The sequence below is a fragment of the Podarcis pityusensis genome (assembly GCF_964106645.2).
Source record: "Podarcis pityusensis genome assembly, chromosome: 11".
NCBI classification, from domain to species: domain Eukaryota; kingdom Metazoa; phylum Chordata; class Lepidosauria; order Squamata; family Lacertidae; genus Podarcis; species Podarcis pityusensis.
The window spans coordinates 5,220,844-5,292,932 of NC_138036.1; positions in this window are offsets into that span (position 1 = coordinate 5,220,844).

Sequence of the window (72,089 nt, forward strand, 5' to 3'; positions counted from 1 at the left end):
AAAGTCCAATTTGCAAGCACCACAGCTGATCAGCATGCCTTTGCAAGTGCTGCAGTGACCATTGGCACTTGCAAAAGAAGAGCAGGGCTTTGCAGCTGCTGACAACTAGCTGGTGGGCAGTGCCTGCTGTGGTCACCAGCACTTGCAAAGGGACAACAAGATGTTGCAAGTGCCAAGGATCAGCTGAATGTCTGAGCCTTTGCAAGTGCTGCTGTGGTAATCTAGCTCAGGGTTACATTAACTGGCCCTTACTAACCTGGCGGCCTCTAGGTGTTTTGCACTACATCTCCCATCATCCCTGACCATGAGGTTGAGGGATGCTCTGAAGCAATTTGGGATTGTGGGGTCTGCAGGCAGAAGAAAAGGAGAGGGAGAAAAGTCCCACTCACACGACATTGAATGCCACCCTCTCTTCTGCTCACCGGTTCTGGATTCATCCCAGATGATATCCAGCACCTCTCTTTCACATGCTGCGTCTAGCTCTGTACATATGTTTTGTTTATTTGCATACAACTTATTGCAATGTTGTGTTTTTATGTTGTATACCACCTTGACATGTTTTTTTAAAAAAAATGAAAATCTGGTCTATAACCAGTGTTATTATTCTAGAAAAAGAGGTGCCAGAACTCACCATAAACGCCTCATTTTTTCTCTTATAATGGCAATGCCACCCACCTGAGAAATGCCGGAACTGAGTTCTGTCAAGTTCTGACTGAAGAAAAAAAGGGGGGTGTCAGGGAACTGCCATCGGAAGGAAGGGAGGTGAAAGGGCTCACACAGGTTGGGAGAGACTCAGCAGCTGAAGAGGGAACCAGTAGGGGGAGAAGAGCTGAGCTGAGGGAAAGTGAGCAGGAGGGACGGCTCCGAGACACTTCCAGCGAAAACAGTGGGGAGGTTTCAGGACCTCCTGTAGGGACACCCATTCCTCGCCGGAAACTGTCACGCAGAGAGTCCAGAAGACGTGTTTCCGTTAAGGAGCTTTTATGTTGGAAGCGATTCCGAAAGCAACCACTGTCGGAATCTGCAAGCGACTGACAGAGCCATGTTTAAGGGGCTCCGTTACAGACAGAGGTTTGCAAACTTGACCAAACTCTGAGGGACTTGGATTTTACACACAAGCAGCTCATCGTCCCATCACAGGGGGGAAGCCCTGTCCATATCTATTTTTAAAAAGAAAAGAAAAATTATGCTGCCATCTCACTGGGCCCACACACAGAGCAGAACAAACCTTTGATGTAGTCTTTGCTTAAAGGGGTGGGAGCAATGACCTGGATGTGCCCCTTCATTCGCAGCTAACCCTTATGTGGTGTAGTGGTTAAGAGCGGTAGTCTCGTAATCTGGGGAACCGGGTTTGCGTCTCCGCTCCTCCACATGCAGCTGCTGGGTGACCTTGGGCCAGTCACACTTCTTTGAAGTCTCTCAGCCCCACTCACCTCACAGAGTGTTTGTTGTGGGGGAGGAAGGGAAAGGAGAATGTTAGCCGCTTTGAGACTCCTTAAAGGGAGTGAAAGGCGGGATATCAAATCCAAACTCCTCTTCTTCTTCTCTTCTTGTGTCACAATCTGAAAGACCATATTACCTCATACAAACCTGCCCAAGTGCTGAGATCTTCAGAGGAGGCCCTTTTCTTGGCCCCACCATTTGTGATGGGGTTATGTGACAGGGCCTTCTTGGGGGCTGCACCCAGACTTTGGAATGCCTTCCCTAGAGAAACCAGACTGGCTCCCTCCTTGCTGCCCTCCACTGGCAGGTGAAGACCTTTCTATTCAAACAGACCTTTGGTAAATGACTATTGTCTGTGTTTCAGATTGATCTTTTCAGATTATTTTAATTCTATTACTGCTTAACTGCATTTTAATGATTTCCCTTCCATTTTTAGCTTGTTCTGTTTTAACTGTGTAAGCAACCTTGAGTCCTAGACTGGAGAAAAGGTGGACTTTAACCACAGCAGCAGCAATTTTGTTTTCAGTGCAGCTGGTGATAGACACCCCACACATTTGCTACTCTCTTGTAGGCAGACGTAGTACAGTGGTACCTTGGGTTAAGAACTTAATTCGTTCTGGAGGTCTGTTCTTAACCTGAAACTGTTCTTAACCTGAGGTACCACTTTAGCTAATGGGGCCTCCCGCTGCCGCTGCGCTGCCAGTGCACGATTTCTGTTCTCGTCCCGAAGCAAAGTTCTTAACCCAAGGTACTATTTCTGGGTTAGCGGAGTCTGTAACCTGAAGCGTCTGTAAACCAAGGTACCACTGTAATTACCTTTTTTAATCTACTTGTATTTTTGGAGACTCCTCCCAATAGCATTGGAGCAATAATTGGTCCTCACCCTTAATTCTAGATGAGCCTTTTCCAAGTTGTTTCAGACTACAGATCCCATCGCCTTTGATCATTGCCACACAGAGCGAGGCTGATGGGACTTGCAGTCCAAAACACGCAGCTGAGGAAGCCTGCTTTAATCCATTAGATATCAACTGTCCTATATGAAGGATGGACTTGAATAGTTGGAAACCAAGGAGATGGTCGATGAAGTATTGTTTAAGGCTCAGTCTCCCTTTTATCCCTCACATCGCTCCTGCTTCCCAGCCGATTTGCCTTCCCCTGACAACAAAGAATGGGAAGAGCAGATACACTTGGCTTTAAATATAATGCGCACTTCTCAGAGCAAAGGAGAACTGAAGAGAAGGGGGCCAATGATACCCTTAGGGGAAATTTCATCTCAGGAGTACTGACCTTTCCGAGAAAGCAAATTAAATTATCTTTCTCATCTTTTACTAGGGCTGTGACATCATTAAAATTCACGTTACATACCAGCGTACTTTGTTTTGTATTCATAACCTTAAACCAAAATTAATCAGCTGTCACATGGAGTTAACGTAGTTGTTAATGGTTCCCGACCAAAATACACATTGTTTCTGGAGATGAGAGGAGAGGGGAAGGCAGATCTCATGGACATCCTTTTTTTCACAGAGCTAAATTTCAGGGTCAGGGTTTTGTCTGAGGGGTAGCCTGTGAGTGTTGAGCCATGGAGCCTAATTCCAATGGCAGAAGCGAGCCCTTGAACACTGGAAGTCAGAGGACATCTTGTCATGCTCCTAGCCCTGAGTAACAACACACGCAATGACCTGGAGGAAGGCGCATCAGAAACACTATGTTCTGAGGAATACTATTGAGACACAAATTTGCTTAATATTCTCATACACTGTGTTTTATGTGCAGATTTGTATCCTCTTCTGTAAGTAGGGTGGAATGTTCCAATATAAATCGGGGCCACACATGGGTAATAAGATATCCGACAGACAGAATGTCAGCATGTGCAGCTTGTTCCATTAATTTCCATACTAGGGAACATTTAACCTGTTGAATTTTTGCCTGCCACAGTTATAGGCAATATGCCTCTGAATACTAATTTCTGAGAATTACAGGTGGACAGAGTGATGTTGCACTAATGTTCTGTTCACAGGCTTTCCACAGGAAACTTGTTGGCCACTGTGAGAACAGGATGTTGGACTAAATGAGCCATTGGCCTGATCTAGCAGGGTTAAGTTGTTAAGTTTGGATAACTTCAAGATGAAATTGTTAAAAAGCAAGCAGTCCATGGTGTTTGTTGTGGTTATTAATATCTCATGACAATTACAGCAATTTTATCAGTTCAACCAGTCACCATTTTCTTATTTTCTTCCTTTTTTGAGCAAAAATGATTAGAATGTTTGACATGACTATATTAAGCATGTGCATGGATCATAGGCTTCAACTTACATCTGTTTCTATAGTTTTGGAGACACTCCAACCCTGCCTCCCCCAATTTGACTTATTATTTGGATCCAAATTAGATCTACTAAAAATGAATGCAGGGCCGTCTTAAGCATATGAGGCGCCAGGGTGCAAAGATCCACCCCCCCCCCCAGGTTGCCCAGAGTTATTGACCTGGGGGGGGGGGCAAAGTTGTTGCCCTTTTTTTAGGGCAGGCCAGCAAGGCGCACACAGCAGAGCTGGCCTGGCCAGCCACCTTAACAACAACAGAGGAGCCCGAGGCGGCGGTGGCGACAGCAAAGCAAGGCCGGGGCTGGGCACCTGGGGGAGGGGCAAACAGAGCCCAGCGCAACAACAGTTGACCCCGAGGCGACGGTGGCAGTGACTGAGCGAAGCCAGGTGCCTTGTGTGAGCAGTGTGCACTGGCCGGGCCTCTACTGCCTGCCAATCCCAGATGTGCAGGAGGGCAGAGCCGGCGGCTGCCTCAGCGCCTTGCTCGCCCGCAGCAGAAGAGCTGCAGTGCTCCGACGGGCTCTGCTCCACTCGGCAGCGGCTGTCGGCTCTTCCCAATCCCCGGACTCCAAATCTTGGCCCCGGACTCTCAGCCTGGCGCCCCTGAGAGCCTGGCACCTGAGTGCCCCACACCCCTAGCACCTATGGGTAAGACTTCCTTTTCACAGAAGTGGACAAAATTTTCAGGCATGGGAGCCCCTCCAGAATGAATCAAGCCTTACAAATTGTAGGTAGTTATATTCAGAGAACTTCATGCAAGATGCCTTTAATTATTATTATTTTTTTTTAGAGTTTAGTTTATTTCCTGCTAGAATTGGATGCGAAATGCAGGCATGGACACTCCTGAACTCATGAAACCTGCCTGACAAGTTTCAGAAATATAGCTGTAGAGGTTTTCTCACAAGAGTTTACTTTTTTGGCGAGGGGGGGATAAAATAGGACTCATAGCAGGTAGGGGTAGATAAAAAGATCACAAATCCATCGGGAAGAATAGGGTGTGCAAAATGTCAAACAGAGCAAGCATACATAGAAACGAACAGACAGATTCTGTCTATTAACTGATGTTTTTAAATCAGTTTTGACCATGACTTAACTTTAAATTTAACACTTATTTCTTTCAGCTCACTCTTTTAAAAACAAGCAAACCATGCTGCGGAATACTATTTGCTGTAGAAAAGTATGAATTGAAATTAAAGCTTGGAAATCTTGTTTTCAGAATCGATAATAAGTGTAATTTCAGTAGGAAAAGTTGATGAATGAACAGAGATCTTTGACTATTCTTTCCCCTTACTCATACAAAATCATGTATATCTAATTCCCTCCCGTAAAATCCTATAGATCTTTCCTTCACATTTAGTGCAATTTTTGCAGCGGATATCTGAAACTCTCCCTAATACATTTTGCTACTAATCTTATTGGCTGTCTTGCCTTTACTTAAAATGCATAACATGTTGCCTTTGAACTGGAACCTCCAAATTCACTTTCAGTTTTGCTGGATCTGAAATATCATTGATATGCTTTGCTTGACATGCCTGCCTCCATGGCCAACATACCCAAAATGGTTTCAGTCCCATTCTCAGGTTCAGTAACCCACACCAGCACCTTGAGGTCTCTTTAAAGTGTCATCAAAGCCATTTTTACAAGTCCTTGAATTCATCACGGGGTGATCCCAACTAACCAGGGATCTTGCAATGAATGGGATGGAGGACTAAGGAGAGGCATATTTCAGTGCTAAGGGGAGGTGCATTTCAGGTAAGAGGTGACATGATAGAAGTTTATGAAATTATGCATGGATGGAGAAAGTTGATAGGGGAAACTTTCCCTCCTTCTCCCTTTCATATCACTACAACTCATGGCTATGCAATGAAGCTGAATGTGGGAAGATTCAGGATTCATCACACAGCACGTAATTAAACAGGTGGAACTTGCTCCCAGAAGAGACATTGATGGCCACCAACTTGGATGGCTCTAAAAGAGGATTGGACAAATTTGTGGAGGAGAGGACTATTGATGGCTAGTAGACACAATGTCTATGTTTTGCCTCCATGGTCAGAGGCAGTGATGCTTCTGAATACCATTAGTGGGCAACCACAGGAGGGGGACAGTGCTTGATGACTTCCCATTGGCATCTGGTTGGCTACTGTGAGATCTATGAATGCTGGACCAAATGGGCCATTAACCTGATCCAGAAGGGCTCTTCTTATATTGAGAATAATAATGAAGAACCGTGTGTAGTCCTGTTATCTAAATACTCTCTTCCTTGTGTCCCCATCATTGTCTCCATTGCTATGCCTATGCTCTATCCCAGCTGCTTGAACTAAATGAGATTCACTTGGCATTGCAGCCATATGTTCCCTTGCCTGAGTTCTGAAGATCTTGCATCCTGCTTCTCCAGGGCTGGGGGGTAGCTGTTGGACCAGATTACCTGTGATGTCCCTTCCAACCTTTTTTTTTTATGAGCGTGTATTCAATAATTCCAACTCGCACTATTTAAATTCAGCACAGGCAATCTGCAAGCTCATATTATGGAGGGAAGGAAGGAAGTCGGGAAGGGGAAGAAGAACGATCATTGGATAAATTTCTCCACATCACCCCCCTGTAAACATTTGCTTATTTGAATCAATCCCACGTTGTTGGAATCAAATTATTTAAATTATTCAAGATCTAAATGTGCTAAAATCCATGTGGGCTCCATTTGTAGTACATTTATGCCTATTAGGCATTCTAGCCAGCAGTCAGGAGAGAGAAGCAACTGGGCAGTTGCCAAGCAATGGAGCGGGTTTTAATGCGCAGTTGTGCCTACCAGCTGAAGGAAGACAATCTGGGCTTATGGATCTGAGCTCTCTTTTCTTTCTCTTGCTTGACATTTAATCCTAGAGCAGACCCTTGGAGCATGTCACCCAACCTGCAAACATGGTCCAGCAATCATGTCTCATGGCCTGTTCCATGACCTGCTAGTCATTTTGTATGTAAATAAAAAGGTTACAGAAATTCCACATGCAATCTGTAACAGTGCTCATGAAGAAGCTTCCAAGAGGAAGCAATGATGGTCACCAACTTGAATGGTTTTAAAATAAGATTCGATAAATTCATGGAGGTTCCGATTATCAATGGCTCTACAGTGGCAGATATAATAATAATAATAATAATAATAACAACAACAACAACAACAACAACAACAATAACAACAACAACAACAACAATAGTTGTTGTTGTTATTATTTTTATTATTAATAATAATAATAATAATAATATTTATACCCCGCCCTCCCCAGCCAAGACCGGGCTCAGGGCGGCTAACACCAGGTATAAAAACAATTGATTAAAATACAACGTAAAAACAAGATTAAAATGCAGCCTCATTTCAGTAGAAACTCAAAAACTTTTTGGGGATTAAAACGTCAAATCTTCACCAAGGCCAACTATCCAGACTAGTCCTACGTAGGCCAGAAAATAGCCAGGGAAGTCCCCAAATAATAGTTCCATCACAAAAGGAAAAAGGAAAGAGGGGAAGGGGATCAAGTTGATTCCAAGCCAAAGGCCAGGCAGAACAACTCTGTCTTACAGGCCCTGCGGAAAGAAATCAGATCCTGCAGGGCCCTGGTCTCATGAAACAGAATGTTCCACCAGGCCAGAGCCAGTGTTGAAAAGGCCCTGGCTCTGGTTGAGGCTAATCTGACTTCCTTAGGGCCCGTGACCTCTAGGGTGTTGCTATTTATGGACCTTAAGGTCCTCTGTGGGGCATATCCAGAGGCTTTCCAGTAGGCATTGAGGTCTCAAACTTCAGCAGTGTCCTGTGCATGGCCAAAATTCACTGCTGCTTCACCTTTCTTGCTCCACTTCATCCTTGTGGTGCTCCTGACATTGCTCATCAAACCGTTCAAACTCCTTTAAATCCGCCTCTGTGCTCTACCTCCACAGTTAGATACAGCTATGCTGCTACATACCAATTAGGGACAAAAAGATCATAAGAACAGCCTGTTGGGTCAGACCAATGACCTGTTAGAATTCCTGCTCCGTGATTTATGGGATTGTTGTCTTTCACATGACGGTATATGTTTTGACTCCACAGAGTGGGAAGTGACGGAGACAGGATGTTTGTGTTACTGTGTTCCGTGAAGTGGGACTATTGTCCTTTGTTCTTTTTCTCTTTGCTGTCTGATGCTAGAAAGAGAGGCAGCCATGTTGCAGTGTCCGTGTGTGTTTATATGTAAATAAAGTAGATTAGCCAAAATGCTGAGTTGCTGAGGTCTGTCACGCGCATGCTGCGCAAACTCTGTGGATCCCTAAGTGTTCTGATGTCTGTTGGCATTGGTCACTGTGATGTTCGGGCTGAAGAAAGCTTATGAAGCTCCTGAACGATCGACCAGGAGGGAGGGAACATGCCAGTCGGGCATGTGTCTCTACCAGGGTCCTACTCGAGTGTAGGCTGAACTCCTGACATGACCCACCTAGTCCAGCATCCTGCTCTTGCAGTGGCTGGAGAGTTCCTTGTGGGAAACCAGCAAACAGGATTTGATCACGTGAGCACTCCAGTGGTTTCCAGCAAGTAGCATTCAGAAGCATTGCTGCCTTCAAGCTGTGGAGAGCAGAGCATGGCCATCCTGGCTAGTAGCCATTGATAGCCCTCTCTTCCATGAATTTTAAATCCATCCGAGTTGGTGGCTATCACTGCATCCTGTGGACGTGAGTTCCATAGTTGAACTATTTCTTTTATCCATCCTGTATCTTCCAACATTCAGTTGATGTAAAACTCAGGATGGGAGAGTGCTCTTCTGCTTCGATTCTACTTGAACATTTTTTCACAGAGCAGGATGCTTGAATGGATGGGTTGTTGGCCTGATCCTGCAGGCTTGACTTATACAGTGGTACCTCAGGTTAAGTACTTAATTCGTTCTGGAGGTCCGTTCTTAACCTGACACTGTTCTTAACCTGAAGCACCACTTTAGCTAATGGGGCCTCCTGCTGCCCCCACACTGCTGGAGCACGATTTCTGTTCTTATCCTGAAGCAAAGTTCTTAACCCGAGGTACTATTTCTGGGTTAGCGGAGTCTGTAACCTGAAGCGTATGTAACCTGAAGCATATGTAACCTGAGGTACCACTGTACTATATAGTTTCTTATGATAATGTCTGAGACTCAAGGCAGCAAATCAAAAGATTAATCAAATACTTGGAGCAAAGGTGTTTAGGTTACAAACCATTTCAGTTGAAAGCAACCTTGGTGCACGTGGACATCTCTGTATCAATTATGTTAACTCTGCAACCCTAAAACCTTTTAGAAGAGGGTGACATGTTTTTGGGGGCTGGATCCAGCAAGGCTCTGTGTATGTCTTTGTTGCATCCTGAGTCAACTCTAGTGGAAACATTGTTGGCTTTTGCCAGAGAAAAACAGCTATGTTTACCAATGTCATTTTGATCCAGCTTCATTGCAGTAGCGTCCCAGCTCTAATTAAGAAATAAATACGCATAAAAGAAGATGGTTAGTTAGTTAGATATAGATATAGATCAACCACCTTTATACACATTCACTGAAATCAATGAGAATTAAATAAACTTAACATGCATTTGATTGTGACAATTCATTTGGATTGTGCTAGTGCTGTGTGCAGGAAGCCTCTCAAATCTCTCTACCTTATTTGTGGGCAATGAAATTTGGGGGAACCATTTGGCAAAATTTCTCAAGGAGGATGAGAAATTCTGCCACAGTATCTCCAAGATGGGGCTCACTATTAACATTGACAGTAGCCTAGCTCCTTTCTGTCTCCTTTCCACAAGCGGTAACAGCCATGTTTGTCTTGGCAGCCTGGCTACCATTTTTCATCACCCACCTGATTTTGGACCTTGCATCCTTTAAGGGTATTTTTTATTTTGTGTGTGTGTGTGTTTTGCAGGGGAAAATGGTGACTGCCATGAAAAACACAGGAGAATATTTAGGCGAAATTGTGCAAAGTTGCCTTCTTTTTGTAGTGAAAGACCTCAGAAAATTCCTCGAGGCGGAGGGGAAATGATTTTATGAGAAAATCTAGCTCATCTCTTCCTTGAACAGGGAGTGGAAAAGAGTCTGTTTAAACTGTGGATCACCTTGAATTCAGCTGAGTCCTCTGTGCCTCTCTTATAAAAATAAAATGTTGGGTCAAAGTGAACTGGACCACAGAGGGGGTTGAGGATTTGTATAACTGGTAATGATGTGTGTGCGTGTGTTGTTTTGTTTATTGTTTGAATATTGTTAATGCTGCTTGCTACCTTTTATGAGGCTGGTGTGCTTTATCCCTCCCTAAGTTTATGTTATATGAAATGTTAATGCATTATATGATTCCTCCGCTCTGCTCCCCCTCCCACATTATTATGAATGTAATGTAAGTTGCTTGAATACCTTTGAGTGATAAGTGACTAATAAGTTTAATTAATATACAAATACAAATAATAATAATATTTTTTAATTTATTTATTCCCCGCCCTTCCTAGTTCAGAAAACCAGGCTCAGGGCAGCTAACAACAAATTTAAAACACTTAACTGATGCAACAAAAAACAGCATAAAATACAGTATAACACGTGAATAACAATAAATTCAGAATACAAAAATCAATGGGGGGGGGAATCCATCCAATAAACATTAGATGATCACTAGGGCTAGCTGGCTAAATTAGTCCTATTTGGGCCAGCGAGGAGACCAGGGGAGAATTAGTTGTGGGATCCCAGAGTGTGTAATCTTCATAAAAAGGGGTGGAGGAGGGAAGGAAGGGGAATAAAAGATCAGACTAAGTTCAAATTGAAAGCCAGGAGGAGTAGCTCTGTCTTACAGGCCCTGCTGAAGGAAGTTAAATCCTGTAGGGTTCTGGTCTCATGGGACACAGCATTCCACCAGGTCGGAGCCATCACTGAGAAGGCCCTGGCCCTGGTGGAGGATAATCTGACTTCCTTAGGGCCCGGAACCTCTAAACTATGATTATTCATGGACCTTAAGGTCCTCTGCTGGGCATACCAGGAGAGGCGGTCCCATAAATACGAAGGCCCTAAGCCACAAAGGGCTTTAAAGGTTAAAAATAATATATATGTATGAAAACATCAGCAGCTGGGGAAGGAGCAGAATTATTGACATCATAGAATGGTAGAGTTGGAAGGGACCCTGAGTGTTCATTCAGTCCAACCCCCAGAATTTCAGGAATCTCATCTAAAGCGCCCATGGCAGATGGCCATCCAACCTCTGCCTTAAAACCTCCAAAGGAAGGAGAGTCCACAACATCCTGAGGCAGACCGTTCCATTGTTGAACTGCTCTTATCTTCAGAAAGATCTTGCTGGTGTTTATTATGGACCTTAAGGTGAAGTGGAGCAAGAGAGGCGAAGCAGCAGGGAATATTGGCCATGCACAGGACACTGCTGAAGTTTGAGACCTCAATACCTACCGGGCAGCCTCTCCCGATATGCCCCACAGAGGATCTTAAGGTCCATAAATAGCAACACCCTAGAGGTCACGGGCCCTAAGGAAGTCAGATTAGCCTCAACCAGAGCCAGGGCCTTTTCAACACTGGCTCCAGCCTGGTGGAAAGCTCTGTCTCATGAGACCAAGGCCCTGCAGGATCTGATTTCTTCCCGCAGGGCCTGTAAGACAGAGTTGTTCCACTTGGCTTTTGGCTTGGAATCAACTTGATCCCCTTCCCCTCTTTCCTTTTTCCTTTCTCCTTCTGTGCTGGAACTCCTATTTGGGGACTTCCCTGGCTTTTTTCTGGCCCACGTAGGACCAGTCTGGATAGTTGGCCTTGGTGAGGACTTGATGTTTTCATCCCCAAAAAAGTTTTTGCGTTTCTGCTGAAATGAGGCTGCATTTTAATTTAATGTTGTATTTTAATGTTGTTTTTAAGTTGTATTTCTTTTTTTCTTCTTCTTTTTTAAATTTCTTATTGGGTAATTCAACAAAACATATTATCTTAAAACATATCATCCTTAATTTTTTTCCTCATTTTTCCTTTCCCCCCCTCCTCCCATAATCAACCCGCCCTCCTCACCGGCCCCTGACTTCCCTCAGTTCCAATCTCTGGTTTCTCTATAAATGCTATTCTCTGCATGTTACAGAATTGTTTAAGTCCTTAATTTATCTAACTAATTATTATCAATAAAAAGTTTGTGCCAATGAGTCCAATTCACTTTGTTGTGTCTTTAGGTACTTTGTAAAAGGTTCCAATTCCTCTTTAAAGTCAGTTATCCTTGTCCCATAGTTTGTCAATTTGCCAGTTCTGCATAGTCCATAATTCTTTAGTCGGGATTTCCTCAGTCTTCCATCCTTGTGCTAATAAGACTCTCGCCGCTGTTGTCGCATACATGAAGATATTTTTCAACTTCCTTGGCAGGTCTTTTCCTACAACCCCTAACAGAAATGCTTCAGGTTTTTTAGCAAATATTAGATGGAACATTTTCCTCAATTATTTATATATCATTTCCCAAAATTTCTTAATTTCATTACAATCCCACCACATATGATAAAATGTCCCCTCCTTTTTCTTACACTTCCAACATAAATTTGAACTGGTTTTGTACATTTTTCCTAACTGCACTGGTGTCATATACCATCTATACATCATCTTCATATACAGTGGTACCTCGGGTTACATACGCTTCAGGTTACATACACTTCAGGTTACAGACTCCGCTAACCCAGAAATAGTACCTCGGGTTAAGAACTTTGCTTCAGGATGAGAACAGAAATCGTACTCTGGCGGAACGGCGGCAGTGGGAGGCCCCATTGGCTAAAGATGTGCTTCAGGTTAAGAACAGTTTCAGGTTAAGAACGGACCTCTGGAACAAATTAAGTACTTAACCTGAGGTACCACTGTAATTTTCTTTCAGCATAGAACAATCTGTAAAGTTTTTAAGTTGTATTTCAATCAATTTGTTTTATATTTGGTGTTAGCCGCCCTGAGCCCAGTCTTGGCTGGGGAGGGCAGGGTATAAATAAAATTATTATTATTATTATTATTATTATTATTATTATTATTATTATTAGAATGAATGCTCCCACACCCTTGCAATGCGTATTAGCGGCTAGATACTGTCATTTAGTGATCAGATTGTTAGACCTGGGAGACCAAGCTTCAGAACTCCACTTAGGCATGGTTCTTACCGTCAGAAAGTTATTCCTAATGTTTAGTCGGGGTCTGTTAATATATATTCCCCTAAAGTCTGGGAGTGCTGCCTTTGAAACCAAACAGAAAGGGGAGGGAGAGAAAGGGAGGAGAATGACAAGAGAAAGATCAATATTGTAGGGCTGCAACTAGTCCTTAGGAGGTGTGTGTGTTGGGTGGAGGGGGGGGGGGAGAAGAGGCTGAGAAACAGTGCCTTCTCTTTATCACGCAAGCAATTACTGGCAATTTGTTCTGGCCAGTAAAACTTCTGATATTATCATGGTTGCTGAGTAATTTATCATCAAAGTTTAATGTGGAAACAGGTGACTGTGTAATCACCAATCTAGGTACAGAAATAGAATCGTTATTATTTCTGCCTGAAGAGAGATTTCTTTCTCATTCAACCCCCTCCCCTCTCCCTTTCTGTCAATTGACTTAACGGCCAAAAGGCTGTTCATCACATCACCATGAATTATAAAACCTCTATTAAATATTCATAAAAGTTTTGAAATGAATGTGCGATAGAGATGAAAGCCGGGCTAATTTAAATACCTACCAGACCTGTCTTAATTACAGAGGTAAAATGAGATATAAAAATTATAGCAGCAAGGAAAGGGAGGAAAAAAACTCAAACGGATCAATCCATACATTATATGAATCTTCTTTGGATGCAGTCACATGTAATGTCATTTATTATCAATGATGTTGGTGTCTAATGAAAAATTACCCTCGTGTATGTGTCTAGCATGGGCTTTTTGGGGGTCGGGTGAATTTGAACATTGTTACATTGCTCTGGAGAACTAGATTTTGGCTATAAAACAGGAAGAGGGCTTGGATGTTTACCTCCCAAAGGCCAATTCGCACAACCAAATTTGCACACCAAAGCAGCGTTCACACACCGGTTTATTTCATTTATCCAGCATTTTCCTAACTCGCAATTTCTGCATTATATTTGAGATTTCAGTATGATGTAGAAAGCACTTTTGGAAAATGAAAGGAATATTGCATATGTTTTAGTGCTCATTTCCATGTTTTGGGATTCCAGAAACATCCATTTGCAAGCCCTCTTAACCCGGAAAATCACAGGAGTAAAGTGATGAAATTTGTGGCATTCAGTTTCTTCCTACTGTTTTCATATGCCAGAAGGGATGGGAAGAGAAACATTGCCCAGTAACGTTCACTGTTGTGTCACATCACACACAATGGCACACACATTTTAAGTGACTTCTGGACAGTAGGGTGGTCTGGGTGCATGTGTTATGTTCATAGACAAGGTTTACCGAGGACGGAGGAGACATTTCCTCCCCTCCCTTTTCGGGGGAGTCACAAATTGTGACTGCATCACAAGCCCACAGCATCTGGAGGGATGCTTAAAGGGAAAGGTAAAGGGACCCCTGACCATTAGGTCCAGTCGTGACCGACTCTGGGGTTGCGGCGCTCATCTCGTTTTATTGGCCAAGGGAGCCGGCGTACAGCTTCTGGGTCATGTGGCCAGCATGGCTAAGCCACTTCTGGCGAACCAGAGCAGCACACAGAAACGCCGTTTACCTTCCCGCCAAAGTGGTACCTATTTATCTACTTGCACTTTGACGTGCTTTCAAACTGCTAGGTTGGCAGGAGCAGGGACTGAGCAACGGGAGCTCACTCCGTCGCAGGGATTCGAACCGCCAACCTTCTGATCGGCAAGTCCTAGGCTCTGTGGTTTAACCCACAGCGCCACCCACGTCCCGGAGAGATGCTTACCTACCAGAATTAGTCAGAATCCCCACCTTCCCTTTATTCTCTGAATTCTGTTCATCTAGTTAAATTGTTCTGCAATTCCTTCACTTTGTTATATTAATAATAATAAGCGTTATTCCAATGTCTTCTCTCATGAGTCTTCTTTGTGGGTGTGGGATATGAGGAGAATGTTTTGATGGTGATGGTGAGGAATCCCCAGAGGTTCCAGAATCATGTGGGATAAGGGATTGATAGTTTAGCCACCCTGAGAGTTATAGCTCTGTGCCGCTTGTGAACTCCTGGCAACTCTTTTCACCCTTAACCAACTACAGCTCCCATCATTCTCTGGTGGAAGCCATTACTCTTTAAAGCGCCATGATATCACTGTGGGAATTGTGGTTCTGTGATGGGTGTCCTGACAACTCTCAGCAACCTTAGTGAACTACAGTTCCCATGATTCCTTGGGGGAAGCCATGGCTGTTTAAAGTGATATGGTTGGCTGGCATCCATCTGTCTTGGGAGACAGCGGGGGAGTGTGCTTTTGGGGATGAAATCAAACCATTGGAGAGTTACAACACATGCAGCAGTGTAGAGACTGATGTGGGAGAGACATGTTTTGTTGAAGGTGAGGCAGATGAAGGTGTCTGGTTGTGCCGCTGCAGATGCACCATGGCGTTTCTCTCTACGCTCCTCCCATTGATCATTCCTCTTCTGGTCACTGCTGTGGGTCCAAATTCTGACAGTCTGTCTCCAGGTTCTGTGGCCATACCATATTAACGATATACAGTACAGTGGTATCTCGGGTTAAGTGCTTAATTCTTTCTGGAGGTCCGTTCTTAACCTGAAACTGTTCTTAACCTGAAGCACCACTTTAGCTAATGGGGCCAGAGCACAATTTCTGTTCTCATCCTGAAGCAAAGTTCTTAACCCGAGGTACTATTTCTGGGTTAGCAGACTCAGTAACCTGAAGTGTATGTAACCCAAGGTACCACTGTAGTGTCGATGGGGCTTGACTTGGTCTTGTCTACACCAGCTTCTTCCAACCTAGTGACTTTCAGATGTTGTCAGACTCCAATTCCCAGCATCCTTTTGTATGACCAATATTGGAAGGAGATGATGGAATAATAATAATAAAAATAAAATAAATTTTATTTATATCCCGCCATCCCCACCCGAAGCCAGGCTCAGGGCGGCTAACAACAATAAAACAGTACAAAAGTACAGCACAAACAACACTCTAAAATCATTCATTATAAAATTAATTAATTCAAGCCACTGGCAACCATTGGGCCAGAGCTCTGAGAAGATTGCCGAGGGAGGGAGTCAGGCTGTGCCCTGGCCAAAGGCCTGGTGGAACAGCTCTGTCTTGCAGGCCCTGCGGAAAGATGTCAAGTCCCACAGGGCCCTGGTCTCTTGTGACAGAGTGTTCCACCAGATCGGAGCCATGGCCGAAAAAGCCCTGGCTCTAGTTGAGGCCAGCCTAACTTCTCTGTGGCCTGGGACCTTCAAGATGTTTTTATTTGAAGACCGTAAGTTTGAAGACCGTAAGAGCCAGTGTGGTGTAGTGGTTAAGAGCGGTAGTCTTGCAATCTGGGGAACCGGGTTTGCGTCTCCGCTCCTCCACATGCAGCTGCTGGGTGACCTTGGGCCAGTCACACTTCTGTGAAGTCTCTCAGCCCCACTCACCTCACAGAGTGTTTGTTGTGGGGGAGGAAGGGAAAGGAGAATGTGAGCCGCTTTGAGACTCCTTAAAGGGAGTGAAAGGCGGGATATCAAATCCAAACTCTTCTTCTTCTTCTTCTTCTTCTTCTTCTCTGTGGGGCATACCAGGAGAGGCGGTCCTGTAGGTATGAGGGTCCTAGGCCGTATAGGGCTTTAAAGGTTAAAACCAGCACCTTAAACCTGATCCTGTACTCCACCGGGAGCCAGTGCAGCTGGTATAGCACCAGGTGAATGTGATCTCGCAGCGAAGACCCCGTAAGGAGTCTCGCTGCAGCATTCTGCACCCGCTGGAGTTTCTGGGTCAGTCTCAAGGGCAGCCCCACGTAGAGCGAGTTACAATAATCCAGTCTGGAGGTGACCGTCGCGTGGATCACAGTGGCTAGGTCAGGGCGAGAGAAGTAAGGAGCCAACTGCTTAGCTTGGCGGAGATGGAAAAATGCCGCCTTTGTTGTAGCTGCAATCTGCGCCTCCATGGAAAGGGAGGTGTCGAAGATTACACCCAAACTCTTAACGGACGGTGCTGCCACTAATTGAGCCCCCGCAAGAGATGGGAGTTGCCCCCCCAATCCCATATCGTCCCGTCCCAGCCACAGAACATCTGTCTTCGAAGGATTTAACTTCAACCGGCTCCCACGTAACCATCCAGCCACAGCTTCCAAACATCTGGTCAGTGTGTCTGGGGCCGAGTCAGGATGGCCATCCATCAACAGATAGAGTTGGGTGTCATCAGCATACTGATGGCAACCCAGCCCAAAACTCCGGACAAGCTGGGCGAGGGGGCGCATAAAGATGTTGAAAAGCATCGGGGAGAGTATCACACCCTGAGGTACTCCACACACCAAGGAGTGGGGCGATGACAATTCCCCCCCAAGTGCCACCCTCTGTCCCCGACCAGAGAGAAACGAGCGCAGCCATTGAAGGACTCCGCCCTGGATCCCCACGTCGGCAAGGCGGTGGTCCAGAAGTTCGTGATTGACCATGTCAAAAGCTGCTGACAGATCTAGAAGAATCAGCAGCCCCGACCCATCAACATCAACATCAGTCATTAAAAACTTCCCGGACAATGTAATGAGGATGCAATGGAGGCAGCAAAGTATGCCTTCTTTGCTGCCTTCACTGCCACTAGGTAGGCTCAATAATGAGCCCTTACCAGTGTTCGGTTGCATTCATTTGGATCTTTCCTCCACTTGCATTCAAGCGGTCTCCCAGCTTGAATCCTCGCCCTAAGCTCTGGAGTATACCAGGGGGGCAATCAGGCTCCACAAAGTAGGAGACGGGGCTCATGTCAATAGCCCGAGCTAGAGGTTGGCTAGGGCTTCGACGGAAGCACCAGTCATATTAGCCAGAACCACCACCCCCTGAGCTTATTGGAATCTCACTGGATCCATCAGCCTCTGAGGGTGGACCTTCCTAATAGGTCCCCCACCTCTGTGGAGGAGGAAAGGTGCTGACATCCTAAATCTCAACAGGAAGTGATCTGGCCATGACAAGGGACTGATGTCAATGTCCCCCACCTTCAAATCACCCTCTTCCTGCCCAGTTGAAAAAACAAGATCCAGAGCGTGGCATGTCATGTGTGTTGGGCTGGTGACATGTTATTACAGCCCCATGGTTGCCATGAAGTCCTGAGCCACCCCAGAGCCAACTGCCTTGGCATGGATGTTGAAGTCTCCTAGAACCAGCAGCCTGGGAGTCCTCAACACCGCCTCCGAGACCAGCTCTGTCAGCTCAGGAAGGGAGACTGTCGGGCAGCGAGGTGGGCGGTAAACCAGGAGAATCCCTAATCTGTCCTGATTGCCCAATGCCAGGAACACACACTCTAGACCCCCCCCACACTGGACAGGGAGCCTGGAAATAGAGAGAGACTCTCTATAGACCATAGCAACTCCGCCTCCCCAACCCTTGAGTCTATCCTGATGCTGCACTGCATACCCAGGTGGGCACAGATGGGCGATAACTCCACCCTGTTCACCCACCCAGGTTTCAGTGATACATGCCAGATCAGCCTCTTCATCCATAGTCAGATCGTGGATGAGGGAGATTTTATTCTGGGCCGACCTGGCATTCAACAGCAGCAGTTGCAGACATGAGGACTGGCTGATACAACCACAATTCCCCAGGTTGGAAGAGCCTTGGCTGTGTGTCCCTTACCCAGCCTACCCCTCCTCCCACGCTGTACCTTCCCCTACCCAGAACCACCGTAATTGGGCCTCCCCCTACTCTCCCCCACTCCTCTCCTCCCAGGCACATCCCACCAAGTGCCCTTACGCAGCCCAGTTAAAAAACATTGCAACACTTAAAAAACAATTTAAAAGAATATAAAAACAATTTAAAAGTGGAAGCCTTCTTTGCTGGGCAGCAGCAGTCCTTATGAAGCCTGTCAGGCCCTGCTATGGGCCAGGTAGATTGAGGCAGGAACGGGGCCCTCAGGCTTTCAGCAGGATCTTCATCTGATGTGCTCTTTTGTGCTGTTGTTAACTGCAGTGGCACAGAGACAGCTTTGCTCTGTGAATATTTGGTTCGGTTCTGTTTAAAACACAGCAGCATGTGTAGAAAGAGGCTCGTTGGAGATCTTTCCCTCCAGAGCTGTTCTCTCCAACTCATGAGCCTTATATCTGCTCACAGTGTCGTAAAGAAAATGCCAGCAGACAGGGGTGGGAGAAGAGGAATGAACAAGGGGCATGAGGAAACACCATAAAAACTGGAAACACACAGGAAAGCATTCTTTTAGGAAGATAAAAACAAAAAAAATACATGCCAAACCTCTCCAGTTAAATCCCAACTAAGGCGACGGCAGCAGATATTTCATCTGCCATATCAAAACATTCTCAACACCAGCAACCAACACAACAGTAAATTCTAGCCAGCTATTAATGTCAGCCCATTTATAATTTTTTTTGGCGTGCAAAATCTACAAAAGGCAGGTGACAAGGTGCTATTTCACCCTTGCTATCGAACTGAATAAAAATGACTCAGTTCTCCCGTTGGAAAGAGCTTTCTTGGGGCGTGGAGGACAGACGATAGGTCACAAAAGTAAAATGTAACAGTTGGAGAAACTACCATTCTTACTAGCGCAACTTGAAATGATGGAGCTCGACTTCAATGCCGTCTGCGAGATGCTATGACCTTGGGCCAATGGGAAAGGAAGTCATGAGATGCTGAAAGGCTTATTTCTGAAGCAAGGAAGGAACTGAAGGTGATGTTGGCCCAGTAATAGTCATACTCTTCCCCCACCCCATGTTCCATGCGTGCATTCAGACATGGGAATAATGTGTTAGCTTTCCTAACTATAATGTCAGCACTTCTGTCCCATTTTCTAACATTCCTTTCCCACTGCAGTACCTGTTGGATTATGGAACTGTGGCTCTTTGACCAATATACAGTGGTACCTCAGGTTACATACGCTTCAGGTTACAGACTCTGTTAACCCAGAAATAGTGCTTCAGGTTAAGAACTTTTCTTCAGGATGAGAACAGAAATTGTGCTCCGGCGGTGTGGGGGCAGCAGGAGGCCCCATTAGCTAAAGTGGTGCTTCAGGTTAAGAACAGACCTCCAGAACGAATTAAGTACTTAAACCGAGGTACCACTGTACCACTGTGTCATGCTAAATTTCATTCACACCACTGGGCATGGTGTGGCACAACAGTGAATGTCACTGGACAAACTTGCACCCAAATGCTGATGAATTTTCATTATGATAGATAGATAGATCACACACCCACACATGAAGGGCACGTGAAGAACTGAATTTAAGATTGTAAAAATGGGAAACTGAGAGAAACTTTCATGGGCAGATTCACCCTTACCAGCCGCACATAGAGGTCATTGCAACTTTGAGGTTACCAATGACAGTGGTGGCCAGTGGCTATCTCAATCCATGAACAGTCATAACTATTTTACCAGCTGAAGCTGGGACAAGGCATTCCTAACCACTGATGACATCTCTAGGTACATTGCTGGATTTAGGAGTAACCCCTGACTATGTACCTGCTCAGAGAAAATGTGACTCCATTCAGGCCAGGCAAATTATTCACTTATCAGAGCTGGGAACCACTTGCTCGTAGTACTTCTGTCTTGCCAGGATTCAGAGTCAGTTTATTAACTCCCGATCCAGGCCACAATTACATCCAGACACCAACTTACACAGCCATTCCTATTTTAGGTGTTACAGAGAAATAGAAATGTGTATCATCATTGTGTACCTGTCGAGGACACCAAATCTCCTTATGGACGCTGCCAACAGTTTCATGTTGTTGTTTAGTCATTTAGTCGTGTCCGACTCTTTGTGACCTCCTGGACCAGAGCACACCAGGCACTCCTGTCTTCCACTGCCTCCCACAGTTTGGTCAAACTCATGTTCGTAGCTTCGAGAACACTGTCCAACCATCTCGTCCTCTGTCATCCCCTTCTCCTTGTGCCCTCCATCTTTCCCACCATCAGGGTCTTTTCCAGGGAGTCTTCTATTCTCAGGAGGTGGCCAAATTATTGAAGCCTCAGCTTCAGGACCTGTTCTTCCAGTGAGCACTCAGAGCTGATTTCCTTCAGAATGGATAGGTTTGATCTTCTTGCAGTCCATGGGACTCTCAAGAGTCTCCTTCAGACCATAATTCAAAAGCATCAATTCTTCAGTGATCAGCCTTCTTTATGGTCCAGCTCTCACTTCCATACATCACTACTGGGAAAACCATAGCTTTTACTATACGGACCTTTGTTGGCAAGGTGATGTCTCTGCTTTTTAAGATGCTGTCTAGGTTTGTCATTGGTTTGTCATTGCTTTTCTCCCAAGCTGTCTAGGTTTGTCATTGTTAAATATCATTTGAGGTGAGGTGGTGCCCTGTAGCACCCCATTGTTGAAGAGCGAGTCCAAGAGGCACTCATCTCATGATACCTTCCATCAATAGTCATCTTCAAATATCTGAAGGGCTGTCACATGGAACATGAAGCAGGCTTGTTGCTGCTGCTCCAGAGGGTAGGGCCTGAACTTCAAGTTTCAAGTTACAAGAAAAGAGATTCCAAGTAAACACCAGGAAGAACTTTCTGACAGTAAGAGCTGGTCATGACCTATAAAACCCAACACAGCATAGCTCTAAGCTATCTAAAGAACCACATTCCCTCATATGAATCTGCCCACTTCTGATATCTTGGGAGGGAAGCACTTCTCTGCCCCACCACCCTCACAGGGACATTTGGTGGGGACATAAAAGAGGGCCTCCTTGGTGGCTGATCCCAAACTCTGGTCCTTCCTCCCTGGAGAAGCTAGACTGGTTCCCTGTTTACTGTCCTTCAACAGGCTGCATAATATACAGTGGAACCTCGGTTGTCAAACGTAATCCATTCCGGAAGACGGTTCAACTTCCGAAACATTCGACAACCGAGGTGCAATGGCTGCTTGGCAAATTCCTTTTAAGAAATGGAGAAACATGCCTTGGAAGCCGTTCAACTTCTGAGGCTTGTTCGAAAATGGTTGTCGGCGTTCGGCTTCCAAATTGTTCTGCTTCCAAAGCATTTGACAACCGAGGTTCCATTGTATTCTTCTTCTTACAACACAGGTCTGAACCAATATTTGAATGAACCAATATTTGAACCAAATAATCTGTTTCCTCCAAGAATGCCTGCAATTGCATCACCATAACTCTTTCTAGTACCTTTCTCTAAAAGGGGGCATTTTTGGCTAGGCAGTAGTTGTTAAACACCATCAAGTATTTAGGTGGTGTGGAGACTCAGAGGCGAGCCACCTGGCTCATCTATAAATCCCCAGTTTCCCTAATTCATTTTGTTTCTGCTGTATTTGGAAATGAGGAATGAACTAACCTGGGCACTATCCACCACGCATGGTTCACAGGGGACTTCTTGAAGTTAATACAGTTTGACTACTTATTTTACCCACTGTGAGCTGGTGGCCTTTTACAAGCAGGGAAATTAATTTTGAACCCACATAGCTCAGCTGTAACTTCTGCTCAGGAGCAACTGGACTTCAGCCTAAAAAAGATTTGTGCAGAAGAAACTGCCATCGGTGCTTACACAAGACATTCTTCCATCATAGCTCAGTGGTAGAGCATCTGCCTTGAGAGCAGGAGGTCCCAGGTTCAAACCCCAGCATCTCCAGGTAGGACTGGGAGAGACTCCTGTCTGTCTGGAATCCTGGAGAGCTGCTGCCAATCAGGGTAGACAATACTGAACCAATTCTCCGACTCAATATAAGGCACCCTCCTATGTTCCCTTGCTGCTCCACCTGCTCCACCTGCACAAGGGTGTGCCAATGCCCTTCAGGGCCTCCCACCCAACAGTGCCTTACTCTGACAGAGGGCATTAAGGAACAGCACCGTGGAAGCAGAGAAGGCAATCTGTAATGCCACCTCACCCACCCTGAATGCCTTGTTCTGATCAAGGGTCCTAGGGACTGTACAATGCCTGAGATCAGGGGCGGAGGAAGAGGGGGGCAGTGGGGGCAGCCCGCCTTGGGTGCCCTCGATGAGGGGGGTGACATTGAGCAGTCGCGGGTGGGTGATGTGCTGAATGTCCGCCATCGGTGACGCACTTCGCCCCTGTGAGTGGCTCGCTTCGCCCCCAGCTGCCGGGTGCACGTGCTGATCCATGCCCCTAAGCGGCTATCCCAGGGCTCAGCAAACTTTTTCAGCAGGGGGCTAGTCCACTGTCCCTCAGACCTTGGGGAGGGGGCCGGACTATATATTTTTTTTGGGGGGGAGAACGAATTCCTATGGCCCACAAATAGCCCAGAGATGCATTTTAAATAAAAGCACACTTTCTACTCATGTAAAAACACCAGGCAGGCCCCACAAATAACCCAGAGATGCATTTGAAATTATAGGGCACATTCTACTCATGTAAAAACACACTGATTCCCAGACCGTCCGCGGGCTGGATTTAGAAGGCGATTGGGCCGGATCTGGCCCCGAGCCTTAGTTTGCCAACCCATGGGCTATCCCATGTCTGGGAGGGCACCCTCCACGCCCTGCCCCCCTCAAGAGCGTGATCGCCCTGGGCAGCACGGGCATATGCTCTGCCTCTGCTTGGGATAGCTCAGGGTTTGGGGTTTGAGCCCCACATTAGATGAAATATTCCTGCCTTGCAAGGGGGTTGGACTAGATGACCACCAGGATCCCTTCTAACTCTACAATCATATCTGACCTTCTGTGGTGAGGCACTGTGGGTGGGGAAATCTTGAAGACCAGCTGTGCTGCTGTCACTTTGCCACTGTGCCAGCAGATATCATTTGAAGTTTAAGTGCAGTAAACCGATGCACTTTAAAGAACATTTACTAAGCCAAGGTGGTGGCAGTACAGGGAAACTCTGAGGCTACCACTCCCAGAATGCTTCACTCTGACAAACGGCCATAGCTTTGCATGCAGAATGTATCAGGTTGAGTCCCAACCATCTCTAAGTAGAGAGCTCTTGTCGGTACCCCTGGAGAGTAGCTGCCATTCTGGTGATGGCAATGATTTATTACCTGCTCATCACCCGAGGGTCCCAGGGTGGGTTACAACATCAAAGCACAATATTAAAAACAATTTAAAACAACTAACAATCACAGAAAGGAGGGGCTTGCTAAATATATACATCTCAAGTGCCAAAAGCCAGGGTGAAGTGCTAGATACTCTATGGTCTGTTGTGGTAAAAGGTGGCCTTCTGTGCTCCTTGAGACATTCTGGGATGGGTGCCTTGGTAGATCCCTGCAGGAGGGCCCAATCAGTGATCAGGTGAAGGTGCTCAAATCTGCCCTGCTTCTCCTTCAGCTCCTTGAAGGAAAGGTCTCCAGTTGGTTAATGGATGCTGGTGTGAAAGGATATTCTGCTGAATGGTTTGGCGTTGTCCATCTGAGAAGGTCATCTCCTTTGTCCCTTTCCCTGCTGAACTAGATACAGTGGTGCCTCGCAAGACGAAATTAATTCGTTCCGCGAGTTTTTTCGTCTAGCGAATTTTTCGTCTTGTGAAGCACGAAATCCCATAGGAATGCATTGAAATTCAATTAATGCGTTCCTATGGTCAACAAAAGTCCAAACAAAGCCAAATTTGGTACAACAAGAGTTTATTAAGTGCTCTTTAAAGTCACACATACTGTAAAGAGCATTTCAAAAATTGAAGGAACAATAAATTAAGTTTCTAAACATGACAGAAAAACATTTAAAAATCAACAAAGTGCACAGTACATTTTCTAAGACTCTGGGAGACAACTCGAAGAAGGTTCCTCTTCCACTCTTTGCTTCTTGCTGAAGAACCCCCTCCTCAACTGTTCCCCCAGCCACCCACCACACAGAAATTCAAATCCAGAATTTTTTTTAAAAAACAGCAGAGTGGCCCAATGGTCACAGAAAATCATAAAAATTCAGGAAAAAACCACACAAGCTTCCAGATTCTTGCAAACCCCTCCTCAACTGTTCCCCCAGCCACCCACCACACAGAAATTCAAATCCAGAATTTTTTTTAAAAAAAACAGCAGAGTGGCCCAATGGTCACAGAAAATCATAAAAATGCAGAAAAAAACACACAAGCTTCCAGATTCTTGCAAACCCCTCCCCAACACCAAGTCCTTGAATTCCAAACACCCCAACCCAAAATCCAACCCCCCCAAAAAAAGTTTTAAAAGTTTAAAAGAAGTTTTGGAAAAGCTTCAAAAATCACCAGTCTTCAAAAACCTCAAAAAAGGCTACCACACCGCGTTCTATGAGTTGCTCCTTGAAGTCAAGTCGCAACTGTATTAACGGTGTTAAGAAAAAGGAAACAAACTTGCAAGACGTTTTCATTTTTCGTCTTGCGAAGCAAGCCCATAGGGAAATTCGTCTTGCGAAGCAGCTCAAAAAACGGAAAACCCTTTCGTCTAGCGAGAACATATTTGCATAACTAGTGCTGATTACCACAGATAAAATAAATGAAAAGGGGGTGTGCGTGTGTTGCGGGGTGTGTGTGTAGAGGATAAAGATTGAGCTTGATGGCCAAATTTATCTTTGCTTTCAGGAGTAAGATGCTGAACTGCTCAGTGCATCGGATGAAATTATCAGCCATCTGTGAGCTGAGCATCAAAGATACAATTTAAAACAAAACAAAACACCATGCATCCCTTTGAAATAATTTATAACAATCCTGCGCGCGTGCATCTGAAACCTTCCTCACACCTCAGCACTCTTTGGAGTGATCTCCTCATTTGCATCAAGCATGCTGAGGGGGGAAATAATAATAATTATAACTGGGGAGATAGAGGAGAAGCGGGAGAATATTTAGGCACACCAGCAGATTAAGGTACCACTGTGACAGGAATGCCATCAGAGAGCTAGGGATCCAGATATTTTCATAGTCACTCCACTGTAAGCAGTTTCAGAGCCCTCTGGGAGAATCCGCTATGCAAACAAGGCAAGGCAGATCAGTTGTGGTGGTAGTGGCAGCATAGGGGGAAGATAATTTTACTCTCGCTGGGAAACAGGACTGGCACACCAGCTCACACCCAAATGCAATTGGCTTGATCAGCAAACAATGAACATTTCACTAGTTGACCGCGTGACGATGCAGGGAAATCAAAGATGGTAACAAGGGGAAGCATGCAGAAAGGGGTGGGAGGGAGAAGACAAGAAATAAAATGCATAACAATGCTGTTTTGGGCCATGTTGTTGGGTAACTGTGGGTTTATCAAATATTGACAAACACGAAATGATTGTGATCAATCACTGTCGGAGGAGAACAGGTACCCTCCTCTCTTTTACAAATGATCCAATTAAAGGAAACATGTTGGCTATAAAAGTCAAAATCAACAATGCACTGTACACTGACAGCCCATCCAACATACAAAAATCAATAGTGCATTCTTCTTTCATCCAGCGCCAGGCAACAGTAGCAACTTTCCCACCTCTTTAGTCAAATATGACACAGCATCAATCGATCAAAACTTAGTACTTATTGAACACCGGCTTCTGAAGAATGCAAAACGTATTGTTCTTTGCCTATTTTATTTCAATAAAGTTTAACTTAAAGGCATAATGCTTGCCAGGTGCCCCGACTCATGCATCGGGATAAAACATCATTACGGCTTCAGCATGCAGCTACATCGAAATATACATGACTGCTGGCTCCACGAACAGCCTTTCACTCGCCATTCAGGTGCATTAGTAATAGCTAGAGCAGTGGGAATTGTTAGAGATGGCTTAGGGAGAAAAAATGACTGTTTTTGTTGGGTTTGATATGTCTCCTCTGCCCACCCTTAAAAGTATGTTTCCAGTGCTGTTGTTTATATCCCCCGTTCCATCCATCTATTCATCCATTCATCCAGGAAGCAGAGGCACATGTCCCTTGTAATGACATCAAGTTCTACCCATAGAGTGTCCACATCATTGGACTATAGCTTATTCTGCACACTAAGACTGTACCACTTCAGGCTGCAGGTGGGTGTGCATTGTTCAAATTTAAATTTATTTATCCTGCTCTTCTGCCAAAAATTCTACCACTTCTTCTTCTTCTTCTTCTTCTTCTTCTTCTTCTTCTTCTTCTTCTTCTTTTTCTTTGCCTCCTCCACCTCCTCCTCTTCCACCTCCTCAGGAGACAAAATATCAACCAGCTCTAATGGAAACAGTGCAGAGAGAAGAAATCCAAAAATGCTGGTGTCACAGCAGAACCGATAGACTTGCCCTGGGACAGATTGGGGAGCCTGGACACAGCCCTACTTTTCATAGCTCTTCACCACTATCTTCAGCTACTTGCCATACTTTTTGCTGTTATTTCACAGCCATTTTGTCTCTGGTTTAAGTGCTTCGAACCAATCAGGAACATATTCTTAGCGTGATGATGCTCCAAAGCTTATGCTACCAAAATAACTTGTGTTTTTATTGACAACACTTGGGCAAATGAAACCAATCTACTGTAGTTCGAGGACAATGTTTCCACATAGGTTGAACTAGTAATCAGAGCCAACCAGGGATCCCAAAATGAATCCTTTCGCTATCCTTCCATAGTGATCCCTGAAACATTTTTTAGAAGACTGCTTTAGATTCAATTCTGATGAATATTTCACTGAATCTCACCTTTTGGCACAGCTCAGATGTGTTTCCTTCTCTCTCACACAAAGTAGTTAAATCTGCAACAAAGATACTCCTTTTGTGAGGATGTTCCCTTCATTAAAGTACTCTCCTTTTAATAATAATAAAAAACCCCACACACCATCCTTCCCACATTTATTCTTTCTTTGCTCTCACCCTTTGCAATGTGATATTAAGTGTAGAGAAAGAAACCACCGGCGGAAGAGCCCCATCCTCCTCATTCTTCCACAGCAGTATTCCCATATGTCTATTTTTTACCACTTTGTGTCAAGTGTTGTTCTTAATGACTCCACCGACGGGACTTGCAGCTTTGAGAAACCATAATAGATCATACGGTTATAGAGAGTTTCTTCTGAAATTCAGCAGAATGAGAGCATTGCTTAGTGGCTTCCCTTAGGGTTCACTGAAAAGCTATCTTGGGCCACTGGACTTGCTTTGTTGAAAAGTTCACACTATGGATATGTGTGAAACTTTTCCTATTAGGTTTTTCACCTCATCTAAGAACAATATTGCATGTCCAGAATGCCTGTCTTCAAAGGTTTCTATTGAATTCCCAAATAAACATGTGCTGTTCCCCATTCCACGTGCTGCTCAAATTCTTGTATCGTGTCCTGCTGGACTATTGTTTACTTGCTATAGCCTAAGGCAATAGTACAGCTCTCCCTATGAACAAAGGTTGCAACGTTTGCAGCTTTTTAGTTTGGAGAAGAGGCAAGTTAAGAGGTGACATGATAGAAGTTTATAGAATTATGCATGGCCTGGGCAGGGAGGGTGGAGAAAAGTATTCTCTCCCTCTCTCATAATGCTAGAGCTCATGGGCATCTGTGTATCTGAAGAAGTGTGCATGCACACGAAAGCTTATACCAAGAACTAACTTAGTTGGTCTTTAAGGTGCTACAGGTAGGAATTTTTTTATTTCGACTATGGCAGACCAACACGGCTACCCATCTGTAACTGGGCATCCAATGAAATGGAATGTTGGGATATTTAGGGTGGATGAAGAAGAAGAAGAAGAAGAAGAAGAAGAAGAAGAAGAAGAAGAAGAAGAAATTTATTATTTATACCCTGCCCATCTGGCTGTGTTTCCAACAAAGTAGTAAAATACAGTAGTCTGTTAAACATTAAAAGCTTCCCTAAACAGGGCTGCCTTCAGATGTCTTCAGGAAGTCAGATAGTTGTTTTTCTCTTTGACATCTGGTGGGAGGGCGTTCCACAGGGTGGGTGCCACTACCGAGAAGGCCCTCTGCCTGGTTGCCTGTATCTTTGCTTCTCTCAGTGAGGGAACCGCCAGAAGGCCCTTGGCGCTGGACCTCAGTGTCCGGGCAGAATGAACTTCAGTTTTTCACATTTCTATGTCAGGTTCAAAATCCTCATACTTAATAATCCATGTTTGGGTTTGATTTCCTCCAAAGATATCCACATTTGTACATGTCATTTTGGCTAATATTTTTTTTTTGGGGGGGGGGGTAAAAAAGTAATTTTCCCTTATTAACACATTACTACTTCTTGATTTCAATGACCACACACATTTTGATACACACTTTGACCCAGCATGTGTATTTTTGTACAGGTTGTTACTTAGGCCGGAGAACTTGGTTACAAAATTTATTACAGAAGTGTGAATTCCAAAAGATGGCCCTGTTTTCAGTTTGCAGATTGTTTTGGAAAGGGCAAGTCAGGAAGGTTTCCCTTTAAATGTGAACTGAATGATATTTCTTCCCCCATTGCTACACAGGGCTCAGTATTCTTGCTGCTTCAGTAATAATAAACAACAGCATCACTTACTTTGTTTATTCGATTCCATTCATGGATCGCTTTCCATACAATGCTTCATAGAATACATAGGAACACTGGAAGCTGTCTTCTGCTAACTTAGACCATTGGTTCCTTTTGCTCAGTCTTGTACCCAGTGATTGACAGCAGCTCTTGAGGTGCCATTCCCATCCCTGCTTGGATACCAGGGATTGAACATGGGACCCTCTGTATGGTATGATGCTTCCCCAATAGCTACTAAAGAACTTTCTGACACAAGCTCTTTTGAAGTGGAAAAAAAAATCCCACAGAAACTGGCTTGAGTATTGTTATTTATTGAATGTCTGCTGCTGCTCCCCACCCCCAAAATCACTGTTAGCATAGAATCATAGAATTGTAGAGTTGGAAGGAATCTCAACACACGGTCTTCCATTCAAATGGAAACCAAACCAAACCTTGCTTTGCTTTGCAAATATATGAGAATTTTTATTGTAGAGCCAGGGGGCATAAGGGAACATTTGCTCATGTGGCATCAAAATTGTTTTATTATTATTATTAATTCAACTTATACACCACCCTATACCCAGAGGTCTCAGGGTGATTCACAACAAGACCACAACATGTCAAATCAAATCAAAAGCAATAACCCAATAACCCACCTCCCAAAAGCCACATTCTAAAAAGGTGTTGGATGTCAATAAGATCAACCAAAGGCCTGGTTAAGAAAGCCCTTCTGAGAAGAGTCTGCCTAGACCTAACACTACTAACATTTTCACTGCCAGCCAAAACATATCATATTCCAATGGCATTTTGGGGTGCTGCTATTAATGGCGTGGATTAATGTGGTGGGTTTGTTAGTGTTGGGTTAGGAATGGAGAGATTAAGGTTCAAATCACTGCTCAGCCATGAATCTTATTGAGTGAACTCCAGCCTCTCTGGACTATCAGGACAACCAGTAATGATGAAATCTGCATGCTGCTGTTTTAAGTTATTGTGATGGATTTGAGCAGATTTGAGGTTGTTGGTCAGGATTTTCGTGAGTTATTTGCTTCCCTCTCTTGATGTTGTCCCCTGTCACTTTGAATCTTTCTAAAATCTGAAGGAAAATGCTCCAGTTAATGAAACAGACCCTGATGTCCTTGCCCACTTCCAGGTCATTTCGATTGAGCTTCTGTGGGACACTTCCCCAAGAAATTGCATTCCATGCCTGGTTCTAGGAAACTTTGATGCAGTGAAACCAGGGCAGATTTAATGAGCCTGGTTGGATGTAAATCTGTTGAAATGAACACTCCAGGTTTTTATCTGCGCTTCCTGTTATTCTCCTGTTTAAAAGATTTCTTAGGACATTTGAGGAAAAATGAGATTGCACTGTATAATAATGCTTTCTCTTCATTGCATTGCATTGTGTTTTATGCGAGCAAACATTTAAAGCAGACAAATAAAATTGCCAAGGCTGTTTCTGTAAAATAACTGCAACTCCCCCCCCCAAAAAAAACCACCACAGCACCCTAAACACATCAAATATATTAGGTGCTAGGCAGAAATGAAATAAAATCGAGATCTAAACAGATGTATTGACATAACCATTGCTTCATTTTCTATTCAGCGGAAAAATCATAATAATACTAATAATACCTAAACACATAAGGAAATGTCATTAAGCCTACTTTTCTCTATCGTGCAAGCATAAGGGGAGTAAAGTGTGTATATCTCCCTGTAGTGGGGAAAGTGATAAGAGCATAACACAACTTTTCTCAAGGGATGTGTTCCAAATCCACTCATCTCAAAGGCTGCCAAGATTAGTCTTATTTTATTTTATTACTACATTTCTACCCCACCTTTCCTGCAAGGGTTTAGGCTGGTGCACATGGTTTTTGGCATTCCGAAATTAAAAGACGCCTGCTTCTTGGGAGAAAAGCAACGACAAACCTAGACAGCATCTTAAAAAGCAGAGACATCGCCTTGCCGACAAAGGTCCGTATAGTTAAAGTTATGGTTTTCCCAGTAGTGAGGTATGGAAGTGAAAGCTGGACCATAAAGAAGGCTGATCGCCAAAGAATTGATTGTTTGTTAAGCCACTCTGGAAAGTGCAGCCCTGTGTGGGGACTATGGGTCTCCAAACAACTCTCAGCACTCTTCACAAACTACAGCTCCCAGAATTCTTTGGGGGAAGCCATGACTGTTTAAAGTGGTATCATAGCACGGTGTTGTGAAGGTTGCCTATGCCATTTCTGAGCTCGTGCGCCTATGTTTGTGTGTGTACACATAAGCACATGCACACAACGTTGCATGTATTTAAAGGGAATTTTGGTGGGGAGGGAGGTAGAAAAATAAAGAAAGGGAAAAAGAAAGAGGAAGGAAGAATGGATGGATGGATGGATGGATGGATGGATGGATGGATGGATAGATGGATGGAAGGAAGGAAGGACAAGGAACTGGTTCGGGTAATCTTACAGTTTCTGTTGTTCTGCCAAAGGTATTTGTGCAACATTTCTTCAACGACAGGTGAAATATATAATGAAGCTGACAGGGTTGTTAGCATTCAAGATAAACCCGGGCTTCCTTCAAACACACTTAATTCATTCCACTGCAATCCCCACATTGGCTGTAAAGGTTTAAAATGTAATTTATGGTGGGAGGGGGTTGTGTGTGTGTGTGTGTGTTGGTTTTTTTTTTTTTTTTTTTAAAAAAGACGCCCTTATTAAAAATAAATCTTCTTGTAATCTCTTTTGCTTCCTCTACCGTACACAACATTTTCCTTGCTGAAAGAGAAAAAAAAGAAATCAGGGGAACTGTTGGCAGAGCCCTCGTGTAATCCTGACCACAAAGATGATCTCTGGTTAATGAATAAGTGTTAAATAAAACGAGTTTTTATGTTAATTCAGCTAGGGGTGAATATTTAGATGGCAGCCTCTCCTCTCCCCCCCCCTTTTTTTAAAAACAAGGAAGATGCTCATTTCACTTGTTAGATTCACAATTGTGTGGTAACACACAGCACACAAGGCAAATACAAAAGCTGAGGCAAAGAGGAGGGGAAATTGGCAAATATAGTTGGCAGGAGTGAAAAGCACACACACTGAGGATATTTTATTAATCGTTCTTGTTTATTTATATATCCCCCTTTCCCCCCAAGGATCTTAAGCTGATGTACATGCTTCCCCTGACCCACATTTCATCCCCACAAAAACCCCGTGGTCCTAACTGAGTGGTATTTTTCACTGGCTGGGATCACTGATGTGTTGAGTCAAGAAAACATCAACGTCACTTCATTGCCATCCCTTTATAAATTGGCTTTAATTGCTCTAGTGACATAATTGCACAACTAAATACATGGTGTTGTGACATCAGGCCATATGTTACGTCATTCCCAGTTGGTCTGGCATCATTTTTTGTGATTAACACACAGTGACGGTTGGACACACATAGGATAAAAATGGAGCAGATGGAGTGGTACCAGAAGAAGAAGTAACCCAATGTTTGAACCATGGGGAGGGTGGGGAAGAGTTTGGGAACCATATCTGCCCTATCAAATAGTCAGATTTTTGATGCAGAAATCACAATGGGCAAGCATTTAGCAATCAATCTCTCTCTATCTCTCTCTCTCTCTCTCTCTCTCTCTCTCACACACACACACACACACACACACACACACACCAACTGGATTCAGCATCTATTGAAGTGTCTTTTGTAGCTTTTACCAGCTTCGTCTCCACTACATTGAGTTCAATGGGTCTGCTCTGAGTATGACATTGCATGTCAAATTGGAGAGTTGGAAGGAACCATGAAGGTCACCTAGTCCAATCCCCTTGCAATGCAGGAATCTTTCACCCAACATGGGGCTTGAAGCCACAACCCTGAGATTAAGAGTATCATGCCCTACCAACTGAGCTATGTGGGCACACACTGTTTTGCCAGCTACAGCAATAGCCTGACCTCCATGCATTGGTAACCTCAAGGCTGGACAACCCTAATGCTCTATGTGGGACTGCCCTTGGGCCTGGTTCGGAAGCTCCAGCTGCTGCAGAATGTAGCAGCCAGACTGCTGACAGGGACCATCTGGCTGGCATCATGTCTTCTTCTTCTTCTTCTTCTTCTTCTTCTTCTTCTTCTTCTTCTTCTTCTTTGGTGATCCCTCGTAGCTGAGTAAGATTGTCTTCCATAAACATGGTTTTAAGTGACTGTGGAGGCCAATTCTGGATCCACATGTCCTTCCACAGTGGGGACATTGGTTTCCGGGTGGGAGTTGACCACGGTGTGGATTTGCCAAGTGTGCCTTCCTCTTAGCACGTTTCTCCCTTGCGTCCTGAGTTTGAGTGTCTTCAAAGCCCATGACACCTTTGGTAAAGGCTGTTCTCCAGTTGGAGCGCTCGCAGGCAAGTGTTTCCCAATTGCTAGTTTTTAAAATTTGCCTTGAGACAGTCTTTAAACCTCTTTTGTTGAACACCAGCATTATGCTTTCCATTTTTAAGTTCGGAATAGAGTAGTTACTTTGGAAGATGATAACCAGGCATCCACACAACATAACCAGTCCAACAAAGCTGATGTTGAAGAATAATTGTTTTGACACAGGGGATCTGTGCTTCTTCCAGTACACTGGTATTAGTTCACCTTTCTTCCCAAGTGATGTGTAAAATTTTTTGGAGACACCGTTGATGGAATCAAGTTGGAGCTGGAGTTGGAGATGCTGTTTGCAAGTGGTCCATGTTTCAAATGCATACAGTAAGGTTGGGAGTACAGTGGTACCTTGGGGGTTACAGATGCTTCAGGTTACAGACTCCACTAAGCCAGAAATAGTACCTCGGGTTAAGAACTTTGCTTCAGGATGAAAGCAGAAATTGTGTGGTGGCGGTGGCGTGGCGGCAGCGAGAAGCCCCATTACCTAAAGTAGTACCTCAAGTTAAGAACAGCTTCAGGTTAAGAATGGACCTCCAGAATGAATTAAGTTCTTAACCCGAGGTACCACTGTACAGGCATAGGCAAACTCGGCCCTCCAGATGTTTTGGGACTACAACTCCCATCATCCCTAGCTAACAGGACCAGTGGTCAGGGATGATGGGAACTGTAGTCTCAAAACATCTGGAGGGCCGCATTTGCCTATGCCTGTTGGTAGTACATGTGACACCACTGTTAAAATACTGTATCTGCATTGGCTTCTCACTTACAACTGGGCCACATTCAAGGTCCTTGTATTAATTTACAAAGCCCTGAACAATGTAGGTTGAAGGACCACCCAAACCCTTATAATGCAGCTCAATCACTGACATAATCTGCAGGAACATCGCTGATCATTCCCTAAGTTGCTGAGGCTCATTTCACCAACAAACAAAAATTGAGCTTTAGTGCCATTGGCCCAGTCCTGTGGAATACTCTGCCAACTGAGATTTAGAATGCTAGAAATATGCAACCTATGCTGCTGATAGAAGTAGTACGACTCATGCAACACGTTGGCGACTAATATACATACAATAATTACCAAAATAAGTATACATTCTTTATCAATCTTCTGAGAAAAATACAAAACCTTGTGTAAAGCCACAGAGACTTATGAACTACCCAACTTAAGATGAACTTATGGTGTCCGGTTTCAATGGATTTTTCAAGTGCTTAACTCAGTCTTTTGTTTTCTTTATCTTTTTAGGTGAGTTCATGAAAATAGCAACAAAGGGTAGGTTCGGTTTTTGATCACAATACTGAGAGATGCTAGTAAAGTTGTAGATTGATGTTAATGAAGTTGTAGACAGGGTGCCGGCATTTTCTTGGCTTAAGCTTAAGAGACTGATTTGCGTAGTATTCTTTATGAAATTGAATATCAATATACGTGCTGTGGTGCTGTGGGTTAAATATTAATTGAATATCAATATACGTGCTGTGGTCCTGTGGGTTAAACCACAGAGCCTAGGACTTGCCAATCAGAAGGTCAGCGGTTCGAATCCCCTTGACACGGTGAGCACCCGTTGCTCGGTCCCTGCTCCTGCCAACCTAGCAGTTTGAAAGCACGACAAAGTGCAAGTAGATAAATAGGTACCGCTCTGGCGGGAAGGTAAACGGCGTTTCCATGCGCTCCTCTGGTTCACTAGAAGCGGCTTAGTCATGCGGGCCACATGACCTGGAAGCTGTACGTCGGCTCCCTCAGCCAATAAAGCGAGATGAGCGCCGCAACCCCAGAGTCGGTCACAACTGGACCTAATGGTCAGGGGTCCCTTTACCTTTACTATACGTATCAAGGCTTTGAGATCAGACCACTGAAGAAGCCCGGAAAACTACCTTGGAAGTGTGCTACCTGCAAGCCCCAGTAAAAGGACCCCATCGGGGGCAAACAGCGGCCTCTTGATTACTTGGACTGCCAGGGTGAAACAGGTCCAAAGTGCCGGCACCCAGTCTACAACTTCATTAACATCCATCTACAACTTTACTAGCATCTCTCGGTATTGTCAACAACACCGAACTTGCCCTTTGTTGGTATCTTCATGAAGTTACCTAAAAAGATAAAGAAAACAAAAGACTGAGTTAAGCACGTGAAAAATCCATTGAAACCAGACATCATAAGTTCACCTTAACAGAGATTTAGAACGCAACTTTTGTTCCTACTTTTAAATGCCTGCTAAAAACTTTTCCATCTGCAGGCAAATAAGAATACCTTAACTGATGCCTGAATTTAGCATTTTATATGCTCTTAAGTGTATGATTTGTTGCAAACCGTTCTGATTTTTTTAAAAAAAAATGAATTAGTGGTATATAAATATTTTTAGCAATAAAAGAAAACAAAATCAAGCTGCATTCTAATGTTTGATAAATGACAATGAAAATATCAGCATACTTTGTGGGGTGGACAGTTCAATATAATCCATCTATAATGTGGGTTTGGGAGGCTGTTTTCACTAAGGAGTTTTCACCAATGGGTATATAAAATTAGGCATGGCATCCAGGAAGTGGAAAGATAATTTTTTCTCTCCATCTTTCCTAACAGTAGAACCCAGTGGAGCCATCCAATGAAGCTTAATCGTGAGAGATGCAGAACTGGCAAAAGGGAGCTTTTCTTCACACAGCACATAATTACTGTGCAATAATAATACAATGTGTAATAACCACTGCTGTCTGTGGGAGATCTTCTCCTTCAAGTTCCAAAGATATCAGAAGCCCCGCTGGATGAATAAGGTCTCTGCCATGGGTGTCTACTTTGAATTGTTATTAAAATTAACTGTTGCTTTTTTAGATTTGCCTTGATAGAGTCTTTAAACCTCTTTTGTTGACCACCAGCATTACGCTTTCCATTTTTAAGTTCAGAATAGAATAGTTGCTTTGGAAGACAAAATTCAGGCATCCACACAACATGACCAGTCCAACAAAGTTGAAGAATCATTGTTTTGACACAGGGGATCTTTGCTTCTTCCAGTACACTGGTATTAGTTTGCCTGTCTTCCCAAGTGATGTGTAAATTTTTTCAGAGACACTGTTGATGGAATGTTTCAAGGAGTTGGAGATGGTGTTTATAAGTGGTCCATGTTTCAAAAGCATACAGTAAGGTTGGGAGTACAAGTATAGGCAAACTCGGCCCTTCAAGTGTTTTGGGACTACAACTCCTATCATCCCTAGCTAACAGGACCAGTGGTCAGGGATGATGGGAACTGTAGTCCCAAAACATCTGGAGGGCTGCATTTGTCAATGCCTGTTGGTAGTACCTGTGACACCACTGTTGAAGTACTGTATCTGCATTGGTTTCTCACTTACAGCTGAGCCACTTTCAAGGTCCTTGTATTAATTTACAAAGCCCTGAACAACGTAGGTTGAAGGACCACCCAAACCCTTATAATCCAGCTCAATCACTGACATAATCTGCAGGAACATCGTTGGTCATTCCCCAAGTTGCTGAGGCTCATTTCACCAACAAAAAAAAATGAGCTGTAGTGCCATTGGCCCAGTCCTGCTTGTGCTGTTTTTGACTGCTTTTTTATTTTTTTTTATTTTTAAGAACCTCTGAAGAGCCTGCTGGAACAGGCCAGTGGCATCCTGTTTTCACAATGGCCAGCCAAATCCCTGCGGGAAATCTGCAAGCAGGATTCAAACACAAGAGCACTTTCCCCCTGTGTGGATTCCAGTATCTGGTATTCATAAGCATCACTGCGTCCAACTCTCTCAGTCTTGTCTTCTTCAGGCTAAGCATACCCTGAAGGATACGGCTCTCAGGCATTCCAATATCCTGGTTTGAACTCTTGAGCCTGGCACCTCCTCTTTTATCAAAGTGAGAGGGACGCAGCAATTATTCATTTATTTATTTAGTCTTTATAGTACAACTTGGGATGGGTGAGTCTGTAATTCTGCCTTCTCTCCCTTTCCCATTTTTCCAGCCTTCTCCCAGTTCTCCACACTTCTGCACCAGTTTGCCATTTCAAACAAAGAAACAAATAAATAGATGATGATAGATAAATGATAGATAGATGATAGATAGATAGATGATAGATATACCGTATTTTTCGCTCCATAGGACACACTTTTTCCCCTCCAAAAATGAAGGGGAAATGTGTGTGCGTCCTATGGGGCGAATGCAGGCTTTCGCTGAAGCCTGGAGAGAGAGAGGCATCGGTGCGCACCGACCCCTCTCGCTCTCCAGGCTTCAGTAAGCTATCCGCAAGCCTTGCAAGCCCGGTGGGAGTTCCCGCGGGCTCACAAGGCTTGCAGGCAGCAGCCTGCAGCCCCGGCGAGTGTCCGCAAGCCTTGCGCACCCGGCAGGAGGTCCCGCCGAGCGCGAGAGGCTTGGGGCGGCAGCCTGTCGCCCGAAGCACGGGGAGCCCTCCGGAGGGCTCCCCGTGCTTCGGGCGAGTGTCTGCAAGCCTTGCGCGCCCGGCAGGAGGTCCCGCCGAGCGCGCGAGGCTTGGGGCAGCAGCCTGTCGCCCGAAGCACGGGGAGCCCTCCGGAGGGCTCCCCGTGCTTTGGGCGAGTGTCTGCAAGCCTTGCGCGCCCGGCAGGAGGTCCCGCAGAGCGCGCGAGGCTTGGGGCGGCAGCCTGCAGCCCGAAGCACGCGGAGCCCTCCGGAGGGTGCCCCGTGCTTCTTGCAGGTGTGCACAAGGCTTGGGGCGGCAGCCGCGGCGGGGGGGGGGAATAATTTTTTTTATTCATTTCCCCCCCCCCCAAAAATGAGGTGCGTCCTATGGGCCGGTGCGCCCTATAGAACGAAAAATACGGTAGATAGATAAATGATAGATAGATAGATGATAGATAGATAGATAGAGAGAGAGATAGAGAGAGAGATAGATGATAGATAGATATAGATAGATAGATATAGATAGATGAAGAAGAGAAGAAGAGTTTGGATTTGATATCCCACTTTATCACTACCCAAAGGAGTCTCAAAGTGGCTTACATTCTTCTTTCCCTTCCTCCCCCACAACAAACACTCTGTGAGGTGAGTTGGGCTGAGAGACTTCAGATAAGTGTGACTGGCCCAAGGTCACCCAGAAGCTGCATGTGGAGGAGCGGGGAAGCAAACCCGGTTCACCAGATTACGAGTCCACTGCTCTTAACCACTACAGATCGATCGATCAATAGATATAGATAGTTCACGTGGAAATCCACTATCAAAGCAAAGCAACGCAGCATAATATACCATATTGGCTCAAATATAAGCCGCACCGGAATATAAGCCACGCCTTTAAAATTGTGGGGGGAGGGGTAGTAAAAAAAAAGAGAAAAAATACCCAAATATAAGCTGTTCCATTCCTCGCTGTTCCTGGCTGCATACTGGGGGGCGGGGGGAGCTGCACTGCCTTGCTGGCAGCCTTTCCCCTTCCTCGCTCTCTCCCTTCCTGGCCTTGGAGGAAGAGCATGGGGGACTACGCGCAGGGCAGGCACCGCTTTGCCACGCTCCTGGTGCTGTTCGCCCTGCACTCCTGGCTGCATACCATAAGGTTGCGAATATGAGCCACACTTTAACTTTTCATAGTTGGAATTTGGGGAGAAAGTGAGGCTTATATTCAGGCCAATACGGTTAATCCCTTTTGTGCATGCTGTTTCCACTGTTATATGCAATTTTATGCACACTTTATTCTGGCATATGCATTTTTGTCCACATTCTTTTGCAGGAGACCGGCATTGCAAAATTCAGAGATGTGTGAATTTCAAAGGACATCTGTGTTTTGGTTCCTGCCTTTTTTTAAAATAAGTGCAACTGGGGTAAGTTTGTCTTGAAATGTGAACTGAATCAAATTTCTCCCCATCCCTACTCTGGAGAAAGCCACCATAAGTAACAAGGTGCTAGAGGATACAACAGGGCTCATTTAAAATTATTAATCTGTATAGAGTAAGTAATAAAATGTGTTGGAAATGTAAAACAAAAGACGGTGAATTTTTTCACATGTGGTGGATGTGTGAAAAAATGAAAAAATATTGGAACATGATATATAACGAAATGAAAAAAAACTATTTAAATACACTTTCCCAAAGAAACCAGAAGCATTTTTGCTAGGGATAACAGGGGATGAATTAAAAAAGGAAGATTACAAACTATTCATGTACACAACAACCACCGCTAGAATCTTAGTGGCTCAGAAATGGAAATCCCAAGAAATCCCAACTTTAATGGAGTGGCAGACAAAAATGTTTGAATACATAGAATTGGCAAAATTGACTTATAAGATTCGGAACCAAAAAGAAGCAAAGTTCGAAAAGGATTGGAGTAAATTTGTTGAATATATACGGAGTAAATGTAAGAATTTAAAAACTGTAGCAGGATTAATGTAAATCTTGTGATGTGGACGGAGTGTAAATTGGAAACTGTAAGAAAAGATTTGAGACATGAGAACCGTTGAAGGGATGGAAGGAAGTCTGGGCGCAATAAGGTGCAGGGTAAATAAGAAGACATACAAATTTTTGAATGTAAGAGTATTTTATTTGTTGTTGTTACAAAAAAAGTAATAAAAAGTATTTGGAAAAAAAATATTAAGCTGACTAACATTTGACCCACTTCTCTGGGCACTGAAGCATTTCTGAGGTGCACAACTGAATTGAACTTACCCAGCATCCCCACACACATCAAAACTTCTTTGTCCTCATCCCTTTGCAGGTTTTCTTGTGGCTTCCATTTCCTTTGTTTTCTCTTCAAGTCAATGAGATAACAGCATCATCACAGGGCCTCCTTTGTCCCACAGAACCAGTCAGATCCAGTCTTTGTTGGGAGGTGGACATCTGCAATTTGCCTTCCTTTCCTTTCCTGTTACATTTATTTGCTTGAAACCAAAAGGTCATCACAAACCAGTAACTTTGCATGTCAAAACATGCCAAGGGAATTTGAAAGAAGACATAGAAGTGCATTTCAGTTATAGCTGAACAAGGAAGGCCAAACAAGACAAGTGTTTTAACGTAACCAGACCCATGGCTGCAAAGGCCCCAGCCTTTACCCAGATCTTATAGCTGGGGGAACAGGGATGATACAAGTCAGAAGGAATGGATGCATCTGTCAGTTTCGGATTGCGTCCGTTTCTCTTATTTCCAATTTTAAGTTCAGTTCTCCATATTTCTGCATCAGTTTGCAATATATATATATATATATATATATATATATATATATATGAAAATATGAAATTTATTAACATTCTAAAGTACAGTCAGCTCACAACTTAAGCTTATTTAACTTGTGCACATTCTGCTTTATACAATTGACAAAATAAATAAATAAATAAATATAAAATGGATGGAAAGCTGGTGGACATCCAGGAAAAAAAGACTTTGGCAATCCCACCCACCACTGAACCCAGTGTGCGCTGACTATACACTATTTTGACTTCAGGTGCTATATGTGAACACAACCCCTGTGTAAGTTGAAAGTCACCTGTAAATACGTCTTACTATGTTATTAGGCTGTTTTCCCCAATATACACATCTTTAGAAAGCTATTTCCCCTAATATAGTGTGATTCTGTATGTTATCTTAATCAATATATGCACCTAATGCACACACTATGTTAGTATATGCATCTTTGAATACATTACTTGGCAGATGAACTGCATTGCAAAATTCAGGGAAGTGCAGATTCTAAAGGCTGGCTTTGTTTTGGTTCAGGTATTCCTCTGGAAAGTGAGAATTAGGTGAATGTGAGCTGAATTGGATTTCTCCTCCACCCTATAAGTCAGCATCTTTACTTTAAATACCCTTTTGCAAGCCTTGGTGAACAATGCAGTCTTGAAGTTGTTCCATGAAATTTACAGAGGAATCAGGAGCTCAAACATTGTGCACTTTATCATAATTGTAGAAGCGAATAACTTGCAACTCAAACATTCATAAAAGCACCATGTTGCTATGCTAGGGATATAGCAGCCTGCAGAACTGAGAAAATCTTACCTATCTCTCCTACAAGGGGCCAGAGCAAACAACAAGCCCACCATGATGGATAGCCGGGATTACAGAAGCCCTTAGCTCCCAAAATAGGTTCATGGTTTGGTGCTGCTGCTGGATCCTTCTTTGTAATTTGAGACACAACAGTCATTGTTAGATGGGATTGCCTGGCCACTGTGATTCATGCACTGGTAACCTCAAAGCTTGATTACTGTAATGCGTTCTATGTGGGCGTACCTTTGCACATGAGCTGAAATTTCCAGCTGATGTAAAATGCTGCAGCTAGAATGTTGGTGGGGACAGGCTACCACCAGCACATAACTTAGGTGCCTCAAGGTTTGCTCTGGCTGTCCATATCTTACCGGTGCAGGTTCAAGGTTCTTGCATTAATATGCAAGGCCCTTAATAATAATAATAATAATAAATTTTATTTATACCCCGCCCTCCCCGGCCAGAGCCGAGCAGCTAACACCAGTAAAATTACAGTAAAAAACATAAGGCGGGGGGGACCAATTTAAAATGCAGGTTAAAATGCAGTTTGAAAAAGCAGCCTCAATTTAAAAGTAGCCCATAAATCAAAATCAAAACCATAAGGGGAGGGAAACATAATGGTCAGACTGAGTCCAAACCAAAGGCCAGGTGGAACAGCTCTGTCTTGCAGGCCCTGCGGAAAGATGTCAAGTCCCACAGGGCCCTAGTCTCTTGTGACAGAGCGTTCCACCAAGCCGGGGCCAGTACTGAAAAGGCCCGGGCCCTAGTTGAGACCAATCTAACCACCTTGCAGTCTGGGACCTCCAAAATGTTGTCATTTGTGGACCTTAAGGTCCTCCGCGGGGCATACCTTAACTACTTGGTATCAAGATACCCTGAACACCACCTGTACCTTTTTATCCTTCCTCCCCCTCCAAATGTGGCTGCTATGACTGTACCACTGATTATTAGAAATTAATGAATTGAACAATTTCAGTTTCTCATTTTTCTGAACATAAATTCAGCTCACCACTTTTCTGCATCAGTTTTTTATTTTTTAAAAAAAGAATCCTTGTGGAAATTTGTGAGCACCTCACTGCAGATACTCTTAATGTACACAGTTTCCCCCCAAGCTACTTTCCCCAGTATAACACAAATATATTTTCTTTTCACTGATACTTGTATCTTTATGCACAACTTTTCTTTAAATTGTTCGTTTTTGCACACATTACGTGGCTGAAAAACTGCACCACAAAATTCAGAGGGATGGAAATGCAGATGGATGGATGGATACATTCTGATTTGTGTATTATCATAGAATCATAGAATCATAGAGTTGGAAGAGACCACAAGGGCCATCGAGTCCAACCCCCTGCCAAGCAGGAAACACCATCAGAGCACTCCTGACATATGGTTGTCAAGCCTCTGCTTAAAGACCTCCAAAGAAGGAGACTCCACCACACTCCTTGGCAGCAAATTCCACTGTCGAACAGCTCTTACTGTCAGGAAGTTCTTCCTAATGTTTAGGTGGAATCTTCTTTCTTGTAGTTTGGATCTTGTTGTTTGGGAATTTTTGAACTTGTTAGATTTGCATGAGAATACCAGCTGACCTCCCCCATTGCTACTAAATTTAACTAGTTCTGGGCCACACTAAACCTTCTTTGTCCAAGCACAGATTCTTTTACAGAAATCAAATACTAATACAATAAGTATAATCTTCCCTTTAAGCAAAAGTGCACCTTGTTTCATCGGTGTGCAGTAACTCTGGAGCATTCACTTGAAGCTTGAATCAGCAAGTAAATTTGCAATTAACTCTTGCCAAAAAATGCAGGCCACATTTCTTCCTGTGGAGTTCTTCCACTGATGATGGCTGGGCCACCAGGAATTTGCCACCTGCAGCTCACAGTACTGCAGAACTTTAAGAAGCAGAGGGAAGGGCTATAGCTATGTGAGAGTGCATCTGCATTTCTTGCAGAAGGCTCTGGGTTCAATCACTGGCGTCTCTAGGTGGAGCTGTGGGCCACCTTAGAGAGTTGCTGCCTATCTGTGTTGACAACACTGATAGGTTTTGATTGAGGCAGCTACCTATGTTCCCAGCAGCAAGTTCTCCACAGCCTCCTAGCTGCCTGGTCCAGACTGATCAGAATAATCTCCCAAAGTTGTTTTCTTCTCTTGGAAAAAAGATAGTAACTGAAAGCCATTGACCTCAAAGGGGCAGTAGCATGGATTCTGCATGCAGCAGCACCTTTGCTGGACCCAGATTCAAAACATTAAGAAGTACAATAAAGGGAGAAAGCATCAGTTATGGTCCAGAATACCTTCTGACATTGCACCTTGATATTTAGTTGTGATTCCTGCATTACAGGGAATTGCACTACATAACCCTTGTGGTCGCTTCCAGCTCTACAATTATGAGAATCTATGATCAGAATGCAATTATGTTCATCTCCTTCTTTTCACATGGAGAGAGAGAAGGAGAGAGAGAGAGAAAGCACTGATTCAAAGCTAGGCCATACTTCATCTTCATACAATTCAAAAAGACATTCATCACTACACAATGCTTAATTAACTTATGAAGCTCACACTACCAGACTCCAAAATATGCTGAAACTCAACTCTAATTTCAGAGCTGCAGGGTCCTGTATGAATCCACATGGTGGAGGAGGATGACAGGGGCATGGGTGGTTGCACTGGAATCCCTGAGGGGAAGATGCTGGATGCAAGGCCAACTTGGATTGACCCCTTTCCCTCTTGCCAAAAGTAGTTAATTCTGGGGTAGCCAACACAGGGTTCTCCAGATGTTGTAGGACTATATCAACCCCTGCCACTGTGGCAAACAATCAGGGTGGGGTGGGAATTGCAATCCACAGCTTTGATTGTGATGCACCACAAAAAAACTTAATCTTATGAACATGGGAAGCCATATTTTACAGAGCAAAACAATTGTCTATATGGCGTTTAGTGTTTTCCACATTGACTGACAGTGAATCTCCAGGGTCTTAGTGATGAGTCTTTCCTAGCTCTTCCTGGAGGTGCCAGGAATTGAACCTGAGAGCTTTTGCATGGATTTTATGCACCAGGCTGCAGCCTTTCCTATACCTGGTTGGTTGGTTGGTTGGTTGGTTGGTTGGTTGGTTCATAGTGTAGCAGTGGGAGCAAGGATCAGGGGAGAACACAGTTCCAGTTTTTCAGGACAAGGGTGATGATGTCAGCTGCAGAACACCAGGACAATTAATGGATCTTTCATGCTTTTGCAAGTGGATGTAGTAATGGCAGTTCTTCTGTTAAATTAGCATGGGGGAAAACAGAGAATGGGGAAGATGTTCAGCAGGTCCTCACTACTTCTTTCCTCTCAAGGAGGCAACACTTCTTTGAAAGATTGTCTGCTTTTCTACTGGAAAAACAAAAGGCAGCATTTCATTCAGCAGGAAACTTTTGTTGAAAACCAGCATATTTTACATGTCAAACCTATGTAGCCAGAGGTAACTAACCACTGAGTTCAATGGAACTTATTCGCAGGGCATTGAAGATTTGCAGTCCTGCCAGATGGATGATCTGGGATGTGAACTCAGGTCTCCTCAGGCAAATTCCAACATGCAAACAACAACAACAACAACTTATAACTGTTTCTTCCTGTTTGCCTGTGCATCGCACCTCTTGCTTGTGTTTAACAACCTTCACCATCCTGGAGCCCTCCAGAGGTTTTGGATGAAAACTCTTATCAGCCCCAGCCAACACACACACACACACACACTCTGAATCAACACCATTCCCTATAATTTTGGGTTTTCTCTGGAGGCATGACTCCTCCTAACAAGCAACCTGTCACTATGATCTCCTGTACCTCAAAATATAGCATCACACCACTTCTAGTTGGCTGTGAGCAGGAAGCCTATATAATACACACATTCATGTCTATCAGAATTGTATCCTGCAACCTTGTGATTAACACAGTGTATCGTATATTGGACTTGCCCATTTGGTCACCAACAAAAGAACACAAGAGGAGCCTGATGGATCAGGCCAATGGCCTGCCTAGTTGAAGACCCAGTTCTCAAAGTGGCCAACAAGATGCTTGTAGGAAACCCACAAGCAGCACCCAGTGACAAGAGCACTCTGCCCTCCTGTGGCTTCCAGCATCTGGTATTTGCAAGCATTACTGCCTCCAGCTGTGAGGGCAGAGCATAGCCATCATGGCTAGTAATCATCAACAGCCCTTTCCTCTATGAATTTGTCTAAACCTCATTTAAAGCTCATTTAAAGGGACACGGGTGGCGCTGTGGGTTAAACCACAGAGCCTAGGGCTTGCCGATCAGAAGGTCAACGGTTCAAATCCCCGCAACAGGGTGAGCTCCCGTTGCTCGGTCCCTGCTCCTGCCAACCTACCAGTTTGAAAGCACGTCAAAGTGCAAGTAGATAAATAGGTACCACTCCGACGGGAAGGTAAACGGCATTTCCGTGTGCTGCTCTGGTTCGCCAGAAGCAGCTTAGTCATGCTGGCCACATGACCCGGAAGCTGTATGCCGGCTCCCTCGGCCAATAAAGCAAGATGAGTGCCGCAACCCCGGAGTCAGGCACGGCCGGACCTAATGGTCAGTGGTCCCTTTACTTTTAACTTGGGGGCCATCACTGCCTCCTAAAGGGGTGAGTTCTATGGTTTAACCAAAGTGACCCTGAAGGTAGTAAACAGGCTCATGGGGTTCATCCAACATATCTGCATGTTTGAAAGAGGTCCAGGCTCACTAAGTAGGCTCAAATTCAGAATCAATTGACCTCAACTGCCTGAGACTCTGGCGACTCCTCTGTCCAGTTTACACGGGTGCTAACTTACATGTGGATTATGCAAATGCCCGCCTCCCCTTAATCACACAGACGAAGGCCCTCATTTGCATCCTCTTCATAATTCAATTTATTTTATTTTTTTGTCAAGAGTTGTGAATGCTCCGTGTTTGCTTTAATCAGAATGTTGACATTTACACTGAAGCCAATTTCTCTTTTTCTATTCCGTGTTTTGTTTAACCACGACAAGTGACAGCAAACTGGAGAGAACAGACTTTTCAAATTGGCTCTTTGCCCGGAAAGCATCATTCCTCTTGTAGCTGTTCGCTGCCGCCCCACCACCCCCTTTATCCTAGGCGCTGCAAGAGGAAATGTGAAAACATCATCGGCGAACACAGGAGTGAGGTGTTAGTGCTCTTAGATAAAGATTTGTGTTGTATTTTAAAACGAGATTGCTGTACAGTTTCAAGCTATTAGCAGGAACCTATTACACCATTGCTTTGGGTCCTTGGAGAGATATGCTTAGTGTATTTCAGTAATTCAAAGCAAATGGAAAACCTACATGTGAAAATATTTAATAGCAACAGCACCAACTGCTCAAGGCTGCTGCAAGGAGTGAGCAACTGTGGTGGGTTAACTCTTTCCTTCAAGCCAGGGACGTCTCACAAAAGGATCTTCTTCATACTTTGCAGAGCTAAACTGTAAAATTTGCTACCATGAGATGCAGCAATGGCCACCAGCTTGGTCAGCTTTAGAAAGGGACTAGACAAATCCATAGAAGATGGGCCATCAATATCTACTGGTCATGGCGGGTATCTATTATGTTCAGGATCAGAGAAAGCATACCAGCAGCTCATCAACACAGCATTGAGAGATCCAGTCCCTGCATCTCTCTCCTAACATCCATCAGAAGAAGAGGAAGAGTTTGGATTTGATATCTCGCTTTATCACTACCCTAAGGAGTCTCAAAGCGGCTCACAATCTCCTTTCCCTTTCTCCCCACAACAAACACTCTGCGAGGTGAGTGGGGATGAGAGACTTCACAGAAGTGTGACTGGCCCAATGTCACCCAGCAGCTGCATGTGGAGGAGTGGGGACGTGAACCCGGTTCACCAGATTACAAGTCCACCACTCTTAACCACGACACCATACTGGTGTGTAGTGTCAGTGTCATTGGCTGTCTCAGAGACAAAACAGGGTATGAATCCAGATTGAAATGGATCTAGATGATCCAATTAATCCAAACATATTTGGAGTTGAAACACCCCTATTTTTCCAAGCACCTTGCCCGCAAAGGAGTTATGAATGACTTTGCAATAGAGATTACTGTATCCCTGGTCAAGAAAGGACTTCTTAAGGAGTGGCCACACCTTCTCCATCAAGACAACTGACACCATTATGCCTTGCAAGAGATATTAAGCCCTTCTTCTACCCACACAAATAATCCCACCAGCTGGCTATTAATATCCAGAATGGGCATGGGTCAAACACCCCATCAAACTGCATTAACTGAGATTAACCTCCTTTTGGAGGCAAAAATAAAAGAAAGTTGGGTTCTCTACAGGAACTGACTCCTTGGGTAAAAAATCACTGCTTTTTGCATACTGTGGTCTATATGGCTGATCTCCTCCTACTCCAGAGTTGTAAGTGTGATCTGTCATTCATTTTCCACGATGTGCCACAGTCTTCTCCAAGTAGCTATTTCTTGTCTTATAAAATCACAATATGAAAACACAAAACAAAAACAAAAACAATACAATAACACCCCCCAACACATTTTAAAGGGGCATTGAATGTCAATCAGCCAAAGACCAGGTTAAGGAGGAACTTTCTGCCTGGCACCTAAAGATGCATAATTCCTCCTTATTCCTATTCAATGGAAAACTCACTAGGGAAAGCTACAGACTCAGATTGCAACCATCACTGGAGACAAATATCTTAATAGCGCCATTACCCTTGAGAAAGGGATTTGCAACTGTCATTCTAAACCACCAAGAATTCAGAGGAGAAGATGGTGAAATGCAAACAGGGGACACAGAAAGGGTTGAACTCCTCAATGCCTTCTTTGCCTCAGTCTTCTCCGATAAAGAAAACAATGCCCGACCTGAAGAATTTGGAGCAAATGATTCAGCAGAGGAAACACAGCCCAGAATAACTAAGGAGATAGTACAAGAATACTTGGCTAGTTTAGATGTATTCAAGTCTCCAGGGCCAGATGAACTGCATCCAAGAGTATTAAAAGAACTGGCAGATGTGATCTCAGAACCACTGGCAGTCATCTTTGAGAATTCCTGGAGAACAGGCGAAGTCCCGGCAGACTGGAGGAGGGCAAATGTTGTCCCTATTTTCAAAAAGGGGAAAAGAGAGGACCCAAATAATTACCGCCCAGTCAGTCTGACATCAATACCAGGGAAGATTCTGGAGCAGATCATTAAGCAAACAGTCTGTGAGCACCTAGAAAGGAATGCTGTGATCACCAATAGTCAGCATGGATTTCTGAAAAATAAGTCATGTCAGACTAACCTGATCTCGTTTTTTGACAGAATTACAAGCCTGGTAGATGAAGGGAACGCAGTGGATGTAGCCTACCTTGATTTCAGCAAGGCATTTGACAAGGTGCCCCATGATATTCTTGTAAAGAAGCTGGTAAAATGCGGTCTTGACTATGCTACCACTCAGTGGATTTGTAACTGGCTGACTGACCGAACCCAAAGGGTGCTCATCAATGGTTCCTCTTCATCCTGGAGAAGAGTGACTAGTGGGGTGCCACAGGGTTCTGTCTTGGGCCCGGTCTTATTCAACATCTTTATCAACGACTTGGATGATGGACTCAAGGGCATCCTGATCAAATTTGCAGATGACACCAAACTGGGAGGGGTGGCTAACACCCCAGAGGACAGGATCACACTTCAAAACGACCTTGACAGATTAGAGAACTGGGCAAAAACAAACAAGATGAATTTTAACAGGGAGAAATGTAAAGTATTGCACTTGGGCAAAAAAAATGAGAGGCACAAATACAAGATGGGTGACACCTGGCTTGAGAGCCGTACATGTGAAAAGGATCTAGGAGTTTTGGTTGACCACAAACTTGACATGAGCCAACAGTGTGACGCGGCAGCTAAAAAAGCCAATGCAATTCTGGGTCTCATCAATAGGAGTATAGCATCTAGATCAAGGGAAGTAATAGTGCCACTGTATTCTGCTCTGGTCAGACCTCACCTGGAGTACTGTGTCCAGTTCTGGGCACCACAGTTCAAGAAGGACACTGACAAACTGGAACGTGTCCAGAGGAGGGCAACCAAAATGGTCAAAGGCCTGGAAACGATGCCTTATGAGGAACGGCTAAGGGAGCTGGGCATGTTTAGCCTGGAGAAGAGGAGGTTAAGGGGTGATATGATAGCCATGTTCAAATATATAAAAGGATGTCCCATAGAGGAGGGAGAAAGGTTGTTTTCTGCTGCTCCAGAGAAGCGGACATGGAGCAATGGATCCAAACTACAAGAAAGAAGATTCCACCTAAACATTAGGAAGAACTTCCTGACAGTAAGAGCTGTTCGACAGTGGAATTTGCTGCCAAGGAGTGTGGTGGAATCTCCTCCTTTGGAGGTCTTTAAGCAGAGGCTTGACAACCATATGTCAGGAGTGCTCTGATGGTGTTTCCTGCTTGGCAGGGGGTTGGACTTGATGGCCCTTGTGGTCTCTTCCAACTCTATGATTCTATGATTCTATGATTCGTCTGACCATGAAAACATGTTTGTAAAAACCCTCCTTATTTCAGAACACAAACTTCCTACCAGATCAAGAGTGTGTTCTTAAGTCTCTGACCTCCTTCTTTTTGTATGTGAGAAGACTAGCCATGATCTTCCATTTCTGAAGGAAAGTTTCTCTGCACCTGTTTCACAGCATGATGCTCTTTATCACTTTGCATGCTGCAGAAATGAGTTTTGGCAGGAGAAAGAACCTCCAAGTTCCATGGCTAATCTGCAGAAGACCCTGGCCTAAATTAACTCCTAAGAAGGTCTGGGAGTTTGCATGAACAGAAATCTCTGACTCAGCATGGCTCAGAGGAAGCTCAGTTAGGGTCATAATCAGAATCTCGAAAGATGGCTAGTATCAACAGGCCAACACAAAGAAGCCAATTCTCGCATTACAGCTCTTGTGTAGAAAACCACAGGAGATGTTGCCATGTGTCAGTGCCTCCATGCAGGGGTGATAACAGGTGAAGCTGTCTATAGCATAAGAATCTTCTGATTGGCTGCACAGTCTCTACTTGGTTCTTCTTGTTGGGGTTTTTTTTTTATTATTTTTTAAAAAGAAAATCTTTCCATTTCTTCTTCTTATTATTTTTTTGCTTTCATTATTATTATTATTTTATTCTTGTTGGTTATCATCGTTTGTTCACATTCACAGTCCTATCTTTTTGGCTGAAATCTTTACAGTGCAACTGACTACATTTACCCAGCAGCAAATCCCACTGAATTCAATGGGGCTTACTGCCAGAGGCTGTGTCTATGGCCCCCACAGATTAAATATGGGATTTTGAAGAAGTGCTTTGTTGTTTGGTGGTACAGCATCAGTTCTGTAGGCAGAAAGTCCCATGTTCAATTCTCAGCATATCTAAATAGAACTAAGAGATGCCCTTTCCCCAAAACCTGGAGACCCACTGCCAGACAGAGTAGGCAGTACATTATATGGACCAATTCCCTGACTTGGTATAAGACAGATTCCTATGTTGCTAAGCAATTGATAGTCATGAGTTTCATTGGATGATTGCAATATTGTCATTTTGAGAGAGGTTGGTATTTATATACAAAATATAACCCAAAGGTACTTTTCAGGGGATCAGATATTTCGCCACTATCTCTGAAATAGTTTTGGATTTCCTCAAAACCCACATGTTTGGTGTTGGTTTTTTTTGCCTTGATCAGTCTTCTACAACCTGGTATCTTTCAGGTCCTTTGAACTACAACTCTCATCAGCCCCAATTTGCATGGCCAATGGCCAGAGATGATGGGAGTTGTAGTCCAACACACCATGGAGCAGGCATAGGCAAACCCGGCCCTCCAGATGTTTTCAGCCTACAATTCCCATCATCCCTAGCTAACAGGACCAGTGGTCAGAGATGATAGAAATTGTAGCCCTAAGCATCTGGAGGCGCCGAGTTTGCCTTTGCCTGCTCTAGAGGGTCTGAGTTTGGGTGACACTGGTCTAGATTATCTGAGGAAGAACCTCCAAACGTCCCTTAAATTGTCTTGTGGATGAGGAAGGAAATTTTTGCTACTTCTCAGGAAATTATTTACAGTGTCTGAAGTTGTTCAGATGCTTTTTCCTGTGGTGGGTTTTCCTTCAAATTTAACAATGTAAGAAGAGCATGCTGAATCAGGCCAAGCGCCCAACTAGTCCAGCATCCGGTTCTCACAGGAGCCTCCTAGATGCCTATGGGAAACAGGATCTGAGCACAAGAGCACTTACTCCTCCTATTGTTGTTTTGTGGTTTAGTCGTTTAGTCATGTCCGACTCTTCGTGACCCCATGGACCAGAGCACGCCAGGCACTCCTGTCTTCCACTGCCTCCCGCAGATTGGTCAAGCTCATGCTGGTAGCTTCGAGAACACTGTCCCACCATCTCGTCCTCTGTCGTCCCCTTCTCCTTGTGCCCTCCATCTTTCCCAACATCAGGGTCTTTTCCAGGGAGTCTTCTCTTCTCATGAGGTGGCCAAAGTATTGAAGCCTCAGCTTCAGGATCTGTCCTTCCAGTGAGCACTCAGGGCTGATTTCCTTAAGAATGGATAGGTTTGATCTTCTTGTAGTCCATGGGACTCTCAAGAGTCTCCTCCAGCACCATAATTCAAAAGCATCAATTCTTCTGCGATCAGCCTTCTTTATGGTCCAGCTCTCACTTCCATACATCACTACTGGGAAAACCATAGCTTTTACTATATGGAGCTTTGTTGGCAAGGTTACTCCTCCTATAGCGACCTGCAAATGATTACTGCCTATGACTATGGAGCCATTGATAGCGTTATCCTCCATGAATTTGTCCGATCGTCTTTTCAAACATGCCATGTCTGCGGCCATTACTGCCTCCTGTAGGGGGCAACTTCCAGTGTTAAACTATGCACCATGTAAAGAAGTCCTTTCCTTTATCTGCCTTGAATATTCCAACATTCATCTTCATTAAAAGGTAAAGGTACCCCTGACCGTTAGGTTCAGTCGCGGACGACTATGGGGTTGCGCGCTCATCTCTCTCTGTAGGCCGAAGGAGCCGGCGTTTGTCCACAGGCAGCTTCCGGGTCTTCATTAGTTGCCCACAATTTTGATGGCGATTCTAGTTTCGGACATTCATACAAGCCATCGGAATTTGAGGCTTAATGCTCCCCGAGTGTTTCAGACCGCCTTAATATGCATGTTATGGTATGAATTGCACTTTCTTGTGGCAAAGTGATAGGACACACTATAATTATTTATTGCCAGCTTAGCACAGTAATAACATTCTCAGAAAGCCGACTAGACAAAATGAGTCCAAGGCAATGTGGGGATATCTAGAGGAGCCAATGGGAGAGAAGTTATAAATAACTTTTCATTATCCTAATAATAACTTGTGTGCGTGGGCGCATTTCTTCAACCTTGACCTTGGTTTAAATAAAGAGAATTAATAATAAAATAAAAGGAAATCAGTTTTTGTTTTACAATGGAGGCTTATAATTCAGTTTCCGTAAGGGCCCTTCGGTGCATGAAACTGCATTTGAAAGAGAAAGGGGGAAAAGCTATAACAATGCGGAGATGCTGAGCCAATATATAACGGTCTCCTGGAGTGAATGATTGGATGATAGCTAATAGCAGAAAGTTTGCAATGGTACAAGATTATCCTCTGATAATTCTTCAATTCTGACTGCGGATGCCTGATAATCCTGTGAGCCGCTAATCTGTAGCATCTGAATCCATAAAGAATGACAAAAAAAAGAGCCCTTTACAATCAATTATAGTTACTGCTACGGAGCCATTAGTGAGCAGAGGAAACAAATATGACCTTTTAAAACTTCAAAGTCACAGGGGAAAGCATGGAGGGAATGGAGGGGGGGAAAGAAATCACCCCTTCTTGAAATTCACTGTAAATACTTGGCTTTCTAAAATCTTTCTTTTCAAGCTATAAAAGATTTGCAGGGGTCTTGCCTCCCCCCCCTTTTCTTTTTTTTGAGGGGAACTTAAAGTCTTCCTTCTTCCTAATCTGGTTACCTAAAGTTTAGCAGGAAGATTAGAGGATGGGGGCGGCAGCATGGAGTTACTCATCTTACTTCCCCTCCAAAACAAAATATTTCATCACTGATGCAGAAAATGATGTCACATGCTCTAGGTTCACGTAAACACATATTTCCTTATATACACAACCACAACCTTAGAATTACACTTTATGCATCTTATAAGATGGACGGTAAAACTTGAAAACAGTTAAGGTACCTGAGATGTCTTGTTGTTCCAGATACTTGCAATTAATGTGTCTCGTTCCCCTTTCTTTTTCCATTCGTGGGTAAGATATTATTCCTATACTACCCCCATGATAGGGAAGTACCTGTGGGAATGTTAAGGATACAGTGGTACCTCGGGTGACAAACACTTTGGGTTACAGACGCTTCAGGTTACAGACGCTTCAGGTTACAGACTCCGCTAACCCAGAAATAGTACCTCGGGTTAAGAACTTTCCTTCAGAATGAGAACAGAAATCATATGGCGGCGGCGCGGCGGCAGCAGGAGGCCCCATTAGCTAAAGTGGTACCTCAGGTTAAGAACAGTTTCAGGTTAAGAATGGACCTCCAGAACGAATTAAGTTCTTAACCAGAGGTACCACTATACGTAAATCCAGCACTGATCTTCTGGGTGCTGTTAACGCTGTACAGTCATACCTCGGGTTTAATACGCTTCGAGTTGAGCTCATTTGAGTTGCGCTCCGCGGCAACCCGGAAGTAACTGACTGCATTACCTCTGGGTTTCGCCACTTGCGCATGTGCAGACGCTCAAAATGACGTCACACGCATGCGCAGAAGCAGCAAAAAGCGAAGCACGTGCGCAGACGTGCCATCACTAGTTACGTTTACCTCTAGATGTGAACGAGGCTCCGGAACGGATCCCGTTCATATCTAGAGGTACCACTGTAGTTGAATGCATGTGCATACGCATTCCATTACCCTCCCTCCCACCCACTCCCTCTGTGTAGCCCCGGGCACTAGCAACCCATGCTATACCACTGGTTACAGCCCTGCTTCTGTAAATCCAGTACTATTTTTCCAGCTGCACCTTTTTGTGGGAGTTGAGCAGCTATTCTTGCAATAAGTTATCCGAATCAGTGGGGTGGGGCGATAGAAAGGCCTCCTGTATCTTCCCTCTCTGATTCCTTTTTGAGTAACTACTTGTTGCAATGTTGATTATGTTCTCTGGCTTTACTTCCTTCTTCTCCAATAACTTAGTGTTAGACTTTCCTTTTTGTAACCTCATGATGCCTTCATGTAATATTGCACTCAGAAAGATTTTGTTTCAGACACTAGCAATTACGTGTCTTGTTCCCCTTTCTTTTTCCATTCGTGGGTAAGATATTATTCCCTATACTTCCCCCACGATAGGGAAGTACCTGTGGGAATGTTAAGGATACAGTGGTACCTCAGGTTACAAACGCTTCAGGTTACAAACACTTTGGGTTACAAACTCCGCTAATCTGGAAGTAGTTTGAGAACTTTGCCCCAGGATGAGAATGGAAATCGTGCGCCAGTGGCACAGCGGCAGCAAGAGACCCCATTAGCATTTGACTGTACCAATGTATTACATCCTACAGTATCTATCCAGGGGTGAGGCAAGGTGGATTTTAGTTCATGCCACAATTCTGTTTCCACCCTCAAGCGGCGGGTGGGTTGCTACACCCAAACTCCCCTGGGAAGAAGACTGAGAATGGCTTTGCCCTGGGAAGTGGTTTTGGGGAGGGCTGTCAGGTCAATCAGGATGGAGATGAAGTCAGGCTTTTCCAAATACAAATGAGATAACAGTGGCAGGGAAAAGACTGAGACAATTGCAGATCTACACAAATATTGCATTTTGAGGAAATATCCATATATCATGCCTTAAGATCACAATTTTTTCCTTTAAAAATTTTCAGTTGGGGGTGAATAAGCACAGCCTCATTGACTCAAAACAATAAGCCCCACCATCTCCCTTAAATATGCCTAACAAACAAATATGTTTGTGTGTGTGTGTGTGTGTGTGTACATACATACAGAAACCAGGAAATAGCTCTCAGAATACTTTACTGTGTCTTTCAACATATACCCATGATATTTGCTTGATTATAGAGGCTATTTATTGATTAACAGTGGGTATAGAAAACTGAACGAGACACTTGATTAGGTGCAGAACGTTCACCAGAAATTAATTGCATCTTAACTATTGCTTTAAACGAAAACAAAAACAAAACACCAGCCAATACGTACATAAAACAGAGCGTTGCCTTTAAGTCAATGTTTTGATCTAGATAATGAGAAAAGATTGGAGTGAAGCCGAAGTAGTTAAGGATGGAATCTTGCCCCGAGGATACACTGTAGATAGGAACATCCTTCCTTGCCATTACAAAGGATAAAAGATGGCCATTTTTGAGCAGGTACTCTGAAATGAGCACCAAGGAGGAAATTCTACACATCTTGTTCTTCCAAAAGGTGCAAGGTGAAATATGACCTCTTGTTTCTTTCTGTGGAATTTTTATTTCTCTGCAATGCTTTGTCATTATCGCTTAATAAACCGTACACCGAGTCTGGACCTCCAAGGCAATCATTGCTATGACTGCCGACCTGTTTCTCCCCCCCCTCCCCTTTTCTTTTTCCACTTCTTGCTCCACAATATAAAATTGAACATATGGAATTCACTATCCAAAGAGCTGGTGATGTTCTCCGGTTTGGAGACAAATGTGACACCCACTAAATAAATGCATCTCATGAAGTTTCAAGAGGTTTTGCACCTGGACCCCCCAAAATGAGATTACAACAGTGGTTTGGGTTTAAAATGGGCAAACATTTGATTAAGAACAGTTAAGGATATACATCTGAGCAAAACAGCATATAAATAATTATTTATCAACTGGGTGGGCTTCTGTAAATCTGAGGGATATAATAATAATAATAGTTGTATTATTATTATTATTATTATTATTATTATTATTATTATTAGTACCCAACCCCACTCTGGGCGGCTTACAGCATAAAAGCATAGTAAAACATCAAGCATGAAAAACTTCCCAATACAGGGCTGCCTTCAGATGTCTTCTAAAAGTTATGTAGTTGTTGATCTCCTTGACATCTAAAGGGAGGGTGCCAATATTGAGAAGGCCCTCTGCCTGGTAACTTCTCCTAACAGCCCATGGATAGAAGCTATTTTTTAGCCTGTTGGTATGGCTGATTATACTTCTATATCTCCTGCCCGAGGGTAGACAATTGAAGAGGTGCTGGCCGGGGTGTGAGTCATCCCTGATAATTTTTCTTGCTCTCCTAAGGCAACAATCCCTTGTGATGTCATCTAGCAGACTCAAGGGTCAGCCCATGATATCATGGGCTGTATGCACCACCCTCTGTAGAGACTTTCTGTCTGTGGCTGTCAGGCCAGCATACCACACTGTGATACAATATGAAAGATGCATTTAAAAATGTACATTTTACTGGTGGTGCGGTGGAAAACTTAGAAAAGTGCACATTTTTATCTGAAAAGTGCAAATGTAATGTAAAAAGAAAAAAAGGATGCACAAATTGTGTACAACAGGAGAGAATGGGAGACAATAACATGAAAAGGAAGGAACAGGAAGAAGCCATATGTGACTGAGTCTCAGAGAGTCACAGCAGGACAGAATTAGCTGCTCGGCTCACCTCTAGTCTACACCCAGTGATGGCTTTGTAAAAGTATTAAATGAATTCATGGAGTGGAGGTCAATCAATGGTCACTCACCATAACAGAAACTTGGAAACTCCATGTTCAGAATTCCCCTGAGTATCCGATTCAGGGAACGAACAGGAGGTGCCATAGCCATTTTTCCAGGCTTATGAGCTCCTAGAAGCATCTGGCTTTCCACTGTTGGACAGAATGCTGAACGAGATGGATGAGATCCAGCATATTCCCCCCCTCCCAGCCCCCAGCTCCCCGTCTCCTGCTAACTCATCATCATGAACAGTGCTATGTGGACTCTGAGCTAGAAATATTATGTGCCAAGAAAATCAGAATACTGTGACCTCTATAAGTCATGCAAATTAAAGATATTTGCATATTTTTGCTCACTTGGCATAATTCTGCTTCTCCTGATTATGAGGAGTGTGAAAGAAGTACATGTGGGCACTGAAGCATTAGCCGTGCTCTCGCTGGAACCATCAGGCCAGACGCCCCTTCAGGCTTGCAGTTACACAAGGCACTTCCTTCATAGGCCTTGAAGTCATATGGGCTAGGAACTTCGAAAGCAGATTTTGCTACTCTGTTATAAAACGATTGTAGTGAGAATAAGAACAGAAAAAAGAGGGGAGATTTTTTTTTTTAAGCTTTCCAGTTATCGTTTTATTACTTTGAAGAAGAGACATACTAAAGAGCGAATTCTGCCTGATTTCCACCACACTGGCATATAATCGTATGTCTGTGGATCCCTTCCCATCTCATTGTATCCCACACATAGGGTGGAATTCAACTAAGTTTCACTCCGAGTAAACCTCTTTATAAAAAGAAAACACACACACACACTGCTCTTAGTCTTGTTCATTAATTTCAGGAGGGCTGCTCTCGGTAAAATGTTTAATGTTTGCATGCACATTGTAAAAATGAAATATATCATGTGTACATACTTTTCCCCCTGCTGCTTTGGAGGTTATAGGTTCCCACAACTAGGGCAGCAAGTGTTGGATTTGTAAAGGAGGATCAACATATTAACAGAAAGCCTGAATCTCTGCAGCCATCCCGTTTCCCATGGCCACTTTAGCATGGTATTATTACCATCGTATCACTTGCATGAATGAATGCAGTCCGAGTGCATTTGGGTAGATTACCGTATTTTTCTGTGTATAACACACCCCCATGTATAAGGTGCCCCCTATTTTTGGGTACACAAACTTAAGAAAATGGGGGAAGATTGCCCTGAGTTGTTGAGCTTTATTGGGGGGAGGCTTGCCCAGACTTGTTGATCTTTTTTGGGGGGGGAGTGAGTAGCCCAGAGATGCATTGTGCATTGCAAAAGCTGCCTATCATCTGTCCCCCCACTGGCATAAGATGCCAATCACCCACCATAATCCCACACTGACAGCCAATAAACACCAGCCCTTGCCGCAGCCAACAATATCACACCAAATACCCACTTGTCTTATGCACGGAAAAGTACAGTAGTTGGAGAAGGAAGGCCTAAGTCATACCCTCTAACATTTCTCTGATGAAAATTAGAGACAACACTCCAACAGTTCTCTGATGAAAATAGGGACATCCTAAGGAAAAGCGGAATATCCCTGAATCAAACCAGAAACTGGGATGGCTTCTGTAAATCTGGGACTGTCCCTGGAAAATAGGGACACTTGGAGGGTCTGGATTTTCGCTCAAGTGATGGCCATCACTGCAAAGGGCTAATCTTACTACAGCTCGAGGAAGCCACACACTTAAGAAAGGAGTGTCTGCCTTTCAGCACAGCATAGACCGTCACGTTGATTTGTATTCTGGCAAGGACAGAGAAGAATGTGGAGTTTGGGGGTGGAATGGAGAGAGAAGTGAACTAACCCCAGGCCCCCTCACTGTCAAGACAAGATTATCACACTGTCCGTGAGAAAGGTGCTACAAATGAACAATCATTTAAGTGCTACCACTTCTTCGGGTCACCTTGGCAGAGAAAAGTACTTAACATTAAGATGAGGAACAAGACATCAAAGAATGCTCATTAGAAAATGTGATTCCTGATGGATAATTTAAGCGTCAAGGGAAAGTCAAGGATTTCAAGCAGAAGGGGACATGCAGTCAACCATTTTTCTTGGCACTGGTGTAGAAGAAGCCATTGGTCCTTTGATTTGATAGCAGAACCAGAACCAAGTTTTGCAAGACAGCCATCATCCCCTCCCCGCCAAAAAGTGAAGATTTCATGTTCAGACAAGCCTCACACATGCAAATTCAATTTAGGTAAATTTTAATCATGCTTCCTGCCACCAAACTGTTTTGCCTAGAGGCAGAATCTGAAAGTTTGTAGTTCAGGAGGATCTATTAAAAAATATTTCATGTTGCTTTTGCACATGTTAACCAAAAAGAACATTCAGTCCCAGTTCTGCATCACGTTGTATTTTTAATAAAAATAATAATCTGCATTAAAATTTGCATTTAAATATGTGTTTGAACACACATTCCTAAACACACACACACAGACATATTCAGTGGCCCCCATTGACAATATAAGAAAGAGTGGGTGCTGTTAATGGAAATAGCTATACAATGTGCATTACAATAAAATATAAAAGAGCATGTAAAATAAATTACAGTGTTACATTAAAGACACATGTACGGTAGACTCATGTTGTCACCAGAAAGCCTCTGAATGAACTGAGAACACAAAATTTCCCTATGAAGCTGAAATGAGAATATTGTGAAGTTGTTGATGAGTTCTCCGTATTATATCTCATTTCATTACTTTGCCAAAGCCAACTCAGAAATGAGGGATTTCTCCTGGTTGGGAGCTGGCCTCCTATATATCTCATCCCGAATGTGTTGCCTTATTAGAAATACAAACACAAATAATTTAGTTAAATCGTTAAGTTGATTAAATGATTTTAAATTACCAAGAAGAAGAAATCTCTCATTTCTAAGTTGGTTTTCTTTATTTAAGGACCATCACCTTTTGGGTGAATGCACATTCCTAACCCATTTTCTCTCTTGAAATATGCATTCCAAATGTATTTTCTCTCAATATATTCATCTTATAAGCATTTTGATACATTTTTAGAGATGGGAACTGTCTTGTAACATCCAGGTGGTATGAGAGCCGGTGGATAAAGCTGGTGGAAAACTGAGTTTCAAACTCACATTAACTCAAAAAGTGCCGGCTACATCACTTATTAGAGGCACTCACAAAGTCTGAATTACCCAAGCAACCCTAGTTCACAGCACATCCCCTCAAAAAGTCATAAAGAACTCCATGATGTTTTGAAGTCCTAAACAGCCTTGGCCCTATGTACCCTAAGGAGAGTCTCCACCTCCACCTTCCAGCCTGGACAGTGAGATCCAGCACTGAGGACAGTTCCCTCACTGCGAGAAGAGAAGTTACAGGGAACCAGGCAAAGGGCTTTCTTGGCAGTGGCGTCTGGCCTGTGGAATGCCCTCCCGTCAGATGAGGGATAAATAATTAGACTACCTTCTGTAGTATAATTAGTATAGTATAATTCCATAGTCAGATGAGGGATAAATAATTATACTATCTTCTGTAGACATCTGAAGGCAGCTCTGTATCGGGAAGTTTTTAATGTTTGATGTTTTATTATGTTTTTATATGTGCTGGAATCCACCCCCCGTGGCTGGGGAAAACCAGCCAGATGGCTGAGGTAATAATAATAATAATAATAATAATAATAATAATAATAATAATTTATTATTTGTACCCCGCCCATCTGGCTGGGTTTCCCCAGCCACTCTGGGCGGCTTCCAACAAGGATTAAAAATACATAAAAATGTCACACATTAAAAACTTCCCTAAACAGGGCTGCCTTCAGTTGTCTTTTAAAAGTAAAATAGTTGTTTATTGCCTTGACATCTGCTGGGAGGCTGTTCCACAGGGCAGGCGCCACTACCAAGAAGGCCCTCTGCCTTGTTCCCTGTAGCTTTGCTTCTTGCAGTGAGGGAACCACCAGAAGGCCCTCAGCACTGGACCTCAGCATCCGGGCAGAACGATGGGTGTGGAGATGCTCCTTATAATGTTGTTAATTAGAAAGATAACAGAAGAGCCCTGCTAGATCAGGCCAAAGCCTATCTAGGCCAAAAGCATCTTGTTCCAGCCAGTGGCTAAGCGCACTAGCCCTTCATCTACTGCTGTTCTCCCAAAACTGGTATGTTGCTTCTGATCCTGGACTTCATATTCAGGCAGCATGGCTAGTAGATATTGATAGCCTTGCCCTCCATGAATTTGTCTAATCACCTTTTAAGCTATCCAGGTGAGTAGTCATCACTGGTCTTGCATCAGCAGATATTATACCTCATTCACGAGGTGGGTAAAGAGACTTCTGTGCATTGCCCCGGGATCTGTAACAAATTGATTGACCATTTTTCAGGGTCAAGAGTCCAAATCTCTGGGTATCAAGGAGCACATGCTTTCAGATTGCACATATTCAGCCCAGATATAACCAGTCTTTATGGCAGAAGCAGCCATGTCAGATCAGCTTCATAATTTCTAAAAGTGCATTTGCAAGCAGAAATTGATTCTGTCACACAGGGCTGGACCCATGCATTGCAGGGAGTTAGACCATATATATTTGACTCTAAGACATCTTACTGCCTAAAACAGAAAATGGTGCCCCCTTCCGGACAAACAAAAATGTCTAGATACAGAATACCCCAAACTGGGCAATTGTTTGTGAAACAAGAGGCACAACAATCCCACAATCACCTCTTCCTGAGAGTAAAAACAAAAGACAGTACAGCTAAAACAAACAAACAAACAATGTTTCCCTCGTTTTAATAGAAACTCAGTGAGCTACCTTCTACTAAGTCAAACCATTGGTCCAAAACCTCAATATCATTTACCCTCAATGGCAGTGGATATTTGGGTTTTCAAACAAGAAGTCTTTCTCAACCTCACCTGGAAATGCCTGGAATTTACCCTGGGACCTGTCATATGCAATTAAGATCCTCTACCACTTAGCTACATATCTTCCCCATAATGGGAAGAACAGCCCCATCTGGAAGTTCTAGTAAAAAGAAGAGTCTTCTTCTTCTTCTTCTTCTTCTTCTTCTTCTTCTTCTTCTTCTTCTTCTTCTTCTCCTCCTCCTCCTCCTTCTCCTCCTCCTCCTCCTCCTCCTCCTCCTCCTCCTCCTCCTCCTCCTCTTTTGCAAGCATCCCATATTGCCAGGATGAGATCTAACAAAGGCAAATCACATTCCAGGTTCAGCAGCCTGTCAGCTGAATCAGGGAAGGAATGCAATTAGTAAGAAAGGGATAGGAGAAGAGGATTCTCTCTCTCTCTCTCTCTCTCTCTCTCTCTCTCTCTCTCTCTCTCTCTCTGATGGCCAAGAGCTTACAAAAGCAAGGCAATCCTCAAAGCCTACATTCAGAAATTCCAGCCAACTCTTATTGCTTTGAAGTAAATGTAATAAATCTTAGGTCTTAGGGAGCGGGGGGCAGAATATGCTGCCAGTGTCAATAATATTTACAAACACAAATGAAGGATTTTTCCATCCTGCTGCTGCAATATAGTCACATAAAACTAGTGTCTCAAACAAGGAGAAAGTGCTCCCATTTATCATACTCACTTTGGGAAAGTCACTGTTTTCAGACGCCACGGTGCCTACCTTGGATAAGGTTATAGCTCTGTAATTCAAGAGCTTAATTGTCACTGGAGGACTCAGCCTTGTATATTGCAATATATCCCCAAGGGTGAGTGAACTGGTTTATCTATGTACTGGATGGGACTCAGATGCTAGAAAATACCTGAGTGCTGCAGTACAAGCTTTGAATGTAAACAAAGGGCCACATTCGAGACCTGGCAACGACCTCCTGGTTGGAGAGCCAATGTCAGTCAAAACATTAAGGTGAATTAAACAAATTAACTTTTGTGCTTTCCCCTTCAGTACAACCAGGACTCCTTTAGCCTGGGAGAAAGCCTGCCGCAGGCCTGTATTAAGAGCCCTCCCCAAGAACTTTATAAAACCCCACGATTAAACCTGTTAAGTTACCAGCAGGTGCATATAGAGCTACACATGGTTTGGACAGGATAGAACAACATGAAAATAAGTATAAAATGGGCCAGGTCTGTTCCTTGTCAGAGCAACTGTGATGTACAGTGGCATCCATTGTGCATACAAAGCCTTGGAAGACCCAGTCTGAGATTGTGGGAAGCTCCTGCCACTCAGAGAAGAAAGGGCTAGGCAAGATGGATCAATGGTCTGATCCAGAACACTCTCAGTTTCCCCATTGATTTCTATTCACTCTGTTTCTATTTATCTATTATTTCTTTCCCATATAGCTATAGGGTGGGCTGTATACATCTCAAAGACAAGGAGTAAACTGTCCATCAATTAAACCGGATTAAACCCCATTCTGGCAGGGCAGATTCAGGAGCGTGCAACAGAGCATGCCCTATTGTGTCCTTCTCATATAGACCTCCATGCCCTGCCCTGGGCGCCATGGGGACACACTCTGCAGCTGTGTGCATCTATAAGAAAAGAGGAAGGCAAACAAGATCCCCTCTATAGGTTGAATGCTTGCATAGAAGATGTCGTGGTTAAGAGCGGTAGTCTCGTAATCTGGTGAACCGGGTTCGCTTCCCCGCTCCTCCACATGCAGCTGCTGGGTGACCTTGGGCTAGTCACACTTTTCTGAAGTCTCTCAGCCTCACTCACCTCACAGAGTGTTTGTTGTGGGGGAGGAAGGGAAAGGAGATTGTTAGCCGCTTTGAGACTCCTTAGGGTCTCAAAAGCGGGATATGAAATCCAAACTCTTCTTATGGTTTGGGGCAGTGACCTTCTTCCCTTTTGAGGGGGGGGGGTGTCATTGAGGAAAGGGCCACAGCTCATTGTCCCAGCATCTGTTTTACATGCAGAATGAACCAAGTTCAATCCTCGACATGTCCAGGTAGGGCGGGGAGATAATCTGTCTGAAAACCTTGAATAATTGCTTCTGATCTCGATGGACCAAAAGTCTGGCTCAGCACGAGGCAGCTTCCTTTGCCCCTATTTTGTTTTTTAGTGCAATTGCATTTTGGGGTGTTTTAAACCTATTTTTGCTTCCCCCTGGCCCATCAGCTACCTGGTGTTGTCACTGCTGTTTCAGGAAAAGAGATGTACAAATGTTTTCGGCAAACAAACAATAGAGCCACGTGGATTTCCAGAGCAGCAGCAGCAGCAACAACAGAAAAAAACATTTTCCACAGTTTTCCTCTTCCTTCTCCCTGAATGAATTTATTTCACCCCCCGCTTCACAATTAGAATCTATTGCAGAAAGACACATGCCGACATTGTTAATGAATTCACTCTGGAAGGAAGCGGGAGAGGGAAAACATATTTGCACACACACACACACACACACCCCTTCTCCACATAGCAAGAACCTGTGTCCCTTTAAAGTAAATGTTTTTGTAATAACTCCCAAGCAAAATCATATATATATATATATATATATATATATATATATGAGAGAGAATCACTTCTATTAATTTCTTTGTGGTCTAATGAGCCTAAAGGTTCATTATGCTATCTGTTTCTTCTTCTTCTTCTTCTTTCCCCTCCTTTCCTCCCCTTTACCGAAGGAATGGCTGAATAGAACTATCTGGCTTAGAAGATGAGGCTGAGTGATTATTGTAATTCATAGGGCCTTAATTAGCTGCACAAACCATTAGCTACAATTAGACCATTATAAAACACTTGATATGCTGTGTCAACCAAAGGGCCTCATTTATTCTTGTGGCAGGGACGGCGGGGAGGAGGAGGGGGGGAGACCCACAAACTGTACAGCCGGGCATGCTAATAAAGACTGATTTTTGATTTAAGATGTTGCCGATAGAGGCTCTGAATTAATCTCAATAGCTGTCTAATTTGTGTCGGTGGATGGTATATTTATTGTAAAATGACACCAAAGCTAAATGAGTTACCTGGAGCACAAGAGCTAATGTCAGCGCCTGGGGGTTTGCCTCCATATGCCGTGGCTCTGTGAAGCAGTGGGGCTGAGGAGCCCCCATGGAGCTATTTGCCTCATCTGTCTCGGGGAGATGGGGAAGGGGGGGACACGGGACGCAGCAACCCACTTTATGAGCCTTAAATAATAATAATAATAATAAATGTGGAAAAATGGATCTGGGGAAGCCACATTCCAGAGGAACTTTGTGCACAGCAGGGATTTGAAAAGGGCACGGCGTAATGCAATTTGGAATTACCGATTTGGAGAAAGGAAGAAAAATTGGCTCAAACGATCCCGGTGGCCAAAGAGGACTTGAAAAAAATTGCAATGGCAACTGGGGTCAGACTATAACTTCTCCGTGATGTTTGGAGAGCATTTGCATCAATAAGAAAAGCATGCTTTCTTATGGATGATGTTTTTAAAGGGGGGGGGATCAGCGATAATGTTCTGATTGCCCTCACTTTTTTGCCACCCTCACGTGCCCTCTGTGGCCTTTTAAGCTGTGTGCGTAAACTAATGTATGGAATTTTGTGTTTTTATATTGTAAAAAGCCCTGTGATCCTTGGGTGAAGAATTGTATAGAAATTTAATAAACAAATAAAAATGTGTATCTGTGCAGCATATTCTAGGAGGGTTTCTATCACTCTTACATCCAGTTCACTATGTGAGCCCTGGTCCATGCAATTAGAGGAAACAGCAGTGGCTAAGTTGGGGTGAGGGCAATGGAAGGGTGAGACACTGAATAACAAAAATAAAATAAAAATACACATCACTTGGGAAGACAGGCGAAATAGTGCCAGTGTACTAGAAGAAGCAAAGATCACCAGTGCTGAAGCAACGTCAACTTCGTTGGACTGGTCATGTTGTGCAGATGCCTTATGATCATCTTCCAAAGCAACTACTCTATTCCGAACTTAAAAATGGAAAGCGTAATGCTGGTGGTCAACAAAAGAGGTTTAAAGACTGTCTCAAGGCAAATCTAAAAAATAAAGTAGTATAAACACCAACAATTGGGAAACAGTTGCCTGCGAGCGCTCCAATTGGAGAAAAGCCTTTACCAAAGGTGTCATGGGCTTTGAAGACACTCGAACTCAGGACTCAAGGGAGAAACGTGCTAAGAGGAAGGCACGCTTGGCAAATCCACACCGTGATCAACACCCGCTTGGAAACCAATTTTGCCCACTGTGGAAGGACGTGTGGGTCCAGAATTGGCCTCCACAGTCACTTACAAACTCAATGTTAAAACAGTGTTTATGGAAGACAATCTTACGCAGCTACAAGGGATCACCAAAGAAGATTTGGTGCAGTCCCAGTTTGAACATATGCAAATGAAGATAGAGTGAGTGCAGATATGGCAGTGTTGTTTAGTGCTTTGATTTAAAATGGGGAAATTTGGATTAATATTCCCGTTGAGAGATGCTCTGGAGTCAGTAGTGCCTCTCATCCTAAACCACCTCTCAGAGCTGTAGGTTGTGAGACAGTGAGGAAACATATATATCTCAATGGGCTATTATAATATGGTGGTTTATTTATGCAGATGTGCTGCATACATAGGTTTGAATAATTATATCTGCCTTTCAACTTCTTGTAGGAAATCTTTGAGTCACCAGTTCACACATGACACTTTTTCCAACATGGAGATTATATCTCTATAAGCACACACATACGTATGATAAATGCTTTCACTTCATTCTTTCTACTTCCGCTTTGAATACAGATTAGGGGAAAATGTATTCCTTCCAGTGCTTTGCTCCGAGTCTGCAGGTGTCATCTGTAAAGATGCCCAGAAAAGGAGAGCAATCTGGTGCTCGCTGACTTAGAAAACTTCCTGCCTTGACTATATTTTGCTTTGGCTCATTCTAATTTGGTTTGCAGATCCTCTCGGCCAGTTGTTCCAAAGTTGGGTAGTACAGCCCCTTGGAGGGTGGTGGATTTACATTTGTTGCGGTTGTTGTTTAGTTGTTTAGTGGTGTCCAACTCTTTGTGACCCCATGGACCAGAGCACGCCAGGCACTCCTGTCTTCCACTGCCTCCCGCAGTTTGGTCAAACTCATGTTGGTAGCTTCTAGAACACTGTACCACCATCTTGTCCTCTGTCATCCCCTTCTCCTTGTGCCCTCCATCTTTCCCAACATCAGGGTCTTTTCCAGGGAGTCTTCTCTTCTCATGAGGTGGCCAAAGTATTGGAGCCTCAGCTTCAGGATCTGTCCTTCCAGTGAGCACTCAGGGCTGATTTCCTTCAGAACAGATAGGTTTGATCTTCTTGCAGTCCATGGGACTCTCAAGAGTCTCCTCCAGCACCATAATTCTAAAGCATCAATTCTTCGGCGATCAGCTTTTTTTCTGGTCCAGCTCTCACTTCCATGCATCACTACTGGATTTACATAGGAGGGTGTTAAGAGGCAACAAGGTGGCAGAGGGTCTCTGGAGCTGTAAATGACTATCAAGGCTTTCAAAATCTGGCATCACTGGACCAAATGCCTGAATTTTGTTGAAATAATTAAACTAAATAGTTTTAATTGGATTTTGTATAAATGTTCAATTAACTGTTATTGTTTTGAATTTTATTAACTTTCTTAGTGTGTTATGCAAACCACTATTCTGAATAATGCTTTTTTAAAAATAAATAAATAGGGTAGAGGGAACTGGAGATGAGTTTATGGACTCAAAGGGGGCAGTAGAGTGGAAAGGGTTGGGAGCCATTGCTCTGGGCCATTATATTTAATTGTTCAGTTCATAAGTTTATTGTTCCAGCCAAAGACCATGGCAAACTTGTAGCAATAGTATTAGTAAAATAAAACACAACAAACATCCAACCATAATATAAGCCAACATCCATGATGTAAAAGGGAGACGTTTCAGAGACACCAACAAATTCAAATCCATCTTGATTTCAGATTAGACCTCTGAATCACCACAACAATTTATAGCATTTTTTCCTTTTGCAGCCTATTTATAGAGGGCCACTCTGTGTATTACAAAGATATTATTGTCACTCAAAAGAAACCAGAGCATTTATGTTGGGGTGTGTGTGCTTGCATGTGTGATCAAAGGTTTCAGAAAATGATCTCTTGGGCAGAGACCAATTTAGGGCAGTGCAACAGGTTCCGCCGCACTTGGTGCTGAGCCTAGAGGGCGTCACAGGGCGTCACAACTATGGCATAGTGAAATGAACACAACGGAAGGTGAGAGGCGGTGGGAGAGTGCCAAAATATGGTCTTGCACAGGGCACCCCATCTTTGGTTTCTATGTAAGGCTCAAGCTAACTGATAAAGCGTGTCCTCCCTAAAAAAAGGGCACATGTTGTGATGAGACCTGGAGACTGACCTCCTGGTTGTGGGTGAGTATATTGGACAGCCACAACACCCAATTGGTAGGTCCCTCGTTGCTGGGTTTAATCTGGCCAATGGGGTCTAAATGGACCGAGGGACCTATATATAGTTATGCATGTGATGCAGAGCTTCCTCTTTCAGCTTGTGCATCAGAACACCTGCCCATCTCTCCCTACTTTTAGGACATTTTGCGCTTGACCTTGCTATGCCGTCATCTGTCGTCTGTCGTTGGGACAGGGGCACGGCAGGAATTTTCCCCATGTGGCTGATTGGCTGTTGCCATTTGGGTTTCGCTTGCCATGTAGCAAATCGTCAGGTTGCGGATAGGTACTGGTTCATGTGATAGAGATCTATCTATCTATGTATCTATCATCTATCAGTACAGTCATACCTTGGTTCTCAAACAGAATGTGTTTCAGGAGTCCGTCCGACTCCTGGAACTGTTTGAAAACCAAGGTGCAGTTTCCCATTGGCTGCAGGAGCACCTTGCAGTCAATTGGAAGCTGTGGAAGCCACGCCAGACATTCGGCTTCCAAAAATCATTTGAAAACTGGAGCACTCACTTCCGGTTTTTGATTGTTCAGGAGCCGAAACATACGAGTTCCAAGGAGTTCAGCAACCAAGGTACAACTGTATATAAATCAACAATCAAATATGAAGTCTGTCTGTCTGTGTACAGGACTTTTTTTATAGTGGCCATCCCAGACTGCAGTGAGCAGCACTTGGAAATGCTGTTTGCTAAAGGCATTTCTTAACTTGTGAGAGTTTAATAAATGTACCCCCCCCCCGCCCAATTCTGTATCCTGAGTCTTCTTCTGGTGTGTTGGCAAAAAGCCATGTCTCCCAATGAACTACCAATTCCTCTGTAGGGCGTCCAACTCCACACATTGAGAATTGTCTTCCCAAGGCTTTTTTCCCCCTACAGTGACATTACAGCCTGGAGAAGATAAGGCAGGAAGCCATTCAACAATATTCCCCCAGCAAGCAGACTTTCATATGGTGTTAACCGATGTTTCATAAAGATACAGGCATAAGCAAGAAGTGATCAAAACTTCATTGCTCCAGAGTTAATCTCTGCTGCTTCAAAATAATAGGAAGGCAGGAAATGGAGAAGGCAAGAAGGAGAGAAGAGAAATGTCCGTGTTTCTGGTGACTGTGCTCAGCGCCGATCCTGTATGTCTCCTTTAATGTAATGTTAACAACTCCTCATTGTTCCAAAATTAGACAAAGGTCTCTCTGGAATCAACAACATCTATCAAAATCAATGTTGGGTTGTTGTTTTTTCCCCTCTTTAAAAAAATTGTAAAAGGCCTGCATAAAACATTTAGCAGTGAGGATAAATAATGCATGCCATAAAATATTGCATTAATATATTGACAAATATAGACATAAAGTATTAATGTGATTATGGATCACTAAGCACAGCAGTCTTCCTTCCCTCTTTTCACCCTCTTTTACTTTGCTACATATTCATAAACAATTTAAGCAAGAATCCCTTCCTCTGTGATGTAAGTGGGCTCAGTTATTTTCTCACATTGTCAGGTATAATGCTCATCTTATTAACTCAGCAGGAGCACGTCAGTGTGGTAATGTAACCTCTCCTTAGCAGGTTCCAGCATTACCCTTCCTACTGGAGGAATGTGGGTGCGTCAGACAATGAAATTACAGCATATTTCCCCTTGTGGCTCCATAGAACTTGATGCATGCCTTAGATCACCGTTGCAAAAGCCACCCCAGAGATACCAGGTAATGAAGTTGTTCCTGTTTAATGAGAACAAACAAATCAAACAAATCAGGTCCGTGTAGGCACTGTCACAGGTTTCCTGGAGTTCTATGGACCGTGTAATCCGGAACAGAGATCAAGTCCACAAAATGGTGAAAATGTGTAATTTAATTTTAATGGGTAAAAAATAGAAGGGGGCAAACATGCTTAAAATCAAATGCCACAAGGCTGCAACCACAGATGCTGGTGGGCCTTGCATGCAGAAGGTCTTAGAAGAAGAGGAAGAAGAAGAAGAGGAGGAGGAGTTTGGATTAGCACTTTGCAGAGCTAAACTGTAAAATTTGCTACCATGAGATGCAGCAACGGCCACCAGCTTGGTCAGCTTTAGAAAGGGACTAGACAAATCCATAGAAAGTGGGGCATCAATATCTACTGGTCATGGCGGGTATATATATTATGTTCAGGATCAGAGACAGCATACCAGCTGCTCATCAACACAGCATTGGGAGATCCAGGATTGCATCAGTCCCTGCATCTCTCTCCTGACATCCATCAGAAGAAGAAGAAGAAGAAGAAGAAGAAGAAGAAGAAGAAGAAGAAGAAGAGTTTGGATTTGATATCCCGCTTTATCACTACCCGAAGGAGTCTCAAAGCGGCTAACATTCTCCTTTCCCTTCCTCCCCCACAACAAACACTCTGTGAGGTGAGTGAGGCTGAGAGACTTCAGAGAAGTGTGACTAGCCCAAGGTCACCCAGCAGCTGCATGTGGAGGAGCGGAGATGCGAACCCGGTTCACCAGATTACGAGACTACCTCTCTTACTCACTGCACCACACTACACCCCAGCATCTCCAGGCAGGACTTAGAATCATAGAATCATAGAGTTGGAAGAGACCACAAGGGCCATCGAGTCCAACCCCCTGCCAAGCAGGAAACACCATCAGAGCACTCCTGACATATGGTTGCCAAGTCTCTGCTTAAAGACCTCCAAAGAAGGAGACTCCACCACACTCCTTGGCAGCAAATTCCACTGTCGAACAGCTCTTACTGTCAGGAAGTTCTTCCTAATGTTTAGGTGGAATCTTCTTTCTTGTAGTTTGGATCCATTGCTCCGTGTCCGCTTCTCTGGAGCAGCAGAAAACAACCTTTCTCCCTCCTCTATGGGACATCCTTTTATATATTTGAACATGGCTACCATATCACCCCTTAACCTCCTCTTCTCCAGGCTAAACATGCCCAGCTCCCTTAGCCGTTCCTCATAAGGCATCGTTTCCAGGCCTTTGACCATTTTGGTTGCCCTCCTCTGGACACGTTCCAGTTTGTCAGTGTCCTTCTTGAACTGTGGTGCCCAGAACTGGACACAGTACTCCAGGGGAGGTCTGACCAGAGCAGAATACAGTGGCACTATTACTTCCCTTGATCTAGATGCTATACTCCTATTGACAGACTCCTGTCTGAAATCCTGGAGAGCTGCTGTCAATCAGTGTAGACAATACTGAGCCGAATGGACCCCAATGATCTAACTTCATATAAGGTGGCTTCTTACATGCATGGGACTCACTGCAACCTAAAGTATACAGGATGACCAGTCATCGGATCTTCAGGTGGAAGTGAACCTTGGATCAGTTTTGCTCATTCGAAGGCTTTGCCACCGAGAAGGTAGACCATTCTGTCGTCTGTTGTCCAGGGAGATTGTTAAAGCCTCATCTTCAACAGAAACAACTGAAGGTAATTTTATCCAACCTTCTCACTTGCTTGCAATCTGCTCTTCTCCCCTTTTCATACCTCTCTTCCTCTCCATACTCTTGAACCTTCCATCCCCTATGCTTGCCAACACTCAATACTCTTGGTGTTAAGAAAACAAAGCAAAAGTGGTTTACATAGCAGAGTGAAATAACTTAGAAACAGGATCTGCACAGCCATTCACACATCAGTAGCATTGCTTAACAGAGTAAATAAAACATACAATACAGAAGTCATGTTGGTAAAGGGGGGGG